The 70,203-nt window shown below is 38.5% G+C and overlaps 5 protein-coding genes, 1 long non-coding RNA gene and 3 pseudogenes across 20 annotated transcripts; 5 read left to right on the top strand and 4 right to left on the bottom strand.

Moving 5' to 3' along the window:
* Window positions 1-21,464: 21,464 nt before the first annotated feature.
* Window positions 21,465-22,857, bottom strand: LOC110763354 (uncharacterized; annotated as a pseudogene).
* Window positions 22,858-30,359: 7,502 nt separating this feature from the next.
* LOC148297714 (large ribosomal subunit protein uL29 pseudogene) lies at window positions 30,360-31,277 on the bottom strand (annotated as a pseudogene). Its single transcript, XR_015833448.1, has 3 exons — window positions 31,202-31,277; window positions 30,619-30,754; window positions 30,360-30,531 (listed from the first exon to the last, which is right to left on the bottom strand). The product of XR_015833448.1 is annotated as a large ribosomal subunit protein uL29 pseudogene (transcript).
* Window positions 31,278-32,310: 1,033 nt separating this feature from the next.
* On the top strand, window positions 32,311-33,940 carry LOC110763357 (1,4-dihydroxy-2-naphthoyl-CoA thioesterase 1-like). 3 transcript variants are annotated; one of them, XM_088246732.1, is made up of 4 exons: window positions 32,311-32,689; window positions 32,824-33,015; window positions 33,180-33,316; window positions 33,675-33,940. In XM_088246732.1, the coding sequence occupies exons 1-4, from the start codon at window positions 32,537-32,539 to the stop codon at window positions 33,757-33,759; spliced, it is 567 nt and encodes a 188-aa protein (XP_088102858.1). In that variant the 5' UTR covers window positions 32,311-32,536; the 3' UTR covers window positions 33,760-33,940. The 3 variants fall into 3 exon arrangements, with proteins under 3 accessions (XP_088102858.1, XP_088102859.1, XP_021821814.1); XM_088246733.1 differs by lacking the exon at window positions 33,675-33,940 and adding an exon at window positions 33,505-33,649 and having other exon boundaries at window positions 32,312-32,689; XM_021966122.2 differs by lacking the exon at window positions 33,675-33,940 and having other exon boundaries at window positions 32,313-32,689; window positions 33,180-33,450.
* Window positions 33,941-36,539: 2,599 nt separating this feature from the next.
* LOC110763358 (uncharacterized) lies at window positions 36,540-39,545 on the bottom strand. 2 transcript variants are annotated; one of them, XM_088246731.1, is made up of 5 exons: window positions 39,198-39,545; window positions 39,046-39,096; window positions 38,823-38,956; window positions 38,648-38,733; window positions 36,540-37,205 (listed from the first exon to the last, which is right to left on the bottom strand). In XM_088246731.1, the coding sequence occupies exons 1-4, from the start codon at window positions 39,483-39,485 to the stop codon at window positions 38,691-38,693; spliced, it is 516 nt and encodes a 171-aa protein (XP_088102857.1). In that variant the 5' UTR covers window positions 39,486-39,545; the 3' UTR covers window positions 36,540-37,205; window positions 38,648-38,690. The 2 variants fall into 2 exon arrangements, with proteins under 2 accessions (XP_088102857.1, XP_021821816.1); XM_021966124.2 differs by having other exon boundaries at window positions 36,540-38,733.
* LOC110763360 (1,4-dihydroxy-2-naphthoyl-CoA thioesterase 1-like) lies at window positions 36,628-38,236 on the top strand. The gene is made up of 3 exons (XM_021966127.2): window positions 36,628-36,795; window positions 36,929-37,120; window positions 37,975-38,236. Exons 1-3 carry the CDS (start codon window positions 36,628-36,630, stop codon window positions 38,125-38,127), a joined length of 513 nt encoding a protein of 170 aa, XP_021821819.2. The 3' UTR covers window positions 38,128-38,236.
* Window positions 39,546-49,127: 9,582 nt separating the features above from the next.
* LOC110763356 (uncharacterized) lies at window positions 49,128-49,782 on the top strand (annotated as a pseudogene).
* A 403-nt stretch (window positions 49,783-50,185) lies between these two features.
* On the top strand, window positions 50,186-63,030 carry LOC110763363 (uncharacterized). 7 transcript variants are annotated; one of them, XR_015830249.1, is made up of 6 exons: window positions 50,186-50,484; window positions 51,339-51,412; window positions 52,763-52,818; window positions 53,404-53,534; window positions 54,762-58,767; window positions 62,758-63,030. It is a non-coding gene; the product is annotated as an uncharacterized LOC110763363 (long non-coding RNA). The 7 variants fall into 7 exon arrangements; XR_015830238.1 differs by having other exon boundaries at window positions 54,677-58,767; XR_002527716.2 differs by lacking the exons at window positions 54,762-58,767; window positions 62,758-63,030 and adding an exon at window positions 51,486-51,680 and having other exon boundaries at window positions 50,237-50,484; window positions 53,404-54,670.
* Window positions 63,031-65,294: 2,264 nt separating this feature from the next.
* On the bottom strand, window positions 65,295-67,954 carry LOC110763361 (uncharacterized). 5 transcript variants are annotated; one of them, XM_021966128.2, is made up of 5 exons: window positions 67,598-67,952; window positions 67,446-67,496; window positions 67,223-67,356; window positions 67,045-67,130; window positions 65,295-66,887 (listed from the first exon to the last, which is right to left on the bottom strand). In XM_021966128.2, exons 1-4 carry the CDS (start codon window positions 67,898-67,900, stop codon window positions 67,088-67,090), a joined length of 531 nt encoding a protein of 176 aa, XP_021821820.1. In that variant the 5' UTR covers window positions 67,901-67,952; the 3' UTR covers window positions 65,295-66,887; window positions 67,045-67,087. The 5 variants fall into 5 exon arrangements, with proteins under 5 accessions (XP_021821820.1, XP_088103540.1, XP_021821821.1 ...); XM_088247414.1 differs by having other exon boundaries at window positions 65,295-66,000; XM_021966129.2 differs by having other exon boundaries at window positions 65,295-65,960.
* LOC110763362 (1,4-dihydroxy-2-naphthoyl-CoA thioesterase 1-like) lies at window positions 65,383-66,613 on the top strand. The gene is made up of 3 exons (XM_021966132.2): window positions 65,383-65,550; window positions 65,684-65,875; window positions 66,385-66,613. Exons 1-3 carry the CDS (start codon window positions 65,383-65,385, stop codon window positions 66,535-66,537), a joined length of 513 nt encoding a protein of 170 aa, XP_021821824.2. The 3' UTR covers window positions 66,538-66,613.
* Window positions 67,955-70,203: the final 2,249 nt, after the last annotated feature.

The following is a 70,203-nucleotide window of genomic DNA, read 5'->3' as shown; positions in this document are numbered from 1 at the left end:
TTGAGTCTAGGACAAGTGTGTGAGTACCTCTTGTAATCTCAATTCTATAGTGGATTTGTTCTGGACTAAGGAGTCCTGTGGATTTTCCCCAGAGGTGGGGTTTTACCACGTAAAATAAATATCTGTGTGTTCTTTTACTTTCAACTCTGCACATCTCAGGATTGATAACCCATATCAATCATGTTTTGAAAGTCTGTTGTTATGTATTGCTAATAAACTCGAATTAGCCTATTCACCCCCCTCTAGGCATTTTTTGGTCATCCTACAGGTGTTTTCAAACCGCACCGGCATCTAGCAACCGGCTACCATTAGAACCTCATTGGAATGCCCTAAGTGACAACCGTGATCGGTTCTGCAGGTTGCAGTTTACTGCATCTTTGGCTGGTCTGGTTCGGTTGTGGGTTTACCATGAAGCATAATTTTTTTGAGTCACTCCCAGTTTTCAAGCCCATTTTTGAAGATTTTGCCCAGTTTTTAGAAGCCTTTTGAGGCCATTTGTTTTAAGCCTTTGTTTATATAAGTTTTAGGCGACTTAACTTTTGTCATTCAAAACTTTTGATCATCATGCATCATCATATCATCAAATTATGATACATAATAAGTAAAACTTAATTTAAAAAAATTACAACCCAAATAGAAAATGAAGTGCAATGAAAACTTGTTTAAAATTAAATTACAACTCAAATATGAAATGGAGTGCAATGAGAAGTTATTGAAAATTACAACTCAAATATGAAATGTGCAATGAAAACTTAAATTGTTACAAACCAAGGTGTCTCTCACAACTCAAGAGTAGGTAATGATGATGTGGAAGCAAATCGAGGAGGTGATGATGTTGTAGAAGTTTGAGTACCGGCCAAATCTAGTAGTAACAGATAAAAAAAAACAAACATGAATGTTAAAAAAAGAAGCTACAAACATAATTTATTTAGAACAAAATAGTAGATATGTCTTACTTGCTTCAAGTGCTTCAAGTTCTTTATAGAATGCAAGCTCTTCATCTGTTGGTTGTAGATGCAAAATTCATCCATCCTAAGCCAATCAATAGTACACACTAATGCCTCTGCCATTTTAGGTGTCAATGAGCTTCTAAAAGGATTCACAATCCTCTTGCCTAGGCTAAAGGCATTCTCACTAGCAACAGTTGAGCTTGGGATTGCAAAGATATCCTTGTCAATCTTTGAAAGGATTGGATATCTACCCTCATTGCCTTTCCACTAATTCAAGAGTTTGAAGCCTTTGGTAAAAGGGCTTTCAAAAGGATCGGTCAAGTATTTATCCACTTCAGTGGATATTTTCACAAATTGTTCCTCCTTCCTTTGTTGCACAAGTTGATGAAACATTTTGGTTTGAACATCATCATAGCCTTGATTCATTTCCAACATTTTCATCTTCGCCTACATTCATTGGTTGGCTCATTGAGTCATCCACCCCACTATTCTCATTATACAAATTGAACAAGCATGTTCTCACTTCACTCACAACTTCATCTATCTAATTTTCTTCGGCCTTGAGATTTTGGAAGCTTATCTTAAGCACTTGAAGTTTAAATCTTGGGTCTAGCACTAATGCTACAAAAATCATCATGTTCACAATTTCAAAACTCCCCCAATACTTGTCAAACTTCTTCTTTATTGATGAAGCCATCCTTTGCAAGACCGGATCTTTAGGATCATTCATTTTGAGTTTAATCTCAACTTGTAAACTAACCAATTCATGGAAAATTATATTGGATGTAAATGTTTTGACTTCTATTGAGGATTCAGTAGAGTCTCCCTTGTAATTGGTACTTTTCCCAAATTACAAACATCTGCAATCAAGCACAAAATAATCCCCAAGTTTCAGCATGCACAAGGTAAGGGCACACAATATAGTTAGGACGATTCAATGGACCTCAGGTCCTCTACCCAAACTTAAAACAAGCAACTTAGAGCCACTAAAGATTTAATGTACAACCCAAGAGAACATGGTAAGTGAAGAAACAAGGAAAATCCTACGATAGAAGATGGTGGAACAACACCAATGATGCCTCGACGTGAAGTGGCAGACCTTAGCTAACTATATATGGGGGGCGCAAAACAGAAAAAATGTGAGTGGACAAAAATAAAGTTTTAACATAAGTTATATCTGAACATACTAACCCACCGTTTTAGAAAAATGATGTAAACCATGCAATAAAATCCATCTTTACATATATATAATCCATTACTCGAAACCATTGTAAATCCATAGCCCATATTATAATATAATATAATTCAAACTGGCTTTCTTCCACAAAACATATCCTTCCCAAAACTGTACGCTTGCAAAATATGTTATGCCAAGTAAACTCCATATACAGACGCACACACACATGTACCAGGGGAAAACAATCCAACTTGCGGACTGTTATACTAGACCACATGGTAGGATATGGATTATGCATGTGGCTAGAGATGAGCAGTCCAACTGGGGGACTATTGCCCCCCAGCACGCACGCCGGAATCTGCATAGAATGTGCAGCTGATCCAGGCATATGAGTAGACTAACATCCTGACATACCTCCCAAAGAGTATATGTGTGCCCTGTTGGGTCCCAAAGACCAACTGTAAATCTTTTCCATAAATTCCATCATCCTTTCCATATCGAACCAAGGGGAGGTACATATAATGGTATGTAGCGACATAAATCCAATATCCCAAAGTGTATCCAAATTCCTTAATCAAATTCCATAAACATAACAAATATCCAAGACGTATAAACGACCCGATAGGAACATAATCCAAAATTCAAAATCCATATACTTATAATATTCTGTTGCGTCATGGTACATTGATTTAAAAAGACGTTGTTTTGTAATATACCGACGTCGATTCCATAATATTATACGACGCGGACTAAGAACAGTTGGTCATGTTTATTTAGGAGTTAACACGGCGGCTGTTTTGGTGAACCGTTGTCTTTACTTTCTACGTCAGTGGCTTCATACCTGCTGTCGTTGTTTTTGGGTCAGAGTTTAACTCTAAAGAAAACCTTTTTAATAAGATGACGCTTTTTTAGTTGGGTGCGTCGTTTTTATAAAATTTCCAAGCGAACCTCCATTTTTAGGTGTTTAAGTTATTTATCCACAACGGTTTTCTGTTACCGTCGTCTTTCTAAACACAACGACGGTATTTTGTTCTACCGTCATTGTTTTCTAGTCGTCTTTTTCACTTTTTATAATAGTGCAAGTTTTATATGTTGATGTCATTTCGAGAAATACTAAATGTAATTTCACATAGGTTATGCAAAAGACGACAGGGTGTATGCAATTGTAGGAAATTGCATGTAGGTGGACAATATGACGTGATGGTCAAGGTGCAACTGCATACAAGAATATGCATGTATATACTAAATATGCTATTTTTGAGCCCTCGACATGCAATTCCAATCATCGTTAAATATTTACAGGTACGGACATGAAATTGCATGTATATTCATACAAATTCTTATCAGTTGTGCGCAAATTCTAAACCTTTTTTGTTTTTTGTTGAAGTTAGGAGAAGGGGGAGAGGGAGTGGTGTTTCCCGAACCATTGTGAGCCTGAGCTATGAGATCTTTGTGGGGAGGGGTCAACATCATGGGCAAAGTAATTGCTTGAACCCTAAACTCAGCACACTTCCCACGACTCTGCAACTCAAATTTTTTTCAAGATTTTCCCTATCGTGTATTCTTCCTTTGGAGGCTTCTCTTCTTATTCTCTGTGACTTCTTCTTTGTAGCTTCCCTTCTTCTTTAGCTCAAAGTAAATACAATTCTATTCTCATATTCGGTGTCACTATCTTATTTAGTCTATTTCACAACATTTTTATTTTTGTAATCAATGATTGGTAATAATTAGTCGATAGTTGACAAGTTTTAAAATTTGTATGTTAATACAATGTAGTTCAATCATTTGGCATATATTTAATTATGACATTTATTTTGTTATCAAACTATGAGAGAAGAAATAGGAAGTAGTTATAAATTCTAAAAAGAGATTGATGACAACCAAATGACAATATGATAAAATAAAAAAGATAATGTTGATCAATTAGCTCTTAGTAGAGTGATATTCTTGTTCCCAATATTGAAAGATGTCTTATGTTAAAATCTACATCTACTGACGGTTAAAAAAGAAAACGAAAATAGCAAAAAATAGAGACAACATTAATTGGTGTATGTAGTGATGCTCCATAACTAAACAAATGATGAATTCATTTTATATTTTGGGAAGTATCATGTACGAGAAACTTAGAAGTTAGTTGAATGAGTTTTTAGAAATCCTGGTGATTTGGATTATGAGAGAATTTTTTTTTTCATATATAATATGCTATATTACATTAGGTTACTTTCTCAACAACAATTTTACAATTACTTCTTCTTCAAACTTAAATTATTATTTTTTTTACAGAGTTAATCAAATAATAGAAATGGCAACAAGTAGCTACCTTTACTTTAAATGCATCATTGTTAGGATCATATGAAAAGTCTTCCATACCGAAATCTCTATTTTCTTCCCCATAAGTTGTTGCATTGGTAGCCTCCATCACCCCGCCAATGTAGTCCACCATCTCAATCCCCTTTAGGTTCGGAGGTTCCCACCGAAAAATCAAGCCGCAATAAGCGAAGTAGATCCGAGTATAAAGGGAGTTCTAGCTTAGTTCGGACCAACAATGAAGCCAAAGTTCTAGAAAATCTTTCTATTGGCATTGAGACTATTTCTGCCAATTTTGAAAAAAATATCTAACCTAATGAAGAAAAGAGAGAGAAAGATAGAGAGCTCAATGAAATAGAGAAAAGAGAAAGAGAGAGAAAAAGTCATATTTGGGATGCTATAAAAGAGATACCAAATTTGGATGACAATACTCATTACATGGCGGGTGATTTGCTTAATACTAAAGCAAAGAAGGACTTGTTCTTGAAGATGTCATTGGAAGAGCGCTCATCTTGGATAAACTTCAAGTTAGGATGATTAGTATTTTGATCATCTTAGATTTTGTTGAACTATATTTTTGTTTGTGCTATTTTGGTTGAACTATTTGGGTTATAATTTGGTTGAACTATTGTTATTGTAATTTCGTTAAACTATTTTGGTTGTACTTTGGATTAGCTTTTAATTTATTTTTTTTACAGCTTTTAGCAAAAAAACCAAAAGCAAAAAAAAACCAAAGAACGATGGACAGCTTTTAGTTTTTTCACATACATATTCTATTATTGGTAATTTTTTTATACAATCTCATTGTACTAAACATGGGCAGCTTTTAGTTTTTTAGGCAGGTATTATAATGTTTTGAAGCCTCATATATTGGTACTATTTTCTTCTTTTTATTGTTTTGCAGTCTCGTATATTTTTATATATACGTATAATGTCACAATTGAGCATGTACGAAGGTAATGACATAGAGGAAGAAGATATTGATGACGAAGAAATAGATGCAGACGAAATGGATGAAGATATGGATGATGAAGAAATAAATGAAGAATTTTATGAAGCCATGTACATATCCGTGATGGCAATTTATGTATTAATGCATGTGCTTAGCTCCATTTCGAGGATTGTGGATATCATACTAATTTTATATGTATTGTGTGTATAATTAGGTGAATATTTTGTAGTGGATTGTGGATTTCCTAATCGGCGCCAATTTTTAGCTCCATTTCGAGGTGTGCGATCTCATCTCCAAGATTTTGCAGGTCATGGTAATGACCCTCAAAATGAAAATGAATTGTTCAATCTTTGCCATGTGTCATTGAGGAATGTGACCAAGATGATATTTGGCATTTTTAAACCGCAGTTCACAATTTTTAAGTCAGCGCCTCCATTTCCATTTAAGAGCTGTGCTAGCATTTGTAGCACTACATAACTTTCTTTGCAAAGAGTGTCGTACTAATAAATTTCCAATTGAACCAATAGACGAATCTTCATCTTCAATATTACTAGTCAATGAAGAAGATAATTTGGAACCTATTGTTCAAACCCAAGAGCAGCAACGAGAAAATGCTAATGCATGGAGGGCTACCATAGCTTTAGATATGTGGAGAAATGCTACTTAGGAGGACATGAAGCTACATCAAATTGGCTATTAAAAGATTGCGAAAATTTTATTGGCTTTTATGTTTCTTTGTTAAAATTGTCTTTCTTTGTTATCTTTTTCATTGGCTCTTGTAACTGTGAATGTTTGCTTTTATTTATTGTTCCATTCCATTGTTTGAACCAAGTGTCCGCAGCCTAGTAACCTTGCTCATCGTCCGACTAAAAGTTGGTTGGTTAGCATCATACAAATAAAAAATCCATGTGGTCCTTTCAATTCTTATAAATTCTTATGATATAAATCTTTAAAATCCAAACATAAAAAATCCTGAATATAAAAATCTTTAAAAAAAAATCTTATAAGTCATTACATTCCTACATAGTCTTTTAAAATCCACTGGACTTATTTATCCATAAATAGTCTTTTAAAATCTCAATTGAATACACCCCCTAAATTTTCAAAAATCTAGATCTAGATAAAGGACTTAAAAAGAAAAAAAAAAGTTATTGGATATTTAAATAAATTAGGTGCTTTTGTGAGAGTTTTATTTGTATTATTATAACTTGGTTTTTTCAAGTTTTATCTCTGTTTGATTGTGTTTACAATATTAGTTGAAATCGATGCCTATGTTAGAGTTTCTTCGATCGCGCGTGATCATTAATGGAGACACAATCTTAATTAGGATAACTAAACAAGGTGCTAATTCACTAAAAAAGATAAAACAAAAGATGATGGTGGCATAATAATACCGTCCAAATTTGCGAAAATTCTGTGGTGCATCGGCTGTACCGGTACAACCACTTATCCAAAGGCTGAGTTTGCATTTTAAAAATGAAGGGCTGAGATTGAATGACCTGAAGACTTGTTGAGCCCTTTGTTATTAATTATCACGTGACATACACGTGACTGAGAAAACAAGTAAACAGCTTCGACGAACTCGCGGAAGCCCTCGCGTGCACTGGAGCTGCTTATCTCTGCGATCAATCTCTCTCTCTTGGAAATCCAATCCTCATCTATGTCCCCAAATCATAATCTGGGCGTCTCACCTCTGCCGACGCCGAGATGCAACAGCCATCGGACATTTATACAAGAACTGCTAAAACTCTAAACCTAAGATCGAAATGGAGGATAACGCAGCAGCCAACGCACAACGATGGCTTCCTGCACACTAGCTTCACTTTCTCACCAGCTTCCCATGTAATATATATATATATATATATATATCTCTCTCTCTCTCTGTCTGCCGCACAGATCTCACGGCCTGGGTTTCCGGGCCGAGGGGATATGCGTTGACACACGGCTTCTTGCTTTTGGGCGTGGGCGTGCCAGCACGGTCTACCGTGCGTCGAGAAGTTGATGTGGATGGAAATGGTTGAGTGGTGCGCCTGTTTGGACTCGTCTTCTAATCAAACGATTGTAGCCGAGAGAGGAACTAATCTCGGCTGTTAGGTTCACGGCCTGAGCTACAAGGCCGTTTAGTGATGGTGTTGGTGGGTTTTTGGGCGGTGCTCCGGCGCGCTGCTCAGGGAGCGACGATCGTATGATATATGGGGTGAATGAGCGAATAACAAGGATGATCTCCGGCGCCTTGAAAATCAAGGGTCGTATGATATATTGATGAATGAATTTTCCTTACAGTCTAACACTACTCCTAGGAAAACAAGTAAAGATATTGAAAGTGCATTACAGGAAAATATAAGTTGCTCCGTGGGAGGCTTTGGTTTGGTGTTTGAACCTTTTGAAAGTAGTCTTGAGCCTTTTATTTATAGGAAGAGTTCCTGGAGGAGTAATCGAGGCTGAAATCCTGCATAGTGGAGTCTGATTAGAGCAAGTGGGTAGTCCAATCGACATCTGGGATCGTGAAGTATGGTGGTGTGACCCCATAAATCCTGGTGAATCTCGGCCGCCGCCTTGATCGTGGGTTCCTGTGCCTCTAGCCGTGGGGACGCATTTATTGCTCTGATGGCTGGTGACCTACTCTCTCAAGCTGCAAGAATTCTTGTGAGAATGTCCACGTCTAATCACTTTTTCCTGTCGCCAAACCCTGACTTCAGTCACTTCCCACCTTCCCTCATGCATTAAATGCTTATTCGTGGCCAGTGGGTTTGCTACAATAAACAGAGGCGTTACTTCATTAAATGAAGCATAGGACCCTGCTATCACGTGATGATTTGATTCTGATATCCTTGGCAACGTTCCTTTTGTCCCCAGGAAGGTAAAACAACTTGGTGAAACGCTGCGTTTCAGCAAATGCCAGGGCCGAGAAAAGGGGCTCCTTCGGTCAATTCATGGCCGAGATTTATTAGGCACAAACATTACCCCCACATCCCTGGATTCTTCGGTCTCGGCAGGGGCTGTGGCCGAATGGATTCCAACGGATGGACCCTTTGCATTCCTTCTGAAGTGATTAACAACTGGAGCATTAAATGCGCAAGTCAGTCGGCACATTTAATGCTTCAAGCACGTCGCGTAGGCCATCATTGCCCAGGGCGTCGCTTCGTTTTGTCAGAGGAACCGACGGCCTCTGGGCTTTTGACACGTCATCGCGCCTGTTGAGCATGCTGACGGAACGTTACGTCTCTCTCGAGAGACATACCCTTTCGTTTCGAATTCAAGCGCCAATATTAAAACCCAAACTTGTTCGTTTCCTCTTTACGCTTTCAAAATCCTCAGACGCCCAAATCTTGCCAAAAACCCTTCTCTCAAGCCTTCAAGCCTACCAAGTTCTCAAACCTCCAGGTTTACCAGAGAATCTTGCCTGAACTCGCAACTCTCTTTTACTCGAGTCTTGCCCTTTCCAGAACCTATAAACCCTCACCCCTTCCTGGGTTTTCTTCCAGCGTTCTTCACGTTCATTGCCTTTCTCCGCACCTTCCTTTCAGATACCCAACCTAAATTCGTTTTAATGGCTTCCAGCACCTCCACATCTGTTGAAGCTCGGTCTTAAGCCTTCCATACGGAGTTTGGAGACATCTGCCGAGAAATCCAGGGCTCGGTCCTGCCTAACATTATTTCGCCTTGGACTGACGACGATGGCGTTGCCACTGATTCTTGCGTCCTCGGCCCCTCTATTGATGGCGAAATGCCAAAGAGGCTCGTGGCCCACCTGAAGAACAATCTGGTAGACCTCTCGGCCTTTGACGGGGGGGACTTCCAAGACTGGAATGTTGTCAGGCCGCAGCAGCAATGGCCAACCGTGACCCCGGATTGGGAGAAATGGCTTCCGAGGATGGAGCACTTCTTCGGCCAGCAATGGAAAGATCAAGGCATCTACCACTTGATCAAGCTGTTTGACCGGCCGCTCATCATGGATCGGTTGCTCTTGGCCGCGGCCCTGTGCTTTTGGTCATCAGCTACCAACACCATGAATTTTCGGTTCGGCATGATGACGCCGACCGTTCTAGACATGGTCGCCCTGTTCGGCCTTTCTCCTCTCGGCGTGGAAGTGAACGCCGCACTCGTTGCTCCTGAGGTAGAAGGGAGCTTCAAGGCTGCCTGGCCCACTCTTACGAGAGTCGCCGGGCCCAAGGCGAAGAACATGCTCAACTACTCCAGTTTTTACAGCAACTTTAGGGTAGAAGACAGCGATGAAGACGACGCCATCGCCCCCCTCGGCGAAGTTGAGCACGCCGCATTCCTGCTGTACTGGCTATGCAAGTTTGTGTTCTACACCCAGGCGAACAAGGTTACCCTGGAGTTCGCCCACCTGGCCGATTACCTTGCCCAGGGCTGAAGGTTAGCACTCGACCCATTCCTGCTCGGCCACATCTACCGCGCGCTTCACGACATCATCACCGATGGGATGAAACCGAAGCACGGCGGCCCGCTCTGGGCTTGCCAGTTCTGGCTGCAAGCCTACTTCCCATAGCTGAGAGGGCCGGTCAATATCGCCGACACCGAGCCGCTGGCCAACGCCTTCGGTCGAGCCCCCAGGAAGCACAATGCCACGGCCTTCTGCTACAGGTTCTTCTACGGCTTGACCAAGAGGACTGGTATGCAGTTCCAAGTCTGCCTTGCTCGGCCGTTTCCACTGTTCTTGACACACAACCTCTCTGTCATCCCTGATGGCGAGACAGAGAATGATTTGAAGGAGATCTGGGGCTCCTTCCTCGTTTCGCGCGATCCCCACTGCGGCCTGTCCAAGGCCGGGGCCGAGGTTTACCTGCCGAACTTCGTGGCGTGGTAATTCGGCCTGATCCAGACGGCCCCACTTCCCCCCTTGTCAATGAACCGGCTCTCGTCCTGGAGGGCCGACGTCGCTCAACAGCATGGCGTGGCTGGCATCACCTTCCAACTTCAACAGGGAATGACCTTCCTTACTCTGACGCCTTGGCTGCGTCGTAATGCCTATAACGAGGATGGAAGGGTTTGGTACGAGGAGTGTATCTCGGCCAGATTCACTCGGCCTATTGAAGAGGCTGTGAGGGGGGCCTAGAAGAATGCAGATTGGGACCCTCTCACCCCCAAGGGCAGCAAGGTGAAGAAGGTATCCGCCGGGCCTCCTCGATCGAGTATCCCGTCCGTGGCCGCACCTAAGGTGACGCCCTCTCTCTCGACTGGAACGACGGCTGCGGCTTTGACCACGGTCCCAACTCCCAAGGCGCCAGTCGGGGTGGGGGCGCGGAAGACCCTGGCGCATAGGAACGTGCCGTCCTCTCCTCCTGCTCGGCCGAGTGCCGCTGCTAGTAAGCATCCTCCCCCCTCGTTCTCCTTATCCGTTTCGTTTTCCTCGGCCTCCCTGAGCCACCTCCGTGGAGGATGAAGGTGAGGAGGAGGTCCCTCATGTGGTTGTGAGTGAAGCCCCCCCGGTGGTAGTAAGTATTCCTTGACTCCTTCCCCCTTTTTCCAGGTCACCCCCTCCCTTCTTTATACACTTTTGGTAATTCAATTTTTTTTCTTAGGAGGAAGTGATGGTCGAGGAGGAAGCCGCGGTCGAGGTGCCGGTCGAGGAAGCAGTTGCTACTGAGATGGTAGTCGAAGAGGAGGCCGCGACCGAGATGGTGATTCAGGAGGCGGCCGCTGAGGAAGTGGTGGTGGAGGGGGCCACTACTATCGAGACAGCGTTCGTGGAAGTGTCAGCCGCCGAGGGGATTATAGAGGAGGCCGCGGAAGAGGCCGCCGAGGAGACTGCTGATGAGGGCGCCGAAGAGGCTGCCGAGGAGGCCGCTGAAGAAGCCGCCGAAGAGGCCACTGCGGTCGTACCTGTCGAGCCGTCGCCGTCCGCTCCTCGATGTCCAAGCGGCATTTCCTTCCACTCGGTAAGAGTTCGCTTTTTCTATACTTAGCTTTATTGTTCTCTTTTCAGAATTGCGCTATACTCCTAACCGAATTTTTTTTTGTCTGCAGCCTCCCCAGTCGTCGCTGCCGCTGTCCACGGTTGCTGTAACCATGCCCCCTGCGCCGTTGTCCCAGGACTCGACGGTCGTGACCGGACCGGCGGTAACTGGGGCCGCGGTCGTGAGTGTGCCGAGTCTCCTGAAGACTACTTCGGCGGTCAGAACCGAGCTTTCGCTCGCCATGAGTATTCACCCCTTTCTTTTTGTTAATCGCTTATGCCCTGGCTAATTGTTTCTCACCCAAACTCTCTCTCATGTTCAGGAGGCCACCTCCTCCGACGATCTCGAGGAGCTATACGCCAGCCTCCATGAGGAAGGGGGTAGCTCGGCCTCGGCTCCTTTGGATGAGGATTCGAAGACCGTCATTGACCGGCTCCGAGAATTCCTCCTCCTTGGAGTTCACCAAATGACTGCCGCCGGGGCGCTTATGGAGTTTAGGTCCTGCTTGGATACGGCTATGGCGATCGGTCTGCTAGACTCGGCTCAGCTGGATGAATTGCAAGCCCGCCTGGCCGAAGGCGAGGAAATGATCGACCGGTATGCTGAAGCTGTTACGCGGATTGAAGGAGAATGATCTCGTCGTCCAGCGGGAGAATGAATAACTTGCGCAGGTCGAGGCTCAGATTACCGAGCTCCAGGCTCGTCGAGATCTCATACTCCAACGCCGAGACGGCGCAGTTGCGGTCGGAGCCGAACTGAAATCTTCGGCCAAGCAAATCCTCAAAGCGGCGACCGAGACGAAGAAAGCATTGGCCGAGAGGAAGCTGATCCGGGTGAGGTGGCAGGCGGACATAGACGGCGGGGACATCGCCTGGAGGAGGATCACTTGCTTGATCTGGGGCATGTTCAGCGAGGGGGTCTAGGCGAGCGGCGAGCGGCGAGCGGCCAATTTTAAATATATGTTTCTTTTTGGGATGTAATAATTAACTATATACACACATTTTATTTCTATATTTACACACATATTTCCTCTTTTGTTCGCGACCACAAACAGATATATGTATACGCTATTTCGGTCGTGACTGGCCGTTCTCTCTTTTTGTAAGAAAAGACCCTTTTATCTAAATGTAAGGCGAGGGCCTTCTTTTCTGAAAGACTAAATGTATACTTTCCTTCTCTATATGTTGGCCACGCCTTTCAGCCCGTCTGCCTACTTTCATCTTTTCTTTTTCTTGACTTTTTTGTCGTAGGTCCTCGGCGCCATTTTCTTTTGAACTTGCGCCGAGTTGTAGGCGCCGAGTTTCGACTGTTGTAAATTTTCTGAACTTCTGGGCGTCATCTGCGAGTAATCCTTCCTCCTTCGGCTATGTTGCATGATAACTCGAAGAACTCGAACCCTCAGCCTTAATAGTTTATTAGTGTCATGGTCGTTGGCCGAGGCACAAGGAGATGTGCCCACGGCCGGTTTTTTTGACGCACGGCGTGCCCCAAAAGGTTTAGGAAGTAAATTTCGCCAAACTCCAGGTTTCCTTGATGAACATGGCTTAGCGTAGACTGGCGTCCCCGGCCATCGCTGAATGAAGCCGTCCTCGGTCACATACCGGGTACCGTTGACCTTAAACCCTCGAGGGGGCCTCTCTTATTGGTCATCATTTCGTGGCCTTACATGCTGGGTTGTTTGAGCAAAGGGCTCGGCCGCTGCGACCGAGCCGAGTGGTATTAGAGAAAAGCCGCGGACTTGACCGAGGTTCGTTCGGCCCGCTGGCCATCGAGGTATGGCCACCTGGTTCCATTGGGAATGGCCGGACCGTATATTTGTGATGGTAGTGCAGCAGTCAAGCCTTTCTGATCGCATTGTTGCGATGATGCTTTGGTCACGTTGCTCTGGCCGGGCTGTGCTTGGTCGGCCAAAGCCCGGGTCGGGCCGAGACGTTGGACCGTAGACAACGCAGGGCTATCCCGCCCTAATGCTTTGGCCAAAGCGTGGAGCGGGCCGCGCGCTGTTCCCATCGAGCAGGTTGGTCCGGGATTCGCCCATGTGGGCTGGGACTGCCCCCAGCTATTCGTCGGCGGTAGAGAATGCTGGTCGCAGCCTGACACTTGGGTGCGGCCAAGGACGCTGAGTTTATTGCTTTCGCCGTAAGGCTCGATCCTTTCGCGCTCCCGGTCTCTCTGTCCGGCTCTAGGAATTGTCGCGGGCGAGGTGGCCGTCATCTTCTCCTGGAAAAGCGTCCGTAATTTCGAGGAAAATCTGTCCATCGCGGCCATAAAGGATGTTTCTATCCTGTGGGCCTGCTTAGACATGAAATCCTCCACCACTGCCTGTCCCTGCATGGACTCGACTGTACGATCCGTCGTTACTGGAACGCTGGCCGAGACCCCGACCGTATGCTCGGTCTCGGGGATAGTGATTGGTGAAGTGGACTCAGGAGTCTCAGAAGTCATTTCGACTGCTTTGTTTTTGAGCTTTGCCTGTGCCCTAGTTTCCACCATAAGTTTTGACAAGTATCCCACCGGGCGTGCCAAAAGTGTCTGCCGCGCAGATCTCACGGCCTGGGTTTCCTGGCCGAAGGGATATACGTTGACACGTGGCTTCCTGCTTTTGGGTGCGGTGCGTTTGTGAGCGGGCGTGCCAGCACGGTCTACCGTGCGTCGAGAAGTTGATGTGGATGGAAATGGTTGAGTGGTGCGCCTGTTTGGACTCGTCTTCTAATCAAACGATTGTAGCCGAGAGAGGAACTAGTCTCGGCTGTTAGGTTCACGGCCTGAGCTACAAGGCCGTTTAGTGATGGTGTTGGTGGGTTTTTGGGCGGTGCTCCGGCGCGCTGCTCAGGGAACGACGGTCGTATGATATATGGGGTGAATGAGCGAATAACAAGGATGATGCTCCGGCGCCTTGAAAATCAAGGGTCGTATGATATATTGATGAATGAATTTTCCTTACAGTCTAACACTACTCCTAGGAAAATAAGTAAAGATATTGAAAGTGCATTACAGGAAAATATAAGTTGCTCCGTGGGAGGCTTTGGTTTGGTGTTTGAACCTTTTGAAAGTAGTCTTGAGCCTTGTATTTATAGGAAGAGTTCCTGGAGGAGTAATCGAGGCTGAAATCCTGCATAGTGGAGTCTGATTAGAGCAAGTGGGTAGTCCAATCGATATCTGGGATCGTGAAGTATGGTGGTGTGACCCCATAAATCCTGGTGAATCTCGGCCGCCGCCTTGATCGTGGGTTCCTGCGCCTCTGGCCATGGGGACGCATTTATTGCTCTGATGGCTGGTGACCTACTCTCTCAAGCTGCAAGAATTCTTGTGAGAATGTCCACGTCTAATCACTTTTTCCTGTCGCCAAACCCTGACTTCAGTCACTTCCCACCTTCCCTCATGCATTAAATGCTTATTCGTGGCCAGTGGGTTTGCTGCAATAAACAGAGGCATTACTTCATTAAATGAAGCATGGGACCCTGCTATCACGTGATGATTTGATTCTGATATCATTGGCCGTGATTTTGTTCGGCCTCGGCCTCGGCCTATTATCGAGGCCGAGATGATCATGCCTTGGCAACGTTCCTTTTGTCCCCAGGTAGGTAAAACAACTTGGTGAAACGCTGCGTTTGAGCAAATGCCAAGGCCGAGAAAAGGGGCTCCTTCGGTCAGTTCATGGCCGAGATTTATTAGGCACAAACACTCTCTCTCTCTCTCTCTCTCTCTCTCTCTCTCTCTCTCTATATATATATATATATATATATATATATATATATATATATATATATGAAATAATTGGGCAAAAATAAAACTAGATTTATACGAAACTCCAATTCTCAATTTGTGCGTTGATCCTTCTTATCTTTTTGGTTGCAAAGGGTGCAACCTGAGACTGGAAAATTCAATGCTTTCCAACTCCTCCTTTAGGCCGCATGTTACAAATTGTTGTCATTTCTCAGTGTGTTTTTTTAGCTTTCTTCCCAATTTTGTTTTAATTGGTATTCTTTCTTAATTTTGATTTATAAACATTTTGCAGGTAACTTCCGGAATGCAAAAAATGGCAGCGTTTGGCGAATGTAGCGCCGAAGGAAATTGGTACGAAAGAGAAAACTCCAATTGACTACTTGCGTAATCTTTCTTGTTAATAGTGTGAATTATATGACAAAACAAAGAAATTTAATTTGGGAACCCAATTTTAGAGTTTTCACATGTCTAAATTGAAGTGTTTTTATAAGTGAAAGCTCATCATAGAAAAGGTATAGAGTTATGTAAGTTATCGTAAACTCATGTTTTCATACTCTCTCTCTCTCTCTCTCTCTCTCTCTCTCTCTCTCCATAAACCTGGCTTTTGGATGCACTGTTCTATTTCTAATTGAAGCTTAATATGCTTTGGAAATTAGATTCTTTAAAGTGGGTTTTTCTTCAGGGTATTCTGAAAGCAAAACCCAACAATCTCAGCTAACATTTTTTTTTTAAAGAATTACATAAATTAGTGGTATGTTTCTGCTATTGAGTCAAGTTTTATTTTTGGGTTTTCCTAATAGGTAGTAGTTTCTATGACATGGCTCTTCTACTCTGCAATCACCACGCTTCATTGTAATCTTGAATACTCCATTATTTTAATTAGCATTGGCAATTGGAAATTGAAAATTGGCTATGGTTTTCTTGTGCAATCATTTTTAGGAAGATGAATGCCCAATGTGGTTTTTACAAGGGCTTCCTAACACAATGGCTATTGTTCGTATATCCGGAATGGAGCTCAGTATTTTGGGTTGCCATTACCATTTCAAAGATTGTATTGCTAAATCGGTAAGTGTATGGTTCAAATGTGATGTTCATGATTGGTATTGGTTGCTGTGATTGCTGTAACTGCTATACATTGGTTGCTTTGGCTAAGGATTCAGGAAAAGAGCAGTTAAGAAAAGTGCATTTTTGTTGCACTGAAATATGTGTTTTGAGATACCATCATAGTGTTTAAATAATCTCTCTCTACCTCCCTCTCATTTGCTAGAAAGGGGTATGCTCACTTGGACTTTTCATGCATACTTGGTGAGATTCTCACCTTCTTCTGAGAGCCTAATATTTAGGAGCTAACATTTGTGTACTTTACAAGTTATAAATTGAGCTAAACATATTACAAAATATTTCAGGTGAAGTGTCAGCAATTGACCATTAAGTGGCTCAATCAATTGACCATTAAGTAATAATTTTTTTTTCGTCAATTCAATGTGGCTCAATCAATTGACCATTAAGTAATAATTTTTGTTGAAAGTTTTAAATTTATATTTGTATCAACAATCATATGTTTGATTTTATTGAATTTTTTTAATTAACAATATATGAATAATTGGAGATAATCAACGAAGTTCAATTTTATTCCCAATAATTCATTGGGTTAAATTAGTAGTAAATCACGAAAGTTATATTCAGTAATTTATGCCAACAAACCTACCTAACGAACACTAAGCGACTCGTTTTTCGGGTAAATGATGTTGTCCGTTGACCAAATTACCCAACGAACTCCATGATTTCCTCAACAAACACGGTATTTTACTTCGAGGACGCAAGGGGTGCGCTTGTTGAGTAAAGTTAGTTGTTCCTCGGGAAATTGGACCAACTAAAATATTTTATCAAACAAACACGCTATTTTTCACGCGAACGCAAGGGGTGCGTTCATTGAATAAAGTTGGCCGTTCCCCTGGAAATTGGACCCAACTAACTTAACTTTTCAAACAAATGGGCTATTTGTTCACGCGAATGTAGGGATTGTGTTTGGTGAGTAAAGTTGCCCGTTCCATGGAAATATGGGCCCAACTAACTTACTTTTTCAAACAAATGGGCTATTTGTTCACACAAACGCAGGGGTTGCGTTCGTTAAGCAAAGTTACCCGTTCTTCGAAAAAATAGACCCAACTAACTTACCTTTTCAAACAAATGGGCTATTTGTTCATGCGAACGCAGGGGTTATGTTCGTTGAGTAAAGTTGCCCGTTCTCCAAAAAAAATGGGCTCAGTTAACTTACTTTTTCAAACAAACGGGCTATTTGTTCATGCGAAGCAAGGGGTTGCATTCCTTGAGTAAAGTTGCCCATTCCCCGAAAAAATGAGCCCAACTAATTTAGTTTTTCGAACAAACGGGCTATTTGTTCACGCAAACGCAGGGGTTGCGTTCGTTGAGTAAAGTTTCTTGTTCCCCGGAAAAATAGACCCAACTAATTTACTTTTTCAAACAAACGGGCTATTTGTTCACGCGAACGCAAGGGTTGCGTTAGTAGAGTAAAGTTGCTTGTTCTTCAGAAAAATGGGCCCAATTAACTTACTTTTTCAAACAAACGGGCTATTTGTTCATGCAATCACAATGGTTTGCGTTCGTTGAGTAAAGTTGCCCGTTCCCCGAAAAAATATACCCAACTAACTTACTTTTTCACACAAACGGGCTATTTGTTCACGTGAACATAGAGATTACGTTTGTTGAGTAAAGTTGCTCGCTCCTCGGAAAAATGGGCCTAATTAACTTACTTTTTCAAACAAATGGGTTATTTGTTCACGCGAACGCAATAGGTTGCATTCGTTGAGTAAAGTTGCTTGTTCCCCAGAAAAATGGGTCCAACTAATTTACGTTTTCAAATAAACGGGCTATTTGTTCATCCGAACGCAAATGTTACGTTCATTGAGTAAAATTGCTCGTTCATCAGAAAAATTGGCCCAACTAACTTACTTTTTCAAACAAACAGACTATTTATTCATACGAACGCAATGGTTTCCGTTTGTTGAGTAAAGTTACCCGTTCTCCGAAAAAATGGGCCCAACTAACTTACTTTTTCAAACAAACAGGCTATTTGTTCACGCGAACGCAGGGGTTGCGTTCGTTGAGAAAAGTTGCATATTCCCCGAAAAAATTTGTCAAATTAACTTACTTTTTCAAACAAATTGACTATTTGTTCATGCGAACGCAATGGTTTGCGTTCGTTGAGTAAAGTTGCCCGTTCTTCTGAAAAATGGGCCCAACTAACTTACTTTTTCAAACAAACGGGCTATTTGTTCACGCGAACGCAGGGGTTGTCTTCTTTGAGGAAAGTTGCATGTTCCTCGAAAAAATGTGCCCAACTAGATTACTTTTTCAAACAAATGGGCTATTTGTTCACGCGAACGAATGGGTTACTTTCGTTGAGTGAAGTTGCCTGTTCCCCGTTAAAATGGACCCCATTAACTTACTTTTTCAAATAAACGAGATATTTATTCACGCGAACACAAGAGGTGCGTTCGTTGAGTAAAGTTACCCATTCCCCGGGAAAATGGATCACACTAACTTACTTTTTCAAATAAACAGGCTATTTTTTCAGGCGAATGCAGGGAGTGCGTTCGTTGAGTAAAGTTCGTTGTTCCCTGAGAAATTGGACCAAGTAAAATACTTTATCAAACAAACGCACTATTTTTTTTTAATGCAAACGTAGGGGTTGTTTGGTAAGAAAAAGTAAGAGTTCACAAGAAAGAAGAAGACATGAATGGGTGTTTTGTTTTGAGTCGAAGAAATTATTATTATTATTTTTTAAGGAAAAAGCGTATGGGTGTGATATATACTATTGTTAATTTAATTGGATCTTTCCCCTTATATTTTTCACGTGCTTCTTTTTTAAAACTATTTAAAATTTTGTTCCTATAATTAAAAGAGAATAAAATTACAAATATATTCACATAACTAAAACTCAAACCTAGGACTTGTACCAAGGGATATGCGCTAGAAACCAACTCCACTAAAATACACTTTTGTGTCAATGTGCTGCACATTGGAGTATATATACAGTCGTTGTCGTTATAATATTAATATATATTATATAAAGTAAAAAAATTTCGGGGGTCCTCAAAAATAGGGGGCTCTATGCAGTGGCGCAACTTGCACCATGCTAGGGCCGCCCTTGCCTACTAGTTCGGTTAATCCTAACTATCCCATATATGGGAGGACAGTAGGGAGCTCAAGAGAAACCTATGTGCACCATGTTCAAACATGGCTTACAAACTGCTCAGGTTACGTGACTTGGTATGACTATTGTATGAATCTAGATGGTTGCTCCTCATTGTTTGAACCTCATAGGAGCTCTTCATTTATGTAGATGGACACTAATCTAAATTGTAATCCAATGTTTAAACAAACTATGGATTTATGCATGGTTTATTCATTCCAATCAAAATTTTATTTTCAAACTTTTCATTAATGCGTATTACATACCACTTATATTTCATCATATGTATATCTTATTATTAGTAATTTTTGTGTTTTATTTGTTCAATACATTCATTGATAATGTACATAACATTTATGAAAATTTTACACCAAAATTACGTATTTCAATGCCTATATTTGTCATTTTTGTTAATTTTTTCCCGATACCTAAAACGATAAGGATATATTCCCCGAAATATCCGTAAATTGGAGGCCCGATATTATCTACGCAGCTGATATTTTAATCCTTGGCCTTACCTTTGTGAGGTGCAGAAATTGGATTCATCACTAACCATGTTAAGGGTAATGATTAAAATATCGATCTCGAGTATAAGAACCAGAAAAACCATTTGAGTTCCAAGAACTTGAAAAACCATTTGAGTTCCAAAAACCTGAAAAAGTTTCACTTGTTTATTAAATCTAAACTAGTTTGTGTACTTCCAAAAAGCAAGAGAGTGAAGTTTGTTTGTACAAATGGTAATAATTGCATATATAGGGTCAACTATTGCATAAATGGTATGCAATTGCATATCTTGGTTTACACAAGTCATTAAAAATGAATTTTATTCCAGTTTAGGCTTTAAAGAGACTACGCAATTGCACATCCCATGATACAAAAACTAGACAGCGGTGTGCAATTACCCTTTCCTCCATCTGTTTTATTTGCAATCAATCAACAACCAACATAACCAAAGGGCATTGGTTAATTTATGTTAATTCATTCTGCAAAGCTTCATAACTGATTCAGTTGCAAAACCAAGCTAAACCTAATAAAAAAATAAAATAATAAAATAAAAATTGAAATTGCAAACTAATTAAAATAAATATAATTACATACAATGATTGAAAATACAAAGTTACAACCTGCAAATCTATCCATTGTAACATGATATTTAGATCACAATAAGAATTACATTTAAAACTAAAAATACTCAAAATGAACTAAGTTATCTAGCACTTAGAAGATCACGAGCAACACAGTATAAGAAAACCTTTATGGGAAATCCATCCCTACTATATGACACTTTATGGGAACAACATATGGTGCATAACCATTTTCTCAAGTCCTCACTATATGGCACTTTATGGGAACAATGGTTGTTGTTCATTAAAAGCAGAAGACATCAGATTAAGAAATAAATAAAACTTCACAATTGAAAATCACCCTCAGGATGTTACTATGAAATTACTTGATTACTGTTAAATAACTTGCTGCTGGATCTTGTTCTTTAATGTAACCAACGGCAATAGACTAAACTAGCAAATATTTAGAAAACTTAGACACACAAGAATTATACTGGTTCGGCAGAACTTTTGCCTACGTCCAGTTGTGATTTCTCTAGGTAGAGAAATCACCGCTCCTTTGATTAATAATAGAGATTACAGAACTTTTGCAAACCCTAGAACTAATCTCAAAACTCTTGGCTGTCTCTGGCTGTTTTCTCTCCCTAAAATAAGCCTTGCCACACCCTATTTATAGATATAGAGTTGGCTTACATGTCCTAAGGCTGATTGAATTCCTATTCCTAAGTGGATTAGGAAATTACACTTATCCAAAACCAAATAGGCTTCTAGAAATCCAAACCTGAATTGAATAAGGAAAACTGAAATTCTTTCCTAATCCCTCTAGGACAAGAATACCTCTAATTTTCCTAAAACAATCCTAAACTAACTAGGACATATTTGACGAGCCAAAATCCTAACAATTACAAGATGTGGATGAAGCATTTGTGAATTGTTACATGAAAGAGTATCACTTGCGTACTCAAACCTTTTCCAAACATCCTATACATATCATGCATTTATCTGATACATCTCACATGGGAAAGAATGAACTCATTATAACACAATAGATTTCTACATGCCTATTCATGGAAACTATCCAACACCAATCCAGATTACCTGTTTATATAGCACCTGTGATACAGTTTTTTGAAATCAAGAGCACGCCAACATTACTTAATTGTCAACTCCAAATAAAAGAAAATCATAGAGCGTTTCGGTACACGGTACACTATCCACTAGAAGATCTGTAGATTGATAAATTAACCATCCACAAATGCCAAAACATCATGTAAGACCTAATATATTTTTAAAAAATAATTGAAGACATAAATAATAGGTTTTACTAGTCACTTGTAGGTGCCAAACTGGTAGAGGGAATGACCAAATTGAGAGCATGGAAATTAAAGCACTCAACAACTTGGGTTGTGTTTTCACTGGGCAACAATAGATGTTTGATACCACAGTTGAAGAAAACTATGAGCTTTAAGAAGTCAGCAAGAGAAAAAATAGTAGTTGCCTTGCACTGTCTTGAACCATATCCTGCCTTGCCCACCACAGAAAAGCACCCACACCAACAATTGCTACAAGCACTGCAAGGAGCTGGATGTGAAAAGGCATCAATTTGATTAGAGATATAATCCTACATGCTGATGTTAGAGTCAAAAATAAATGATTATATTAGACACAAAAATAGTATAAAACTACCAGTTTTTTTCAGAAATGTAAAGGAACTAAGATTTGTGAAAAGAACCCCAAATCAGTTGCTAAATGAAAGAGAGTACCCAAATGGAAACAATTGCATCCAAAATCCAACCAAGCTGCCCAGTAAATGAAATTTAAGTCAATCCAACAGCCAAAGCTAAATTACCCAGAACTCTAGCAGTAGCTCCGTCATCTTTCCCACCACCACCTCCACCACCATTAAACCCAAACCCCTGATTGAACCTCACCACAACCTCTCTTTTCTTCTTCTTCTTCTTCTTCTTCTCTAACTGGTATCTCAATGCTCTATTTTCTTTGATGACTAAGATGAATGAATTTTTTTTACAATAAAATGAAATCGTATGCTACGATTAAAAAAATATAATTTAATAGATTAGAGAACCTCATATTTATTTTTATTTTTAAAAAAGGACAAAGGAAAAATTGAAGGAAGAAAAATTCACAAAACCCAAACTTGATGCTCTAAATAAATTAAAAAATAAGAGAGAAAAAGCAAAGAAACAACAACCAAGAGAAGCCAGATGCGTGGGAGCTAAAATCTCCCAGCCAGATGCATGTGAATTGAAGTTGAATTTGAATGATGAAGAGGTATTGTCTTTGTCCCCAACGCTGATGGTGAAGCTTTGGCCTGAAATTTTGTTGTACCACATGAAAGTGATGAGGAGCTGCTTCTGGGTGAGAGTTTGGCTCTGTCTACCCACTTCCCCTTTCCCAGTCTCTACAATTCTCACCAAGCAAGAGACCCTCAAAGAAGAATCCACAAAACAGCACACAATCCCTCATTCCAACATCACTTAAATTCACACACACAGGCATGCACAGAGTTCTTTTTCTAAACATTTCTACTCAACTTGTGAACTATTTCAATAACAGAAAGCTGAAGATTTAGTAGATGAAACGCACCAATTCATTTCCCAGAATTAGAAAACAATGCAATAAATCCATGAAAATGAAAAGTAATCTATAAATTAGTAAAAAGGTCCCATTTGAGATGATGGATTCATATTTTCCTCAACATGAACACTCTAAATATTTCTCATAATTATCAAATTGACCAACTCACAATTCTCAAATTCCAATTTGATTGCTTTATGAATTTCCAATCCCACTACCTTAAATTTATCACAAAAGCCAAAATGAACAAGCAATAGAGAGATAATAACATACGGGCAATAGGAATTGGAGAAGATGGCAATCTTGTTGAGTAGATGACGTTCTGTACGAACGCCGAAGGCGAAGTCGAAGCTTCCGCGACGATGACGTTTCCCAACAATATCAGCGCCGCCGCCGCTGCTGCCGTGAACGCAGCACCACCCAACAACTCTAACGCATCTTCCCACGACGACACAACGATCGCAGGTCCGAAAGGCCGACGCAGCTCTGAGACGATTCAAGCGAGTCCGACCCGTCCTCTGCCACCGGTTTGCGCCGTCGAGACTATCCAGCTCCACAATACAGAGGAGTAGGACGAGCGACAGTTCAGAGCAAGTTGAAGAATGAGTGCGTGGTTTTTTTTTACTTCTTTTAACCTGTTACCCAAAACAGCTGGTTCCCATTGTTTTTAAAAAAACATCACGTGCTTATCATGTGAGTGGCTATACCAGTACGGCACCTTCTACAGTGCACCAGGTGCACCCATGCACCATTTGTCCTTTATGATGCTTCCAGATTTTAAAAAAAATTGGTTACCGGTTATACAAGTTATCAAGTTTCCACTTTTTGAAAATGCAATTGCATAAGGGTCATGCAATTATGCCCTTCCTGTTTGGCAATTGGCATATGATTGGATAGTGATTTACAATAGTTTGGATATGAGAGTACCATAACATTGTAAGAGGATCCTAAAACTTATAAGTTACAAGATTTGGGTAGCTGTTTACAAGTTTTTGAACTATGATTACAACATTAGGGTTCACCTAATCCATAGTATTGTAAACATCCGAGTTTACAAGTATAAGGACCCAATTTACCATCTGAATGTTCCCATTTACCCTAATATTGTACTACATGTCTTTATCTTTATAAATTACGATATTACAAGATAATGATGCATTTTACAATCAAATGGAACATAACTGTCCAAAATCGAGTAAAATAAGACCTTAATATAGTAAAAGTTTGTGTTTACACGTATAATGACTCACTTTACTTTCCTAATGTCCCTAGTTACCTTAATATTGTATTAAACGTCATTCTCTTTGTAAATTACGATATTACAAGATTAAGGATGGGTTTTACAATGTTCTGGAACATAACTATCCATAAAAGAGTAATACAAGACCTTAGTATTGTAAACATCCGAGTTTACAAGTATAAGGACCCAATTTACCATCCGAATGTTCCCATTTACCCTAATATTGTACTACATGTCTTTATCTTTGTAAATTTCGATATTACAAGATTAAGGATGCATTTTACAATCACATGGAACATAACTGTCCAAAACCGAGTAAAACAAGACCTTAATATAGTAAACGTTTGTGTTTACATGTATAAGGACTCAATTTACTTTCCTAATGTCCCTAGTTACCTTAATATTGTACTAGACGTCATTCTCTTTGTAAATTACGAAATTACCATAATAAGGATGTGTTTTACAATCTCCTGGAACATAACTATCCTAAATAGAGTAATACGAGACCTTAATATTGTAAACATTCATGTTTACAATACTAAGGACCCAATTTACCTTCCGAATGTTCCCCTTGACCCTAATATTGTACTACATGTCTTTATCTTTGTAAATTTTGATATTACAAGATTAAGGATGCATTTTACAATCTTGTAGAACATACTTGTCCAAAACGGAGTAAAATAAGACCTTAATATAGTAAATGTTTGTGTTTACACGTATAAGGACCCAATTTACTTTTTCAATGTCCCTAGTTACCTTCATATTGTAATACATGTCCTTCTCTTTGTAAATTACGAAATTACCATAATAAGGATGTGTTTTACAATCTCCTGGAACATAACTATCCTAAATAGAGTAATACGAGACCTTAATATTGTAAACATTCATGTTTACAATACTAAGGACCCAATTTACCTTCCGAATGTTCCCCTTGACCCTAATGTTGTACTACATGTCTTTATATTTGTAAAGTACGATATTACAAGATTAATGATGCATTTTACAATCATATGGAACATACCTGTCCAAAACGGAGTAAAACAAGACCTTAATATAGTAAACGTTTGTGTTTACACGTATAAGGACCCAATTTACTTTCTCAATGTCCCTAGTTACCTTCATATTGTAATACATGTCCTTCTCTTTGTAAATTACGAAATTACCATAATAAGGATGTGTTTTACAATCTCCTGGAACATAACTATCCTAAATAGAGTAATACGAGACCTTAATATTGTAAACATTCATGTTTACAATACTAAGGACCCAATTTACCTTCCGAATGTTCCCCTTGACCCTAATGTTGTACTACATGTCTTTATATTTGTAAAGTACGATATTACAAGATTAATGATGCATTTTACAATCATATGGAACATACTTGTCCAAAACGGAGTAAAACAAGACCTTAATATAGTAAACGTTTGTGTTTACACGTATAAGGACCCAATTTACTTTCTCAATGTCCCTAGTTACCTTCATATTGTAATACATGTCCTTCTCTTTGTAAATTACGAAATTACCATAATAAGGATGAGTTTTACAATCTCCTGGAACATAACTATCCTAAATAGAGTAATACGAGACCTTAATATTGTAAACATTCATGTTTACGATACTAAGGACCCAATTTACCTTCCGAATGTTCCCCTTTACCTTAATATTGTACTACATGTTCTTTTTTTGAAAAAAGGAATGCATGCACGTTTGCACTTTGAAACTTACGGTTTGTCAATTGCATTCATTTGTTTTCAATTTTCAACTCACTGTTTGGCTATTGTATTATTCTTGGTCAGTTTCTAATTTACCGTTTGTCAATTGCATTATGCTCTGTCAATGTCTTAGTGACTGTTTGTCAATTAAATTATTTCCTTTTCCTCCTGGGCGAGCCAATCTATCAGTGGCCTGTCCATCTTATGGTAACTTCCTTTCAAATTAACTCATTCATTCGATTCACATACAACAATAGACGATCATATTTGACATCATTATTGTTTGTACCAAAAATTAAATTTTTGCCTAAAATGGAAGATAATTTGCCATGAACATCAAAATGGCCAAAATATGGCTAGAATCAATTTCCAGCGCTCAAATCAATTTTCGTTCTTCATGAGAGTTGTTCATCTCTATGTCTACTGCACCATATCCAAATTTCGGTATATTTGGACAAATTTGGAATCCTAAGAGCTGAAAACACCAGAAGCATACCAACAACAGCGAAAGCTGAAAACAGTGCAATTCTGGCCTAATTATGGCCCAATTCTGGCCAGCTTCCAGTCCTCAAATGAACCTTCGTCCTTCATGAAAGTTGTTCAGTTAGATGTCTACTATGACATATCCGAATTTGGCGTCATTCGGATAAATGTGGGATCCTCGCGACATCAAACATCAGAAGCATACCAGCAACAGCGATGCACGAAAACAGTGGCAATTCTGGCCTGATTCTGGCCCAATTCTGGCCAGGTTCCAGTCATCAAATGAACATTCGTCCTTTATGAAAGTTGTTCAGTTGGATGTCTACTACGACATATCCGAATTTGGCATCATTCGGATAAATGTGGGATCCTCGCGACATCAAACATCAGAAGCATACCAGCAACAGCAAAAGCTGAAAACAGTGGCAATTCTGGCCTAATTATGGTCCAATTCTGGCCAGCTTCCAGTCCTCAAATGAACCTTCACCCTTCATGAAAGTTGTTCAGTTGGATGTCTACTACGACATATCCGAATTTGGCGTCATTTACACAATTATTGAATCTTCACAGTATTAATCATGATTTGTGTTCGTGACAGCAGTCTGTGACGACCAGTCAGTTGCTAAATCAGATTTTCTACTGCTCAACTAGAATTAAGTTCTTCATGAATGTTGTTCCTACTTACGTAGAGATCAAAATATCCTACATTTGCAGCATTGGATCAATCTAGCATCCCCAGTTTATTATGCATCAAGGCATGTTCAGAGAAGAAACTCAGTGGCTGCAAATAACGGGTGAAACAATTATATACTACGTTTATAGCATCAAACAAGTTACATAAGCTTTGGGGTTAGAAAACTATGTCGAACGGGAATTGAAATCCTATGGAAAACCAAGCCAAAAGGGATGAAAAAAGGCATGGATGCACGTTTGCAATTTCAAACTTACGGATTGTCAATTGGAGTATTCTTGTTCAATTTTCTGCTCACTGTTTGTCTATTGCATTATTCTTTTTCAATTGCCCACTGACTGTTTGTCGATTGCATTATTTCCTTTTACTCTTAGGTGAGCCAATCTATCAATCCCCTTTCCATCTTATGGTAACTTCCTTTCAAATTAACTCATTCAATCCATTCACAGAGACCAATGGACGATCATATTTGACATCGTTATATAATTAATTTATAGCATCAAACAAGTTACATAAGTTCACATCTACCACAAAATATATAATCTCACTTATGAACGTATACCACAAAGACAAAATACTCATAATACAATTTATGTTTTCTTCCTTAGCCTTAGCCGCTTACTAATAGGGCGTGGTTCTGGTTTCGGCAAAGTTGTCTTGTATTTTTGTGGTGATGCTTTGCCTTTCCCTTTAATTGCAGCTGCTTTTTCTTTGGAATGCACCGCCCCTCCTTTACATTTTGTTTTCACCACAACTCCTTTTCCTTTTGTGTTAGGGGGTGGTAACTTGGTTGTGGTCTCCTCCACCACATTTTGATATGCTACAAATATCATGTCATTTGCATTACAATTAATAAATTCTATCTAGTGTTTTTCGAATGAGTCACAAACTTTTCAACATCAACAATATGCCCAACATACCAAAACACAGAGAGAGAGAGAGTGAGAGAGAGAGAAATGCAACCAGATTATCATAAATTTATATATTGCAGACCCGAAAAAGGGCCACACCATAGAAAACCAATCATCTCAAAAGAAAGTAATTGTAATGAATGTATTGCCTATTTCATTACAAAAATGCAAGGCAACAAATATAATGTCGCATAATCTAATTGCAATAACAGATTAGTCAGTTGGTAATTGCATTATGAAAATGCTAAAATGTAAATGTATGAATTAAAGAGTGAATTAATGCACATGGAACTAAGACTAAGCAGAATTCAGATAATAGATGATGCCTTAAATAATCTATAATGTTTAATAACATATATAATGATGAAAATTTAAAACTCACATACATGAAGGGTAGACAATCCTAGGATAGTAAGCATGAGAGAGGAGGTAATAAGCAGGGCTTCCTATGTATATGTACACATGATGAATGAAAATCAAGCAATTCATAGAAAATTACAGCACTCTTTCTGAAATACAACACCAAGTGAACATCCAATTGTCAGTTAGTAAGAGAAGGCACAAGGTCAGCAAAAAATTAGAGAGACTAAAAGGAAACTAAAGAAACTAACAGAGGCTTTTATTGTTTGGTTGTTATGTAGCTTTCATTAAAACCCCAAAAAAGAGGCAACCTTCACACGCATTTAGTAGAATACTGACAAGAAGAAAAAAAAAATCAATCATAACAAGCTTCCAAAGATTATATTCATAAATCAATGGGGCTACAGGAGGATGAGAAATCCGCACAACCCATCCCACACGACCAAGACTACAAACAAAAGCAAAAAAACCACATAAAAAAGAAGAATCCGGGCTAAACAAAGGCAAACAAAGCAACACTCCAGAGCCCAGAAAAAAATAAATAAATAAATAAAGAGACTTAAGACTGCCATCATAGCACATTCAGGAATCTGAATACGAAAACAAGATGCAACTTGTAGACACAAGAACCAACTCAGAAAAAAAAAATCAATTGGAAAAGAAAAAAAAACACCAAAAATTGATGAATGCAGCAGTAAACTCAAAATTAAACTAACATTACCAAATCTACATCTAGTTCAACACTAATATGAAATCCTCACATTGTCTCCAAATTAATGGTCAAAATACAAATTAAAAAGTTGAAAACCTGCACAGACCATAGCCCAATATTAAAACCTAAAACTTACAATATAAATTAGAAAACTCAAACCTTGAATAATTAAAATTATCTTTTGGCATAGGGAGTGATGCCCATAAGGATGCCCATTACTAAACTTTCTGGCTAAGATGGTTTCAGTTTAACAAAATTGAAACCCTAAACTTTCTATTTCAAAGGATGCCCATCACTCACAAATTTGTGCCCACTTAGTTTGGTGCTCGTATCTAAGAGAGAGAGAGAGAGCAAGCCAAAGCTATAGAGAAAGAGAATCAAGTGAGGGACGGAGAGTGAAGGCTGAAACGATTGAGAGAGAGAGAGAGAGAGAGGGAGACTAGGGGTGGGCACGGTATGAGATGACATGGGATGGAGGTCATCCCGAATAGAGGAATTGGTACGGGATGACACGGGATGGGAGTTTTTGAAAACACGTTCAAATCATACCGGACCCAAACGGGATCGGTATGATTCGGTATCAATGTTGATACCGTAAATAATCTGCAAATTTTCAAGTTCAATCAAATCTGAAAATCAAATGGCTGTTACAAGAGTCCAATCAAATCTGCAAATTTTCAAGTTCAATCAAATCTCATATAGGCTTTTACAAGAGTTCAATCAAATCTGCAAATTTTCAAGTTCAATTAAATCTGAAAATCAAATCTAATAACAAACAAAACAATCAATCAAGAGTTCAGGTTCAAGGCATGTCCCTTTCCCTTTGGATCTACACCAAATGTGTTTGTACTGGTGGCAGCAGCTTCAGTACTTGCATATTCTGCAAAAAATAAATCCACACATGTTCAACACTCTCAAATTAAACCGTCTATTTAATATTTTTGTATTGGTTGGAAAGAATTTAACAAACTAAGTGCTTATGGCCTAAAATTTTTAATGATAGTAAATTAATGCACAATTTATCTGCTTATGAGAAAACAAACCATGTGGGCAAACTGGTGTAGGGAAGGACAGTTGTGAAAATAAGGAATATGGTGAGAAGTGAAATGCATATTTGCTTAGATTCATCCTTGAATACAATTCAGCAAGTAAATTCGGTCTCTTAGATACCATTTTTTTTATAACATTTCTCACAAAAACTAGATTGGGTAAGCGAATTCAACATAATTAAATGAACTCATCCACAACAAAAGAAATGATTATTACATGGCTCATGGGCAGCATCCAAATAACTACGCAGCTTAATATCAACGAACTGAAATGGGTTTAACTGGGAATGAAAAATTAATAGTACCTAATGCTTGGTCAAACGCCTTCTGATGGCCCTGGTCTTCTTTGGGCGCAAATCCAGAGGAAGAAACTTCTTGTTCTTGTAGACTTCCCTTAGAGCCGCTTTTTGCTTCTGGGAAATCACTGTCAACACCTGTGCTATTGAAAGCCTCACCACCTTGCTGAAACCACAAACACAAAATTGTAAAAAGAATTCATAAATCAACAATTCAACATATAAAAATTATAGAGAGAGAGAGAGAGGGTACATTTTGGAGAGCTTGTTGGGAGCTCCACCGATGACCTTGGCGACTCGGAGGAGGGCAAGCTCTGCCTTCAGATCCTTCAGTTGACCCAAAAGCTCTGCCTTTGTCTTGTTTCTGAGCTCGTGGACCTTGATCCTCGCTTTTTTACATAAAAAAAAAAGTTCACAACAATGAAAAATTAGAACGACCCAGATTCAGTTGAAGAAGATAGATATATTATGAAATATGAATACCTGAGAAGGACCATGAGATATAGAGATTACAGAGACAATTAGGGAGAAGAAAGAGAGAGATACCTGAGAGGAGATGAGCTGTGTTCGTCGCTCTGTCTCGTCGTCACAGAAGGAGGAGAGGAGCTGCTGTGGAAGGAACTCGAAGGGAAAGAAATGAAAAACCCCAACCCTAAACTTGAAATGTCTCTTACTGAGAGAGCAAGTATTTTTTATTGGTTTTACCTACAGCAACCAATTTAACCGGTAACCAACAATCAACGCTTTGGATTACCCCACATGCCCCAGCTACTCATCCAATGGTCTATAATAAATGGCGCATCAGTGCGCCTTGCGCATTGTAGAATTTTCCATACCAGTACAGCCAATGCACCACAGAACTACTCCCAAATTTGATGACCGGATAAAAGAGCTAAGGCCATCTCCAGCCATAGGGCTAAATGTAGTCCAGGATTAAATTTAGCCCCCCAAAATATTAATTTTTTAAAGAATAGTGCAGGGCTAAATTTTTTCATCTCTAGCCATGCAGGGCTATATTTTAGAATCCTTCATATTTTATTATTTTGAGAAAAACTATGGTACAATACTCATACATTCCACAACTATATATTGTTTAATTTAATTAAACTACTATATTTGGGAGATGGCCTCATGACCCAAATTTTTTTATAATTTTTTTAAACAACACCAAACATCTAAAAACGTGAAGACATTTAAATAAATATAAAAAAAAAGGATGGGTTCAATGTTTCAGCTCCAACGGTCATCAATAAGAATTTTTTATAATTTTTTTTAAAAACAATACTTGAAAGATTTGAGGGTCTGACCGCATTTATTATTATTATTATTATTATTATTATTTAAAAAAAGGAGTGGGGTAGGTCTAACCCAACAATCATTTACCAACAGTTTTTTATACTTTTTTTTCTCATACAGTACGAATTGCAACATTCAAAAAGGTCTAGCATGCTTTAATGGGGTTCTTAAAAAGCACATGTATGGGTCCCACTAGAAATTTGGCCTAGCCCAAAGCTGGGCTATATGTGGCCTGGTTGGAGGGCTAAAGGACCAAATATAGCCCTCCAAATTTGGCCAAAATTTTGTTTAGCCCATGACTGGAGATGGTTTTTGTATTATTTTAGGGCTATATTTGGGATATAGCCCATGGCTGGAGATGGCTGGAGATGGCCTAAGGTGAGGAAAGGACAATGATGGGCAAAAATGGACAGATGACAATCACATATGGTAATGTGTGAACACGCTTAGCATATCGTGATTGGTTGGGGCAATTCCACCTAACCTCCTCCAGCAATGTAATATGTGAATTGACTAAACTACCCTTCCATTCATGCCTGGAAAAAGAACAGAATTGGACAGTGGACCCTCCAAACAAACAAAGGATGCCATGTCACCACCACCAACCAAAGACCAAAGCGTTTGTCATATGATCTCCATTGCAACCAAAGTTTACCAGAACATAAAAAGTCTTCCCACCCACTCACATCCAGGAAAAGCCAAACAGCACCCAACAATAATGGGAATTGAATTTCTTTGGCTCTATCATCTATACACAAAGCAAACCAACAAAGGCCTGAGAAGGAAACTAAAAGCATATAGATAGATATAGACCACATCTCTAACAAAATATACACTGATAGTCTATATATATATATAGTCATATTGATATAGATATGGCTTCCCAGTCCCAATCCCAGCCACCACCGTCACCTCCGTCAAAGACAGCGGCCTTGGATCCTACCCTTCATGAATTTGGGTTCGAGATTGAAGAGGTAACCCCCAAAAAGGTCTCCGGTCACCTCCATGTCACCCAAAAGTGCTGTCAGGTCATCATCTTCTTTCTTTCTTTCTATCTTTCTTTGTTTGTTCATATGATGAATCTTTTTCCTGCTGAAAGTCTAAAAGGAAGATGTTAATTAACGAAGTAATATGACTAACTGTTCTTTGCTGCTGAGACCAGCCTTTCAAGGTGTTGCATGGAGGGGTATTAGCTCTCATAGCTGAGGCTCTGGCTAGCATGGGAGCCCACCTAGCATCTGGTTTACAAAGGGTGGCTGGGATTCACCTCAGCATCAACCATTTGAAGCGTGCTGAGCTTGGTGACCATATCTTTGCTGAAGCCACGCCTGTCAATCTTGGCAAAACCATTCAGGTTCCTCTGCTCCTCATCACCACCATCGCAATCCCACCCTCCTTGTCTTCTTAATTATAATCCATCTTTCATCTTTCATCAATGTTTCGTTTTAATTACTTAATGGAATCAATAAACGGATATTATATTATTCAAAGTTGTTTTGGTTTGGCAATTTTGGGTAGGTTTGGGAGGTGTGGCTGTGGAAGATTGATCCTTCAAACTCAAGCATCAAATCCTTAGTATCATCATCAAGAGTTACTCTTTTATGCAACATGGCAGTGCCAGAGCATGCAAAAGATGCCGGTGAAGCTCTCAAGAAGTATGCCAAATTATAAGTTTTCTTGTACCCTATTCATCTTCAACTATTTTTGTTGTTGAAATCAATGGAGAAATAAAAAACGCTTTCATTTAATTAGCATTTTATAATATAAACAACTATTTCACACTCAAGATGAGGTTAACTATAAGCATTTCTGCCATGTTTGCAATGTGTTCTGCACTAAACAGAAGGAACTGCCTGAGCCTACTACTCATCCTCTTTTTAGCTTGATAAATTGTTGCAAATTGAAGATGCATCAAGATTGGTTTTGTTCTCTCAAACATGTGTTTCGTGAACAAAACTGTGTTGTTGATGTTTTGGCTCACATGAGTCATGATATGGTTCCTGGCTTTCATAGATTTGAGCTGGCGCCTCCTTGTGTTTGTGGAAGCCTTGTTGCTGAAGTTTGCAGCCTGGCTAGGCCTAGAGTAGTGGCTGTTTAGTTCTTTTTGTTCTGGCCTATTTTGGCCCCTATCTCACCAAAAAACTCAATGGGCCTGACTGAATTAGATATATTCAATTAAAATAGACATGGATCTAGTCTATTGTTTGATGAGCTTAATTGTATCACAGACTATATATATTCAATTAAAATCAACATGAATCCAGTCTATTATTTGATGAGCTTAATTGTATCACAGACTGGTTAGGACTCAAATTTTTATATAGGATACCAGTCCAGCATATGCTGGATTAGAAACCCAAGCAGAGACGTGGGTTTCAAAGACTAACGAGTTTTCGTTTCTTCTCTTCGTCTTCTCTGCTGAACGTGAAGTCCCTCAGCCTGCGTGCCTCCCTCTTCTCTCCTCTGCGTCATCTATGCTATATTCTCTCCTCTCTCCTCTCTCCTCTCTCCTCTCTCTTCTTCTCTCATCTCTCCTCTCTCTTCTTCTCTCATCTCCTCTCATCTCCTCTCTCTTTTGGTTTTTTTTAACTGATTCTCTGTTCCGGTTTATTTGGCTCTCTCTTAATATATATATATATATATATTTTTTCTTAATTTGTGTTAGATATTGAGATGTGTTGACGACGTTGAGTGCTGTGATTTCTTTCTTTTTGGGTTTGATTTCACTTTTCGTTGAAGATCTTTCAGATCTGGTATTGGGATTCCAGAATTTGCATCATTGATTTTGGGTTTGAGAGTTATCTTCTTGGTTCGATTAGGATTTTTCATCTGGTTCTAGGCTTTCTGCCAAAAAAAATGAGGTTTTTTTTTCAATTTGAGGAAAAAAGTTGGAATTATTGTTAACTAATTTTTTTTTTAATATAAAAATAAAAAAAGCTAATTTCAGTCTGTTGTTTGGTGAAAAATGAACAGAATTGGACTTAAAACTTAACCAGTCTAAGCTAGTCCAATTCAATACTTCAAAGCCTATTCTAACCGGTCTAAGCCAATCCACCAAATGGAGACCAAAGTCCTTAAGTTTAATTAACAAAACATATTAAATATGTTCTTGTTCAATACACTTCAATAAAAGGTAAAATATGATATTAATTGCATTCCTTCTTATAAATATGAAAACGAATTGTGATGATGTGGTGTGTTAAATGTTAAAATATGTGATAATAGGGTGTGGGTGGGTGTGACCATATTTATGTTCCATGTAAGTAGGCCTCATCATTTGGCCCGCGGGCTCATGGGCTTACGGGGGCCCGCCCGGCCCATTGAAAAAAAGCCCGGCCCGGCCCGTTATGGGCTTTGAGAGGGCCCGGCCCGCTTGGGCTTGGGCCGGGCTTGGGCTTGGGTGTTTGAAGCCCGGCCCGGCCCATAGGCCCGGCCCGATTAAGCCCATGAAAGCCCGGCCCGGCCCGCCCACAAAAGCCCGGCCCGTTAGGCCCGCATACATATATAATTATGTATAAATAAGGGTTTAGGATTAGGATTACATCACTTGAATGACAAATCCCCCTCTTTAATTTTTTTTTGTGTGTTACTTGTTATAAAAATTGTGTTTGTTTCCATTGAATTCTACTCATTCCTAGTTTATAATTGGATGATTAGCACATTAATTTGTGTCATTTATTAATACAACAATTATATATATATATATATAATAAGACAAACAACATATCATATCACCAAACATAATCATACCACCAAATATAATCATACTTTTCTTTAACACATCACCAAATGATGAGCACAAAATTAATACAAGTTTTATCCTTAAATTTATAGTTGTTAGTATTTTCTTTTGTTTTATGTAAATCTATTAGAGTATTTATATTGGTTTTTTCCAATCTTGTTTTTATATTTAATGAGTGGTTGTTTTTTCCAATCTATTAGAGTATTTTATTTTGTTTTATGTAAATCTATCAAGGAAATATGCTCAAGACAACGTGAAAATGTGATTACATACAAAACATGAAAATGCATACATAAATTTAAAAATCATATGTTTCTTATTATTTTTTAGGCCCATTTCGGCCCGGCCCGTAGGGCTTAGCCCGGCCCGGCCCGATGGGCTTTTTCAAGCCCGACTCATGAGATGGGCTTGGGCTTTGAATTTTCTAAAAAAGCCCGGCCCGGCCCGGCCCGATATTTTCTCTCTCCTCTTTAAAGCCCGGCCCGGCCCGGCCCAAGCCCATGAAATTTGGGCCGGGCTAGCCCGGCCCAGCCCATTGACGAGCCCTACATGTAAGTTAAGAAAACAGTTAGAATAACTTTATATTTTATTTTATATTATACAAGTTAGAATACAAAGTTGAGATAAGTAAGCATACAAAATACACACGCAACGCGCAACCCATAAGGATAAAATTGTCCAAAATCTAGATCTAGATAAAGGGCTTAAAAAGAAAACAAAAAGTTAATGGATATTTAAGTAAATAACATGTGGGCAAAAATCAACATGTGACAAAGACCAGTAGCCTAGCTACCTAATCCTCCTCACTCCTTCCCACATTACAGATTCACAGGCGCTCCTCCCACCTAACCTCGTCTCCAACAATGCTACGTGTGGACTAAACTACCCTTCCATCTATCCATCCCTGGACCAGAACAGAACAGAACAGTGGACCCTCCAGAAAAACAAAGGATGCCATGCCACCACCAACCAAAGACCAAACTGTATGTCATATGATATTCATCATCTGCAATGCAAAAAGTCTTCCCACCCACTCTCATCCAGGAAAAACCAAACAAACGACAGCCAACAATGAATGGGAATTGAATTGCTTTGGTTCTATCCTCTATACACAAAGCAAACCACCAAAGGCCAGAGAAGGAAACTAAGAGCATAGATATATACCACAATTGTAACAACATATACACTGATATATATATTTATATATAATATATTGATATAGATATGGCTTCCCGGTCCCAATCCAAGCCATCATCAGCACCACCACCACCATCACCGCGGTCAAAGACGGAGGCTTTGGATGTTCCCCTTCATGAAATTGGGTTCGAGGTTGAAGAGGTAACCCCAAAAAAGGTCTCCGGTCACCTCCATGTCACCCAAAAGTGCTGTCAGGTCATCATCTTCTTTCTTTCTTTCTATCTTTCTTTGTTTGTTCATATGATGAATCTTTTTCCTGTTGAAAGTCTAAAAGAAGATGTTAATGAAATAAGTAATATGACTAACTGTTCTTTGCTGCTGAGACCAGCCTTTCAAGGTGCTGCATGGAGGGGTATCAGCTCTCATAGCTGAGGCTCTGGCTAGCATAGGAGCCCACCTGGCCTCTGGTTTACAAAGGGTGGCTGGGATTCACCTCAGCATCAACCATTTGAAGCGTGCTGAGCTTGGTGACCATATCTTTGCTGAAGCCACGCCTGTCAATCTCGGCAAAACCATTCAGGTTCCTCTGCTCTTCACCGTCGCATTCCTATCCTCCTTGTCTTCTTAATTATAATCCATCTCCCAGGCTCCTAGCCCTCTCCAGTCTTCATGATGAGGACATCTTTGTCAAACCCATTAGGGTTTACAAACGAAAGAGATGGAAGAGGGAATTATTAATTAGTTTCCAAATTTATTTGTTAATTCCTAGGTTCTCTAAGTTTTCCAGATTTCATTAGGATTTTTAGTTTTTCCAGATTTCAGTAGGATTTCTAAGTTTCCTATTTTATTTGAATTAGGATTTCTTTCCTAGAATAATTTTATTTTCCTTTTCACTCTAGGGTTAATTCATTATGGGAGTTGAGATTTGAATATTGAGTAAAGTTTATTTTCCAAAGATTGGAGACTACTTGGTGTGAAGCCAAACTCCTGGAGAGATTCCAGACCTATCCCTTTTGTTATATTTTCTGTTTTCCATTATTTTCGCTTCCGCTAAACTACCTAAATTCTCAATTCACCCATATCCTACATCACTTCTTCATCAAGTATCACTTCCAATTAACTGTAATTACAACTGCTATTACAACAATAGTTGTAGTGTAGGTGTCCAAGAAACAAATGACATTTAGAAATTGTATACAATAATAATCATGTTGGCACCATCCAGACTATCCTGCCATCATTTCATACTAGGGAAATGTGAATGCCAATACCTAATTATCCAAAGCAGGAAGCAACTAGGGTGCCAATGCCCTCCACATTGGTTTTTGTTTTTTTTTTTTTTATCTTTCATCAATTTATCATTTCATTTACTTAATATATTCAATAAACAGATTATATCATTCAAAGTTGTTTTGATTTGGCAATTTTGGGCAGGTTTGGGAGGTGAGACTCTGGAAGATTAATCCTTCAAACTCAGACATCAAATCCTTAGTATCATCATCAAGAGTTACTCTTTTATGCAACATGCCTGTGCCAGAGCATGCAAAAGATGCCGGTGATGCTCTAAAGAAGTATGCCAAATTATAAGTTTTCTTGTACCCTATTCATGTTCAACTATTTTTGTTATTGAACCAATGGAGAAATTAAAGACACTTTGATTTTAGCATTATAATTTAAACAAATATTTCATACTCAAGATGAGGTTGTCAAACAAGCTTGAAGTAAGCATTTATGCCATGTTTTCAATGTGTTCTGCACTAAACAGAAGGAACTGCCTGAGCCTACCTTTGGCATCAACGTGGTTCAAGGAATGAGACACATTCACAACCCAATTAGGTAGGTCAAGAACAAAAACTGACAATGTACACAGTTTCGGTTTCCTAGTATTGAAACCGAGGAAGAGTTCAATAAAAAGCTTCCATGATCATCCTGAGTCCTGACCTACAAGTTCTAATCATTGCACAAATTGTTTTGTATTGGCTTCACAAATAAGAACTGTAACTTGTTCATAAACATACAAATATTCAAAATTGAAACTTGATTAAGCTTACAAATATACAATTTAGAGCATGCATACACCAAGTTGAGGTTGAGTGAGAAAACCTACATGACTACATATGAGGCACATGAACTGAATCATCAAAAAATTGTCATTTTGAATCGTTTCCCCACCGGGATGTGGAAATACTTTTCCTTGAAACCGAAACAAATAAAAGTATGAGCAAAAATATGTGTTTAAGCTAGGTAAGAGAATTGGGAAAGCAAGCAATACCAATAAGTACCTGAGACTGGCAAGCTGTTGGGTCAATTCGTTGATCTCAAGGCCAGAGAGTTTGAGAGAAGACAGAGTTCCAGGCACCTCTTGGGACACCACATTGGATAATTTTCCCACCGCAGCTGCCAATGTTCTCAAACCCTGAAATCGCAATAAGCTTGATTGCCACATGCATTGATAAAGTGACTGTATTTCTCAAAATTCAAAGCTAAAGTGTGAAAGTAACATACTTTGATAGTTGGGATGCAAATTACAGCAACGGAGAAAAGCGCAGCAAAAGCCTGCAGGTCCAGCCAGTAAAACGATGAACAGGGTTCAGTTGCTGGTTAATTTGTTACTATATGTTTGATTGCAGTAATGTAAAAATGTCGAAATGGGTTACCATGGAGAGGACGAAGAGGAGAGAGAGAAGGCCCAATTTGGCAGTGGGTCGAATCCGCAGAGCTTTGACGTGTTGTACGGACGGAGCAATGGCATAAGAAGACGCAGACAGCAGCGGTTGCGTTTGGGTGGATGGGGTAATTGAATTGGTTTTTGAAAGTTTCGGTAGTTGCAGCGTCGATACGGATGGAATATTGGGTTTCTGGGAAACTACAGAGGCAGCTCTCTTGCTGCCATGAAAAGGGTTCCCCTGTTTCATCGCCGTGGCCACTAGCGACTGAGCCCGCATCTCTCTCTCTCTCTCTCTCTCTACTGAAACTATCTGTTTCTCATCAGAAATCAAAATGTTGCAAAAAAAGATAAAAACGAAAATGGAACGACGTCGTGCTTCATTAACTCACATTTTAATCTCAAAACGGCATATGCCGTTCTTAAATTAAAACCGGCCTTTTTCTCCAGTTGTGCATCAACATAACATCAAAGAAAGATGATACTCTAGAGCCGTGTGTGGTGGCCGGAGCCTTGTGTGAGAGAGAGAAAGTGTATGGCGGCTAGGGTTTGTGAGAGAGAATTTCTGCAGAGTTTCAGACATAAATTTAGACGTAACTCAACCTTTGTGTGTAGCCATGTATTTATAGGAGCCTCAGAGGCTAGGGTTTCAAAAGAATAATTCCACAGATGGAAAGGAATTATTCTTCCCTGATTTCGAGAGATTGATGTAATTAGGGATTCAAATCCCTAATTAAGGCAAGAATCAAATAATTCCCAATTAAATCAATTAACTCCCAATTAGGTCAAATAACTCCCAAATTGATTGGCTTAATTTTTTTGACTTAGGATCTAAGATATTTTGCTTCCACAAATGCCCCCCCAGCTTCTGCATGGTGCGTGGTGGCATGTAGGAGGTGTGAATTAACTGTTGGGCTGTCCAGCTATAACTGGGCTTCCTTCTGTTACTTGGGCTCCTAAGTGAAGGAGGTTTTTGACTTGCCACTTGGTCTTTGACCTAGGCTGGAGGCGCGCGGGCTTGCTGCTGGAGCAGGTGGCAGTTTGGGCCGGCTTACTTGCTAAGGCTGGTCCAAACAGCTTCAATTCCTTTTTTTTTTTGGTGCCACGAACTAGGAACAGTCTGAGTTAAGGCGATCACGTGTGGCATACGGACATGCTGGAAGTCATCGGCAAATGGGATTGGGAGGTTGGCGACGGTCCCCTCCTTCCTCACACCTACTGTGATGGTAAGTTGTACCTCTTTGATCTGCTATAGATTTTCTGAAACTTTGCTGTGTATCTGACCGACTTCCATCTTCTGCTTGCAGAGAATGACATCTACAAGAAGCTCGATCTCGGCCCGGACATAACCAAGGTTTAGCAAGCTCTAAACATCTCTACTAGGTTCCGTGAATGGCACTGGTTGTTGAGCAAACGTCGGAAGGAGGTTGGTGGTCTGCCCTTGCCGAAGATGTTGGAATATGGAAGCTATATGGCTCGGACCTAGATGATCTGCTAGCTGAGCAGGAGGAGTCCTTGGCTGAACTTCCTCCTTCTGCCATAAGCGAGTCTTCCTCAAGAGGGGTCTCGTGTGTTGAGAAGATCCCCATGGGAGTTACTCCTTTTTCGTTTGCCGGGATCAAGCTCCTCGTCAACGTGAACAACAAGAATTTCAATAGCATGCAGGAGGTCCGGGATATTCTGCTCAAGTCTCCACCCGAACTGCCCAAAACCCGTGATCTTCCTTATAAGGAGGCTATTGAGAAGCAGAGTTTGGGTCGCCTATGCCGATCCGAGGATCAAACTGAGAGGACTGTACATCTATCCAGCAATCATGACTCATCTGGAAAGCGATGAACAGTCAAGTGCGGAGCTGACTCAATGTTGCAAGTTGCGACCAAGAGAGCTAAAGAGTTGTTTGCCCGAGCAAAAAGTCCTTCAGTTGCACGAACTGTCGATCCGGGAGTTGGTGATAGCTCTGCTGGTCAAGTTTGACACTCATGTTGAAGCCACGGAGTCGTCTAAGCATGAAATTGCTGCTAATGCGTACAAGCTGGGATACTTGGACTGCAAGAACGGTGCTCCTCCTTGTTGCCCTCTCGAACATGAAGATGGTGAACAACTCTATCTTAACCTGCCCCTTACTCAAAGTGAGCAGATCAATGCTGTGGATGTAGAACCAGTTGAAGAGCAGATAGCAGACGAAGCCCAAAGGTGGCGTAGCTAATGAGGTTAGGGCAAATGCGGAGGAGCAGGCAGTTGGGGCTGCTGAGCAGATGGTGCCGGTTGAGCAAAATGAGGCTATTATCAGCACAGTTGATCAGGAGGCAGCTGAGGATGTGATCGGCTAAGGGTCATCTGCCGAAGTCCCCTAGTAGATGTAGTTCATTTTTGCTATTTTTGAATTTTGTAATAATTTTTTTTTTCAATAATTGGTCTTTAGTCGACCACCTTATTTCTTGTTGAACTTGGCTAGTTGGCTGCTTTGCTATGCAATTTTCAGTTGTCTTTCAAACTTCAATTCTCACCGTATCTTGTAAGTGTATGTCCGGAGACATAACACTTTTCTAGTTGAGCTAAACCTTTTTCATTTTAAACCAAGTATCTTAGCCTAGTCTCTTTGAATACAAATAGAAAAAGGAAAAAGGGAATAGATTTTTACCCTTGATGACCTTTTCTTGATTTCTCAAGAATGAACACCTTTGTTGGAAAGGCCTTTTGTTTTTCTTGATTTTGACTCCTTCACCTTAAGGCTCCAAGATTGGAGTCCTCTACCTTACCACACCAAATGCTCCTAGAGATGAAGAGAAGGCAATCAAGAAGTATGGATGCTAGTCTACTTCTTGATTGGACCAATTTTGGTTTATGGAAGATGAGATACAAAGATGATCACTCATCAACCAAAGTAGGAAACCAAAAACCCTAGCTAGTTTTTCTCCAAAGTTTAGCTTATATAGGACAGCACAAAAGGCAAGGGGAGAGCTTCCCCTTAGTTGCCAAAATTTGGGTGGGTATTTGGGGCTCCATTTGGTACATGGGTTATGTCATCTTATGCCACTTATGACAGGACCCGACCCAAATTCCACTTTGGAATCCGAGCCGAACCCTGTGCGTGTTCGACACCTGGCAAGTGCCGAGCACAAAAGACCTAATTGCCCTTCTAGTCAACTTCCAACTAAAACTGGGGTTTGACTTTTGCTGAAAAATTCAGCAAAGTCTCCCCTGCAGTTAAACCAATCCCAAGATTACACCTGTCAAACATGCATATAAAATATACACCAACTGTCAGCATGCAAGTAATTACATTCCAACAGTTAGACATGCAATCTAGGGCAATATCAGAGCTCTACACAGAAGATTATAAGTATAAAATAATTATACAAGACCCTACGTTGTCAAGGGATGTGGCGGAAGGTGGACTTGGCCCGGTGGTGGCGCACTGATGCACGACTACTGCCTGGGGGTGCAAAACATTAAAAAGGTGAGTAGACCAAAAACAAAGTTTAGAAAGTAGCATAAGAACATACTAACTCCTCTGTAAAAACAGTTATGAAACTAAATCACTTCTTTTATAAATAAACTCATACTGAAAGTAATGCAAATGTATATAAATATATATATAGAGAATCAATCACACATTTAATTAAACATTAATTACTTGAAAGCATTGAACTCAACTTTAATCTACCACCTAGGTGTACCCATGTATAATTCCGTCAATTCCTTTAGTTTCCGTCAATTCCTTTTAATTCCGTCAATTCCATCCTTGTGCCACTGGAGTGACACATCCTCGCGCCACAGGAGTGACACTTCCTAACAGACCTCGGGAAACACAAAGTCAACCCGAGCCGCAACCCTAGCAGAATTCAGGGGACAGTTGGTCGCCCTGATCCACAATCCTAGCTAGACTTAGGGAACACTTGGCCCACCTGAACTGCACTCCTAGCACCACATGGTCCGAGCGTCCCCGAGACTCGTGGGGCTGTGTCAAGCATGCTGACATACCCGAAGGCAACTGGATGTCCGTCGATATCATTATAACCGAAGGCAACATAATTTTATTCCGAAGGCAACTTTATTTCCGAGGCAACATTTATTATACTGAAGGCAACCTTAATAAATCTTGGGTACCTATGGTGGTTTAAAATAAATATATATAAATGATTCTGAAAAATATTAAAGTTTATAAAACTATTCCTTAAATCTTGCTGCCATTTAATCTGGTAATACCTCAATTCTGACTCTCCAAATCCCTTTAATCATATTCAACTAGGCAGCATACAAATAAACAGAAATGTTTAAATCTATCTAGTCATGCTAGAAAAGCTGTATTCAGTAAAACTTATTCAAGATCAAATAATAAAATTATATTGCATAAATCGTTTATAAAACAAAAAGTCCACTCACAGATACTCTGAGCTAGTTGGACCCTTTGAAGGTCCCTCCTGCGGGTCACCTGGTGCTCGGGTGCCTGTATAACCATCATAATATTTTATTAAAAACTCTGCTCAGTAATATAGTATAAATTAAAAACCCTGACCCCCGGCTCCTAAAAGTGCGTGCATCACTTTAAAGGTCATTCCTATGCCCACATTAGCTTTTCTCTCAATGGGCACGATTTAAAAGTACCTAGGGACTCAAAAGCGATAAAGTCCCAAAAAGTCAACTCGAGACCCTGTGGGGTCCACGACCTCAGAATTCCAATTCGAACGTTCCTAGAGGTTCTAACAAGCCTAGGACACATGTCCTGAAAAATTGGCCTCGATTGGACGGTCGGATTGCTCACGATCGCACGATCGGACTGACGAACGATTTTCCGTAAATCTAGCCCTAGGGTTGGCTTTTTCGGAGCATCCGAGACTCCAATTTACGATCCGTCGAATCCTACACGATCCTTAAAATATCTAGATCAACATACTCCAGTTTGACTACGATCCAACGGTCTGAACGTATTGAACATGGAAATCGCACACTATGTGAGATCCGTTCGGGGTTCAAACGTTATCCAAATTGAGATCAGCGAAATCCTACACGCTCGTGAGGACACGAGGATTATTATAGGATCAAGAGTGGCTCCTGTTACCTGGCCCACGTGCCGGCAGTGCGTGGGTGTGCCTAATAATTTCCGGTGACCGGATTTTCTCCACAACGTCGGCCCAAACTCCTATCCTAGGTAATATACCCTATTTGGAACCACTTTTATTCTTGGACTATGGCCAAAAAGTGGCCGGAAGTGGCTAAAAAGGGCAACGCAAACCGGTAGAAATTCAACTCAACAATTAACCTATCAAACCTCAAAATCTCTCAAAACCTACCCATCCAACAGCTAGAACGTGAAAAATAGCTAGAAATCCATACCTTACTCGCTTGATTTGGTGGTCGGAGGAGAGAGAACGAGAGGCTTGAAATTCAGGGAAAAACCAGCCAAATTCGAGCTATTTCCGGTGGCTGTGGCGTCGGCGGAGGCGGAGGACGGCTGGGCTGAGTTGCTGCGGCGGTGGCGCTACTTCCTTGGCCGGTCTGGTGGGTTGGGATGGGGTGTGCTGGTGGTTATGGTGGTTTGGAGGTGGCGGCAAGAGAAAAGAATAAAAGGGAGGGGCGCTGGTCGCGTGGAGAAGAAGGAGAGAAGAATCAGATTTTTTAAAAATCTGGTTTGCAAAATTACCAAACTGCCTCTCAACTTATTTTGCTCGTAATTCCTTCGTTATAAGTCCGATTCGAGTCCACTTCGTACCTATGGACTCGTTTCGTCGTGCTCTACGCAATGGTACAAGTAGTTTTCCCAAATTCTTCCCTGGTCAACAAGTCAACTTAAAACATAATAAAATATTTCGAGGATAGTTTAGTCTTTTTCCTTCTTAAAATATTAGTTAAATATTAATTAAGGATTGGGTTGTTACAACTTATCCCTTGGGCCCAATAGTCTTTTGGGCTATTTTGTCCCTTTCCTTTTAAATCATATTTAAAGGCCCAATCCAATATTTCTATATGTCAATATTAATTCTATAATTAATCTTTTAATTATAATTTAACTATTAAATTATAATTATAGTCTTACTTAGTTGACCCAATTGAACTATTTGACTTTGGTCAATTGCTCCGGTCAACATGTTGACTTTTGACCGTTGACTTTGACATTTGATTATCAACCATTGACTTGTGTCTTCCATTTCATTTCTCTTCATTTGTACCTCTAATCACATTCTTTGGGTGTACAGATCCGTAGGTTCCCTTTAGCAAGGTAATGTGTTGACTCAACTCCTCAGAGATGATATACAAATTTAATTCCACAATTTAATTCTTCCTATTAATAAAGGTTAATTGAAACCTTTAAGGACATCCACAAACCATGGTTGTCGCCTAGTAGCAAGTCACAGTTATCCGAGCTAAATGAGACGTTGTGAAAGAACCTATTCAAATTGAACTGACCATGCAATTGAATCCTTCTCTTATGTCAATACTCCTTATTCACATTATTAGATCATGGAATCCGATTGTCAATATCCTAATGTGAATCATTCCTTTTATATGATTATCCTGGTAAGATTTAAAGACTTCTTCTTTCAAGTCTTATCCACTACTCTGTGCAGAGATTTGACCAATCATATCTTGGAGTATTTTCTCTCCTTTACTGAGAGTAGAGATTCCTTGTTGTACATTCATTTGCTTCCATGACTCTATTGAGAATCCTAATGAGCACCTTTAAGCTATGTCTAATTCAGCATGACCGTATAGTGCCCTCAAAGATTAACAACATAGCCATAAAACATCTATGATGCCTCAGGTCTAAGGATTAGTTTGCACCATTGCAATTTATGAGTTCCAGCTTGACATGTGAGTAAAGACTTCCATGCTGTAACTCATGTGTTGGATCGCGTTCAGTGTACTTGTTCTTCTACAAGCACCTACGCACATATCGATGTGTCTCCAAACTTAATGACTTGAGACCTTGTCATTCCCTACATATAGAGACGATACTGTGTGTACTGGTCTTTGTAGAATATTGACACCCAATCAATATTCCTATGACCAGGAACATATTTAGGGTTTAGGGATGATGAGAAGTCTTCATGTATGCAATCTCATTACATAGCTCTCATATCCACTTGTGTATTCCTTGGACTATGGTTGTTCTACATATTGAAAAATAATATAGGATGATTTAATGTATAAAACAACCTTTCTTGCCCATTGATAACATAATATGTCTTTTATCAAATATGTCCTTAACTCTAACTATTACATAAATAGTTGGCTTTAAGGGCATATTTCTAACAAGGTGACCAGCCTTATCTCCACTAAAGGCAAGCTACTTCTCGAGTACAAACTTCATGGAGTCTTTTTCGAGCGCTATGTCCCCGACATATGCTCGCAGGCGACAAGCCTTACCTCCATTGCAGGCAAGCTACTTTCCGAGTACAAACTCAATTGAGCCTTTTTCGAGCGTTATGTCCCCGACATACGCATGTAGGCGACATGCCTTACCTCCATTGAAGGCAAGCTACTTCTCGAGTACAAACTTCATGGAGTCTTTTTCGAGCGCTATGTCCCCAACATACGCACGCAGACGACAAGCCTTACCTCCATTGTAGGCAAGCTACTTCCCAAGTACAAACTCAATGGAGTCTCTTTTTTCCCCAAGTTACTGATCCTCTAGGCAATCATGTAGCTAACCACTTCAAATTGCAACGCCAAACCCATATCGAATACTAACAAAGCTGCTTCTGCTTTCCATTTCGTAACAAAAATAAAAATAACCTAATCAACTTAAATGTCTAAACACCGCCCAACAGAAGAATTCAGCAATCAATGCCCGAATGCACCACAAACATGCATAACACAATTATTGAATTAGTATAAGGTGATTTTAGCAAAACTACAAAAACCCACATAAATCAGGCAAAAATATTCGAGCTTTTCTCGTTCTTTTTCACTTTCCAGAAAATTTTCTCACTAACCAAACAAGGGAACTAGATGAAAAACAAAAAAAGATAGATGCCAAAGGCCATACCCCACTCATCTTCTTCATCAAGAGGTTGAGTGGTTCGTGTAAGATGACTTATGTGAGTTAGCCTAATCACATGTTATGATTATTGTGGGAGCGATTTTCGTCCCACGAGAATATTCATCTAAGATTCCGTCTTCTTCTTCACTTCTCTTTCTCTCTGCAAAACAAATCGGAATAAGAGGACCACACCTGGGGGGTGTTGGCCAAAGGCCCTCCGATGCCTAAGTTAGTTCGAGTGTTTGTAGGAAAACAATAGCTAACAAAAGGGTACGGAGATGTATGTATGGTGTGAGCCGAGTGGGCAGAGCCTTGTGTGAGAGAGAGAAAGAGTTATAGCGGCTAGGGTTTGTGAGATGGAATTTCTGTAGAGTTTCAGACAAAAGTTTAGATGTAGGTTTAGAGTTACCTCAAGTCTTGGTGTAGTCATGTATTTATAGGAGCCTTGGAGGCTAGGGTTTCGGAAGAATAATTCCACATATGGAAAGGAATTATTCTTCCCCAATTTGGAGAGATTGACGTAATTAGGGATTTGATTTAAATCAAATTCCTAATTAGGGTAAGAATCGAATAATTGCCAATTGAATCAGATAACTCCCAATTAGGCCAAATAATCCCCAAATGGAAGGAAATATTTGACCTAGGGTTTGGCTAAAATTCGGTTCCCACAATTATCATATTAGAATGAGATAATGGGATTTATGTTTATCAGTTATTGTTAGACTTTCAGTTTTGACAGACTTTGGTTACTTATGTTTATATTGACTAGGACTCAATCACTTAAGTATATTAGTTTTGTTTAAACTCTTACTCTATCTATAATAGGAGAGATAGTGTTAAGGTTTCTTCAATATAAAAGAATCGGTCCCTCCTCTCACAATACATGAGTTCTGTGGCGTGCTTGACCTATTGATAGCAAGAACATTCTGGTGTTGCAGAGAGAAGAAGATCATTCCCATAGTTGTCATATCTTCCTCACTGAGTATGAATCAATCTATAAGTATGCTTCATTCATGTTGTAATTCATGTGTTTATTGTATTTAACTTCAGTTTTACTTACATGTGGTATCAGAGCCTAACAATTAAAACCATGATTTCACATGCTTAATTTTGTCTAACCTGCTGCCTGGAAATTGATTGTTTTTAATGATAAATAATATTGAGGGGAGTGAATTTTGTTTTCCAATCTTATGTTTCGCATAACTGTCATGCTACTCACCCAATACAACAGGTCAAGAGCTATTTCGAAGATTTTTGACACTGTTTCTTGTTGGAAAATACAGTTGTTGTCTAAGTCATCACCAAATTGTTTCTTGAGTTAAATTCAATTAAGTGATGATTGTTGTGTTTTTCAATACATTAACAAACACTAGAATTCGATTGACTCATTGAATTGTTTTGGCTAGTGGCAATTATGTTCTTTTAAATTATTAAAGGAAATTATGCTTGTTATACACAAACTTGATTTGTTTTAAAATTCTTTTGGACCAATTGACTGGTAGGCTAATTTCCACAGAATTTTTTTAGAAAGAATTATATTTGATGTTATTATGAAAGGATTATTTAGAAAACTCAGATTCGTAGTTTATGGATTATGACTGGTAGGCTAATTTCCAAAGAAATTGTCTCCTAGGTTCTACTGTAAACTAATGTATAGTGAGTCATGAAGAACTTGAACATTATGTATTTCATCTTGCCTAAAGGTGTTGGAATTTATAATTTTTTTATTCTCATTGATTTATGCTTGGCTATGCAAACACATTTTAATAGAAAGTTTCTTGCCTAAAGGTGAAGCTGATTCAGTTTTTTATTATAATAGAAAACCTTGTGTTTCTAGTTTTCTGTTGTAATAATATATATATATATATATATATATATATATATATATATATATATATATATATATATGTATATCTTTTCACGTCTAATGAGTTATCAATGCTAGGTGCCAATCCCCTGAACTTCACCAACATTTAGAAACTGAATGGAAGCAACTACAAGAAATGGAAACAAGAGATTGACATTCTACTAGGACTGTTGGAATATGATATAGCTTTAAGAGAAGAAACTAGCTGATCTGACTGCAGAAAGAACTGAAGCAGAGAAAAGTCATTTTGCCAATTAGGAAAAGACCAACATGTTATCACTACTGGTCATTCATAATGCCATGGAGGAACATGTAAGAGGTGGAATCAAGAAGTGTGACACTGCAAAAGAATATTTGGCTGCGATAAGTGAGAAGTATCAGAAATCCCAAAAGGTAGAAACTGGAAATTTTTTGTCAACATTTACCACCATGAAGCATGATGGTACTGGAAGTGTTCGTGAGCACCTTTTGAAGATGGTTGATGTGGCCAACAAGTTAACTACCCTGCAAATACCTATTAATGATGAGTTTATAGTTCATATGGCACTCAACTCCCCGACTCCTGAGTATGAACAAATTAAAGTCTCCTATCATACTCAGAAGGACATATGGTCAGTCAATGAGCTAATCTCAATTTTTTGTGAGCAAGAAGACATGCTCAAAAAGGGTAAGACAGTGGTTGTTAATTTGGTTGATAACTACAAGAAAAAACATCTTCAGCGATGAAATGTTTAGCAACCAACCCAATTTCGGTCGCTCAAAATTGAAATTAGCGACAAACCTGTTGCAGTTGGTCGCCAAAGGTTTCGTGATATTAAGGCATCGTCCAAGACATGAACAAAATGAATTGCTACCAAATTCTTTAGAAGGGCGACGAAATTTTTTCGTGTCTATGGTTGTAAGTGGCGACCAAAAATAATTTTGGTTGCCATTCATTGAATAGAGTGCGCGCGAAATTGAAAAAATTCTTGGCGACAAAAGAGTTGTGTCGCTATGTTTGCCAGTGTCGTCGCAAAGCAAAAGTTCGCGCTAAAAAATTTCGGGGGTATTTGGCGACCATTGGTTTTGGTCGCAGATTAGTGTGTGCTAAGAATTAAACCCATCAAAATGACGTCGTTTTCAATATGTTGGGATTTTGGCGACCAAATTATTTTGGGGCTAATTTGAGACTATAAAAATAAAAATTCCCCTTCATCAACACGCGTGTTATTTCCCTCATTCAGTTCGCATGCCCTAACCTGCTCCGACGCCGACAAAGCAATCTGCCACCGACGTCGGCCAAGCACTCGTATGGACATACCCACTCTCTTCCCCCAAGATTTCTGATGGCCTGAGTTATTTTCCATTGTCTCTGCCCCAGACCATCTACCCTTCAGTTCTCCAGAATTTTCAGAATCTCTACAGCCACAACCAAGCAGTGATTCAAAGGTATTTTCTTCTTTTGTTTATTCAACAATTGTTCTATAGTTATTTGATTTTGATTCTTTCAAAATAAAATATGTTTTTTTTTTTGACTTAATAACAAGGTCGTTGCAAGATAGTTACTGAAAACTACTTCATACCATGTGGATTGGTTCTTAACGATAATGTTGAATGAAAGAAGGTTAAACAATTAAGGAACGAACAATTAAGGACTGACAAGTAACAAACTGGTACATGAGTGATTCTCCCAAGTATAGTAGACTTTTGAATTATTTAGAATCAGTTACGAGCCCTTGTGTAAGTGTCTTTAATTTATTAGATGAGTTTGTAGTCAAACCTAATTGGATTTGCATATAATTGAAGTAAAAAAATTGGAAGTTGGAAGTGGGTCATGTGGGTGTGTATTCGTTTCAAGGTTTCTTTGCTTGTCTGTGAGATTATGCTTTATTTTAGTTTTTATTATTGTTTTTTTTTTGGGTCAAAGGAGCTTATGCTTTTATTGTTTGGGAGAATTAAACTAGGAAAAATAATGTTGTTGTTTTTGGATGATTAGTGAAACTTAAAGGGCGAAGTCATAGACTATTTTGAGTTTGCAGACTAATTTGGTCTCAAGCTCTCCCAAAATATCGTGTCTAACAAATTTTGTTATTTTTTGCAGTAGCCTATTTGAAACACTTTCTGTGATGAATAATTCATCTATCTCAAGTACCTTTGTGATGAGAGTCGGTGTCATAAAAGTTGAATGCTTTAATTTTTTTCTTGTCTTTTTTGTTTTGTTTCAGAGAATGATATGTTGGTATGTTGCTCTGTTTGAGGCTTTGAGCCTTCTCTCTCTGTTTTTGTGCTTTGTAAATGTGCAGGATGATACTTAAGAGGGCTGTTAGCTTAAGCAATAATAATAGGCCACATATCAGCATGTGTCTCATTCTCTAAGGTGGTTATTTCTTTCACCCATGTAATCAAATCTTCAGAGCCTGTTTTCTCAGTTTTCTTTTCGTCGTTTCTAGGCAATTCGTACACTTTACGGGTCTGGCTTTCAATCCTCCCTATTTCTTGAGTTGTTCTCTAGCTGCAATTGATGAGGTGTCATTCAATTTCCAAGGCCTGTGGGGTGCTTTGTTTAGAAATCTTGGGTTTGTGTTGAGGAACATTTACTCAAAATGCAGTTTACAGAACTTCAAGGAAGTAGATGGGTTGAATTTGTATGGTTGGATCACTTTACTTTCACTCCTCTATCTATTTCTTGTGGCTATTTGTATGGTTGGGAAATGCTTGTATATCCTGACAATGGTTTTTTATACTGAAAACTCAGGTTTTTTTTTATTTTATTATTTTATATTTATTTTTATACTGAAAGGCCTTAATTTTCCACTGAATTGGTTGGGTACATAGATTTGGAATGGAATCACGTTTTGACAACCTCTCTCTCGCTCTCTCTCTGATTTTGTAGTAGCGTTTTCCTCTATTTTCCCTTTATTTAATTGGTTGTGCTTTGTAATTCAATATTGCACTGTGGTCTTGTACGTTTCTTCAATGATATATCAAACTGTCCATTTTTTTTATAGACACTTTGTATTTCTTTTAGAGTTTTGTTGTTTAGTGCAGCCCAGTCTGTTTTGGATTTTGTTTTTGACATGCTTCCTTTACTTCGAATGCCATGAAATTTTGATGTGATGAAGTTTTATGTATCTAGTTCTGACCTGGAAAGTTTCGCACTATTTCGACTCAAACTGATTTTTTTTGTGAATTTCCCAAGTTGAAGTGTTCCTGCCCAAATTGTTTAACAAAATATGTATTTGGTCATCTATGATTTAATGCAAACTACTTCATACCGTTTTTGTTGAATTGTCGTTTTGCTTATCAATGTTTGAAGACCAAATTAAAGTGCCTAGAAAATTAGGAATGTCGGGCTATGTGCTTAAGCAAACTCTGTGTCTTGGGCTTGAAAATATGTTAAAGAAATATCTTCAAGACTTCTAGTTTTTCACTAGGATCATCCTCTGTTAGCTTGTGTTTTCACTTTTAAAGAATTTTTCATGTTATTTAATCTCAATTCAATCCTCTTTTGCTATATTTAGATCTCTTTTTATTTCAATTCTTCATTGTATTCTAGTGGAAACTGAAAAAGTTGTCGTTCAGTGTTTCTATTTGCTTTGAAAACATTAAAAACAATGAGTGATTGCCTTATTTGGGTTTGTGGTTCTCTTTATCTCATAATGTGTTTAGAACAATGTCATTTAGGAGTCTAACTTTACTGAGGTAATATCCTGTTTTTGCATGTCAGATTATTTGATGAGGTGGAAGGATTTGGTTTGTGGTTTTGGACAGAGGACCATTTGAGTAAGAACCTCTTCTTCTCATTACACTCAGTTCCATTTGTTTTCTTATTAACAGCTATAGTGGTTGTCAATGTCATTGTGGTGTTGTTTGTTTAAATTATTAAAATGACATACGTGTTTTGTATTGTGTTGAGAAGTTATGCAACCCATGTTGGTTAAGGTGTGGATTATACTTTGGATTTTATGATTTATGTTTTCTAATGGGTTTGTGCTATGCATGATATAAGTCTTTACATTGATTTTTCGGAATTGTTTTCCTTCTTCATTTGTGGTATTTGTTATTATCACAAAGGTATGCTTTAGACAGTTGATATTGAGAGGTATGAAAAATGAATTCAAATTTTATTAAGTTTGTTCAAATAACCATTCTCAAACATTCTTAAATATTGATGACCAGTGATCATTTTTCTTGTGTAGATCCAAACTCTTTTTAATGGCGTATTTAGTTAAGATTGTGAATTTCAGCTTTTGGGCAAGATTTCTTGTAATTGTTTGTTTTTGGTCTATATATATATATATTTAAATTTTCTTGGTTTTGGCATCTTCTTGACCATTGGCATTTCCTTGTTTTGTTTCTTTTGTAAAGGAAGATGATTGATGAGTTTGAGCAGATCAAGCAACAATTGGCAGAGTGTTTGGGAATTCCATGATATTAGATCACAGTCCCTATCCCACAGGTGTTAAAGATCATGACTACAAAACTTGGAATTACAAAAGGTAAATACATGCATTTTTTTCAGTCTTAGAGTGGGGAAATAATTACTATAGAACTAGGGCAAGAATATATGGAGCTTGGCCTACAGTCTTTGAGTGAGGAGTTCTTCACTCGTTTATATATACTATTCACTACTACAAAAATTGAAATAGACGACGGGGAAACGCCGTCGTCTTTTTCTTTTTCAAACCGTCGTTAAATCGACAGTCATCTTTTTGAAAGTCAAACTACGACGGTAATTCACCGTCGTCTATTATATGTAAAAATGACGGTTTTTAAAAGAACCGTCGTCTATTACATGTAAAGACGACACTTTTTCTGAAAAAACCGTCGTTATTGAATGTAAAGACGACACTTTTTTTATAGAACCGTCGTCTATTAAATATAAAGACGACACTTTTTCTGAAAAAACCGTCGTCTATTTAATGTAAAGACGACACTTTTTCTGAAAAAACCGTCGTCTATTTAAATGTAAAGACGACACTTTTTCTGAAAAAACCGTCGTCTATTTAATGTAAAGACGACACTTTTTCTGAAAAAACCGTCGTCTATTTAAATGTAAAGACGACACTTTTTCTGAAAAAACCGTCGTCTATTTAAATGTAAAGATGACACTTTTTCTGAAAAAACCGTCGTTTATTATATCCAAAGACGTCTATTAAATCTAAAAAAGACGGTTTTGTTCCAAAAAATCGTCGTTTATTATCTGTAAAAATGATGTACTAATTTCATTTTAGATATCCTAAAAAATTATTTCTTTCATAAAACTTGAAGATTCAATTGTAATTACATTGTTTACCAATCTTGATTCCTACTATATCCATACAAAATACCATATTTATAACATTATAACCTATAATTACAAAATACCATTTCCAAAGCATTAACCTATGGTTGTTGTATCTTCCACAATTTGTACTTGTTCTCCACATTCAGCTGTCATCTTGGAGTAGTGTTCTAAGTCATCTTGGTCAAATGGATCTTATATTCTTCTAAGTTGTCATCTTGGCCTTTGAGCTGCACTTGATATAAGCTGCAGCACCTATTTGCCATGTCATCTTACCTGAGCAATCAAAAACCACAATAAGATTACATTATCTTGCTGTCATTTTAACTAACAAAAAATATGCATAAGCTTATGCAGGAAAAGTTCATTTGTAACACAATACAGAAGAACATTTTAACTAACTTAGAGTTTCTTTTGTGACGTGGATGGCGAGCTCACCAAGAAGGCGCGATGGAGATCTGTCATCGAACCTCAAGCGACATCGAAGACCAAATCTGATGTTCTAGAATTTTCCCATCTCGCAAGGTCTCTAGATCTGTTTTCAAGGTCATCTTAACTAACAAAAAATATGCATCATCTATACAAGCATAAGCTTATGCAGGAAAAGTTCATTTGTAACACAATACAGAAGAACATTTTGACTAACTTAGAGTTGCTTCTGTGACGTGGATGGCGAGAGCTCACCAAGAAGGCGTGATGGAGATCTGTCATCGAACCTCAGGCGACATCGAAGACCAGATCTGATGTTCTAGGATTTTCCCATCTCGCAAGGTCTCTAGATATGTTTTCAAGGACATCGTCGTCGTTGACTGTGAATATGGCGTCGATGGCGGCTAGTGATGACTGATGCGAAGAACGATGGCGTTGACGACGTCGCTGCGTCGATGGCGTTGACGACGTCGCTGCTTCGATGGCGTCGATGGCTGGTAGGTACGTATGAGGAGTAGAAAGGTGAGAGATGGAGTGTTTCAGATAGCTCAGGAGGGTTTCAAGAAGAGAGGAGCTCAGGAGGTTTCAAGGAGGGAGAGATAAAGTTTTCAGAGACGGGGGAAAATCTGAAAATTTGTCGAGCGTGAATTCACTTAAGTGGCCTTTTTTTAGCGTGTTTTAACAGACGACGCTTGTTAATGAGAGATAAGGTTTTCAAAGACGGGGGAAAATTTGAAAATTTGTCGAGCGCGAATTCACTTAAGCGGCCTTTTTTTAGCGTGTTTTAAAAGACGACACTTTTTATAAAAAAATCGTCATCTTTACATATAATAGACGACCCTTTTAAAAAAAAAAACGGTCATCTTTACATATAATAGACGACCCTTTTCATAAAAAACCGTAGTCTTTACATAATCCGTCATTCGTTTGTTTTAAAATTAAGTCGTTTATTATGATTTACAACGTCTTTAATTTCTTAATGCCGACGTGGTTTGTGGGTTTTATTAATAACATTTTATTATATTTAATTCGAAATATTCATAATAAATTTAAAATAAATCCAAAAAATGCAACGTCAACTCCTATGAAGTCATTGATATATTTTCTTCCCCCTTAAGCTTTAAAAAATTAAGTTTGAGTTATACAAATTTAAAATTACCACAAAAAAGAAAAATGTTTTCATGAGTCACAACATCACTTATACTTTAATGGTTTAGGGTTTAGGGTTTAGGGTTTAGGGGGATAAAGGTTTATTTTTGGGGTTTAGGGTTTATGGTTAATATATATTAGGCCGTAAAACCATAATCCCTTTTCTAAAATTATTTAAACATATATATATATAATTTAGGGTTTATATTTTATGGTTTATGGTTTAGGGTTTAGGGTTTAGGGTTTAGGGTATAGATGTAATAAGCGTCATGTTTATTTATATTGTTAACGACGGTTTTTTTGTTTTCCGTCGATGATTATCGAAGAGCGCATTTCTAAACCATGACTTCTTTAAAATGACGTTGTACACACATAACGACGTCATAGTTTTTTAAAAAGCGACGTAAAAGGTTTTTCAAACGACGATATTTTTCAAACCGTCGTCTTTATATATAATAGACAACCCTTTTTATTAAAAAACCGTCGTCTTTACTTCATAATAGACGACCCTTTTTATAAAAAACCGTCGTCTTTACATATAATAGACGACCCTTTTTATAAAAAAATCGTCGTCTTTACATATAATAGACGACCCTTTTTATAAAAAACCCGTCGTCTTTACTTATAATAGACGACCCTTTTTATAAAAAACCGTCGTCTTTACTTCATAATAGACGATCCTTTTTATATGAAAACCGTCGTCTTTACATATAATAGACGACCCTTTTTATATGAAAACCGTCGTCTTTACTTCATAATAGACAACCATTTTCATATAAAAAGGGTCGTCTTTACTTCATAAAAGACGACCCTTTTTATAAAAAAACCGTCGTCTTTACTTAATAATAGACGACCCTTTTTATAAAAAAACCGTCATCTTTACATATAATAGACGACAGTTCTTTCAAAACAACCATGTCTTCACCAAAAAAAGGACACTTAATTTTTAAAAGACGACGCTTGTCATACCTGCTATCGTCGTTTTTTGGTCAGATTTTAACTCTAAAGAAAAGCTTTTTAATAAGACGACGCTTTTTTATTTGTGTGTGTCGTTATAAAAAAATTCTCAACAGTATCTCCATTTTTTAGTTGTTTAAGTCACTTATCCACGACGGTTTTTTGTTACCGTCGTCTTTTTAAAAACAACGACGGTTTTTTGTTCTACCGTCGTCTTTTTCTGGTCGTCTTTTGCCCTTTTTGTAGTAGTGATTTTTGGATATGTTACGTGTACTTGAATAATTAGTATGCTCTTGTGTACTTTTGAATGAGAGAAACTTTTATTCATGTCATTTTCTATTGATCTATTTACCTAAATTTATTGTTTTTCAAAACTACAATATGTTAATGAACAAAAGGTTAATATTATCACAAAACAGAATATAAATCAAATAATTAAAAACACTTCAAATATACAAATTTTGGCGACCAACTAAGTAAGCTTTAGCGACCAAATAAGGTAGTCACCAAAACCTATCGGCGACGAACCAATCTATTTGGTCGCTCAATCCTTCTTTAGTTCGCGGCAAATTTTGGTATTTTCCCGGGAACGCATCTTTAAAGGCGACCAACTGATTACTTAAAGGCGACGAAACCAATTGGTCACATAAAGTTTTTAGCGACGAAAATTTGTTTCGTCGCCTTTTGTAGCATGGACTTTCAGCCACGAGCCTTAGGCGACCAAGTTGGCGACGACATAATAGCTTTTAGCGACCAAACGTGGTGGTCGCCACTTGTAGTAAGCTGGTGGTCCAAAGAAGTATGGAAATAAAAAATTTGGAGGATCAAAAGGTGGATCAACCTCTGGTAAGAAATTTTCCAATGATTCTGTTGTACCTGCTAAAAATGCTCAAAATCGTCCTACTTCTGAAAATTTGAGTCAAATCTCGTTTTTATTCCTCAAAATTCTTGGTGGTTTGACACTGGTTGTACAACACATATTACAAATTCTTTGTGGGAATTCAGAAGGGAGAGGATGCAAAGTAAAGAGAACTACAGAGTTTTTGTTGGAAATGGATCTAGATTAGTTGAGTCAGTTGGTAGTATTGAGTTAAAATTGTCTTCTGGTTTTCTTTTGTTTTTGAATAAAGTACTCTATGTACCTTTGATGAGAAGGAACCTAGTGTCAACATCTAGTCTTGTAAAAGATGGTTTTGCTTTCACTGGTGACAGTGAAAGTTTAAAACTTTTTCGAAATAATAAATTAAATGATTTGCTTGGTTAAGCTTTCCTGAGTGGTGATTTATGGCAAATTCAATGCACTGAAGTTCAAGAATGTTTCAACATTGAATATTCTGCACCCAAGAGAATGCTCACTAATGAAAACTTTTCTATGCTTTGGCATAGAAGATTGGGGCACATGTCAAAGGATAGAATGACTCGATTAATAAAACAAAACATTTTACCAAACTTGGATTTAAAGGATTTTGAAATTTGCATAAACTATTTCAAGGGTAAAACTACTAATACAAGAAAAATTGGAGCAACCAGAAGCAATGACCTTTTAGAAATCATTCACACAGATGTGTGGTCCATTTCCAACAAGAACCGTTTGTGGCAACTCTTACTTTGTTACATATATAGATGACCTCTCTAGATATACCTATTTGTACTAAATTTCTGAAATGTCACAAGTCTTAAACTGTTTTAAAATTTTTAAACTTGAAGTTGAAAATCAATTGGACAAACACATTAAAATTGTAAGGTCATATCGTGGAGGAGAGTATTTTGGTAGGTATACAGAGGCTGGACAACAGAAAGGAGCATTTGCTATTTATTTGCAGGAAAATGGAATAGTAGCTCAGTACACAACTCCTGGAACTCCACAACAAAATGGCGTGGCTGAAAGGAGGAACAGGACTCTTAAAGACATGGTAAGAAGTATGCTTACTAGTTCACAACTACCTGATTTTCTGTGGGGAGAGGCACTAAAAAAGGCAAATTATATTTTGAATAGAGTTCCTAGTAAATCAGTGCCTAATACACCTTTTGAAATATGGAATGGAAGAAAACCTAGTCTTGCTCACCTACATGTTTGGGGTTGTCCATCTGAAGCTAGAATCTACAATCCAGTTGAAAAGATACTAGATTCAAGAACAACTAGCTCCTATTTCATTGGAGGTTCTAAAAAGTCTAAGGATTATAAATTTTATTGTCCGCACTCTTATACTAGAATTGCAGGGAGTCATAATGCAAAGTTCATTGAGCATTCAGTTGCAGGACATACTAATTCTTTGAAGAACTACAATTTTGAAGAGATAGAGTCATCTGCACATGCCTCTACATCAAATGATCACACCCTTATGCTGCCCATCCCTTTTGTCCCTTTCAAAGCTCATGAAAACATTGCACCAGTTTCTACCAACACTCCTCAACCGCAAGATATTGCTCCACAAAATGCTGTACAACAAATTGACAATCTTTTTTACGTTGAGCAGCCTACTACACAACTTGAGTAGCCTACTGCACAACTTGAGCAGCACGATGAACCTTCTGTAAGAAGATCTCACAGGGCAAGAAAATCTGCAATACCAGCAAATTATATGGTTTATTTGTAGGAAGTAGAGTTTGATATTGGTGATGAAGATGATCCTAAGTCATTTGATCAGGCTATGAAGAGTGCTCAAGCTCCTTTATGGCACAATGCAATGTTGGAAAAGCTAAATTCAATGGTGAAAAATGGTGTATGGACCTTGACAAATTTCACTTTTTCCAGAAAACCCATAGGATGCAAATGGGTTTTTAAAACCAAAAAGGACTCACAAGGAAGAGTAGAAAGGCTAAAGGAACGACTGGTTGCTAAAGGATTCACACAGAGAGAAGATTTTGATTACACTGACACTTTTTCCCCAGTGTCCTCCAAGGATTCTCTACGTATCATTATGGCATTGACAACCCATTTTGATCTTGAGTTGCATCAAATGGATGTCAAGACTTCTTTTTTAAATGGGGATCTTAAGGAGGATATTTTTATGCAGCAACCTCCAGGATTTGTTGAAAGGGGGAAAGAGCCTTGTGTGTGCAAGTTGAACAAATCCATTTATGGTCTTAAACAGGCTTCAAGGCAGTGGTATCTCAAGTTCAATGAAGTGGTAACATCTTTTGGTTTTATAGAGAACATACTTGATGATTGCATCTACCTCAAAGTCGACAAATCTAGGTTCATTTTTCTGGTCTTATATGTTGATGATATTTTGCTCGCAAGTTCTGATTTTCAGTTACTACTTGAGACAAAGACTATGTTATCTAATAGTTTTGATATGAAGGATTTGGGTGAGGCTCATTATGTGTTGGGCGTTGAAATTATGAGAAACAGATCAAGAAAGCTTTTGGTGTTGTCTCAGCACAATTACATCAATAAGGTACTTAAAAGATTTAATATGGAGGCTTGTTCTCCTGGAGATCTTCCTATTAGCAAAGGTGATAGGCCTTCAAGGGACCAATGTCCTATGACTGAACAAGAGCAGGCAAACATGAAGAATAAACCATATGCATCTCTTTTGGGCAACTTGATGTATGCCCAATTCTGTACTAGGCCAGACTTGTCATTTGCACTCAGTGTATTAGGAAGGTTTCAAGCAAATCCTGGTGAACCACATTGGGTTTTAGCCAAGAAGGTGCTGAGATATCTAAAGAAGACTAAATCCCTTATGTTAATGTATGGCCATGTTGACAGTTTGGAGCTCACATACTATTCAGATTAAGATTTGGCTGGTTGTGTGGATGATAGAAAATCTACAAGTGGACATATTTTTCTTTTGGCTGGAGGTGCAGTCTCTTGGAGAAGCAAAAAGCAAAATTCTATATCTACATCCACTATGGAGGCTGAATTTATTGGATGTTTTGAAGCAACTAGGCAAGGATTGTGGATCAAGAATTTTGCAACAGATAGGAAACTAGTGGCAAATATTGACAAGCCTTTGAAGATCTACTGTGATAATAAGGCAGCCATATATTTTGCCAAGAACAACAAACGATCATCTGCTTCGAGAATTATGGATGTGAAGTATCTGTCACTTCAAGATAAAGTCAAGAAAGGTATTGTTGAAGTAGAGTACATAAACACTCACTCCATGTTAGCAAATCCTTTGACTAAAGCCTTGGTTGTGGGAGTCTTTCAAGATTTTGTGATGCATATGGGATTGCATGAATCTTTTGACTCGGTTTAAGTGTGGAGCAAGGTTATTTCTATAACCTATTTTGATTATTTTTGAGCTTTTCTTTTCTTTTTTGTTTTGTTAGATGATGAATAAGTTCTATTCTATTTAACACTACTACAAAAAGTGAAAAAGACGACCAGAAAAAGACGACGGTAGAACAAAAAACCGTCGTTGTTTTTAAAAAGACGACGGTAACAAAAAATCGTCGTGGATAAGTGACTTAAACAACTAAAAAACGGAGGTACTGTTGTATATTTTTTTATAACGACGCACACAAATAAAAAAGCATCGTCTTATTAAAAAGGTTTTATTCAGAGTTAAAATCTGACCAAAAAACGACGACAGCAGGTATGACAAGCGTCGTCTTTTAAAAATTAAGTGTCCTTTTTTTGGTAAAGACATAGTTATTTTAAAAGAACTGTCGTCTATTATATGCAAAGATGACGGTTTTTTTTAAAGAACTGTCATCTATTATATGTAAAGATGACGGTTTTTTTAAAAAAAACCGTCGTCTATTATGAAGTAAAGATGACGGTTTTTTTTTTTAAAAAGGGTCGTCTATTATATGTAATAGATGACGGTTTTTTTTTTAAAAAGGTCGTCTATTATGAAGTAAAGATAACGGTTTTTTTAAAAAAAGGGTCGTCTATTATATGTAATAGATGACGGTTTTTTTTAAAAAGGGTCGTCTATTATGAAGTAAAGATGACGGTTTTTTTTTTAAAAAAAGGGTCGTCTATTATATGTATAGATGACGGTTTTTTTTAAAAAAAGTCGTCTATTATATGTAAAGACGACGATTTTTTTTAAAAAAGGGTCGTCTATTATATGTAAAGATGACGGTTTTTAAAAAAAAAGCGTCGTCTTTTAAAACACGCTAAAAAAAGGCCGCTTAAGTGAATTCGCGCTCGACAAATTTTCAAATTTTCCCCCGTCTTTGAAAACCTTATCTCTCATTAACAAGCGTCGTCTTTTAAAACACGCTAAAAAAAGGCTGCTTAAGTGAATTCGCGCTCGACAAATTTTCAGATTTTCCCCCGTCTCTGAAAACCTTATCTCTTCCTCCTTGAAACCCTCCCGAGCTCTCTAAAACACCCTCGCTCGCTCAAACACTATATTATCTCAAATTCTCTCATGAACCTTTCAGAAAACCCTCTCTCACACATCGATGAAGCACATCTCCCTCTCCCTGTCCACCGAACTAGCCGAGATCGCCATCTCCGTCACGATGTTTAGGACACCGAGTTCGCCAAGATTGCCATCTCCATCGCACCATTCAGTCCATCGAGCTCGCCCCGTTCGCCATCTCCCTTCCTCGTCGCGACCATTTTTAAGCCCCCAAATGGATTCTCATCTTCCATTTTATGAGCTTTAGATTAGATTTTCTTCCTCGTTGACTAGAAAGGTACGAAGCTACTTTTCTAGGGTTAGCTTAGGATTCTTCTGATTCGATTTCAATTTTTATTTTTTCTTGTTTATGATGGTTGTTTGTCTGAGATATAGGGCTACGATTTGTTTGTTATTTAATTTCAGTGCGTATTGATGTATTTTTTATCTTTGGATCTGACTTGATTTAAGCTGTATATAGTCCAGTGGTTGCATTTTTTTTTAACCTTTTTGCTTTTATTTTGTTCAAAAATTCTAGTTCATATGTTTTTTTATTTTGTATATCTCACTATTACATTATTTTGGCTTGTTAAGCAGTTTCCTAGGCCATGGAAGTGGTTCTAAAGAAGCTACTCCTAGTGGTAAAAGTTGAAGAAATGCAGAGGAAAATTGATGATGATGAATGTATAGCTCTGTATACATATGGAGAACTTGACTTGAAGGATAATTAGGTATAGGAATTTTGGTGTATTATTGTAATTAGGCTTGCAGCTTGCAGCTAGCGGCCTTAGAGTATTTTCATTTTTTAGATTTTATTTTGTTCTATTGTTCTCTTGATATTCTGTTTATGAAAGAAACAATTTTTGAGTATATATATGTATGGCGTGGGTAATAGCATATTTGAGTATATATTTCTGATACCATTTGAAACAAGAAAAAAAAACTAAAATGTAAAATTACGTCAGTTTTATAGTTAATAACCGTCGTCTTAGAGTTAATAAACGACAATATTTCAAGAAACCGTCGTCTTTACATTTAATAGATGATGGTTTTTAAAACAAACCCGACGTTTTGGATATAATAAACAACTTCTTTACATATAATAGACGACGGTTTTATGAAAGAACCGTCGTCTATTATATGTAAAGACGACGGTTAATTACCGTCGTAGTTTGACATTCAAAAAGATGACGCTCGATTTAACGACGGTTTGAAAAAGAAAAAAACAACGGTGTTTTCTCGTCATCTATTTCAATTTTTGTAGTAGTGTAAGAATGGTTGGCAGTTTATTTTTGTTTAGGTTTCTTCTCAGTTTTGTCTTGCTTAAGCTTGGATTTCCATTAAGGAAATAATTTTGGGAGTCTCTTTCGAGCTCCATTACTTGGACCAGAAATGTGGGAGTTATTTGGATACCTAACTCTTCACTTATCATCATTATGTCTGCAGCAATGTGTTCTAGTGTATGTGTATGTGATTTTAGGGTGTTGGCACAGTTGAATTTGTGTCAAGTTTTCTAAGGTCCTACATATACATTCGTTTGACAGTTGTTTTGGAAGTTACACTGATGTTTGAATAAATCCAGTGATCACTATTCCCTTGTTTTGGTATGATATGATACAATGTAATTAGGCTGCACTCATGTGGGAGAATGTAAGATGACTTATGTGAGTTAGCCTAATCACGTGTTATTATTATCATATTAGAATGAGATAATATGATTTATGTTTATCAGTTATTGTTAGACTTTCGGTTTTGACAGACTTTGGTTACTTATGTTTATTTTGACTAGGACTCAATCACTTAAGTATATTAGTTTTGTTTAAACTCTTACTCTATCTATAATAGGAGAGATAGTGTTAAGGTTTCTTCAATATAAAAGAATCGGTCCCTCCTCTCACAATACATGAGTTCTGTGGCATGCTTGACCTATTGATAGCAAGAACATTCTGGTGTTGCAAAGAGAAGAAGATCATTCCCATAGTTGTCATGTCTTCTTCACTGAGTATGAATCAATCGATAAGTACGCTTTATTCATGTTGTAATTCATGTGTTTATTGTATTTAACTTCAGTTTTACTTACATTTTGCACTAGAGAGGGGTCCATGGGATGTTGATGATCATGGATTTGACCAGCCACAATGCGCAAAAGCCCAGATCAAGATCAATCCAACAGCTCAAATCCAAACATAGCAAGTGAAGGGCTAGGGGGCGAGAGGGCGAGAAAGAGAGAGGAAGAGGAGAAAGAGATCTGTTACATTGAACGAGTAGGTCACACAAAGAGAGAGAGAGAGAGAGAGAGAGAGAGAGAGAGAGAGAGTGAGAAAAAGTGTTAAGTGGCCACTAAGTATGTATTTATAAGTTATATTTGCAAAATGTGTGGGTAAAGATGGTATTTGCATATTAAATTTGGGTTGCGGTGGCATTTAGAGGCATGATATTAATTGCATTACTCCTTATAAACATGAAAAGGAATTGTGATGATGTGGTGTGTTAAATGTTAAAATATGTGATAATAGGCTGTGGGTGGGTGTGACCATACTTATGTTCCATGTAAGTTAAGAAAACAGTTAGAATAACTTTATATTTTATTTTATATTATACAAGTTAGAATACAAAGTTGAGATAAGTAAGCATACAAAATACACACGCAACGCGCAACCCATAAGGATAAAATTGTCCAAAATCTAGATCAGATAAAGGGCTTAAAAAGAAAACAAAAAGTTAATGGATATTTAAGTAAATAACATGTGGGCAAAAATCAACAGATGACAAAGACCAGTAGCCTAGCTACCTAATCCTCCTCCCTCCTTCCCACATTACAGATTCACAGGCGCTCCTCCCACCTAACCTCGTCTCCAACAATGCTACGTGTGGACTAAACTACCCTTCCATCTATCCATCCCTGGACCAGAACAGAACAGAACAGTGGACCCTCCAGAAAAACAAAGGATGCCATGCCACCACCAACCAAAGACCAAACTGTATGTCATATGATATTCATCATCTGCAATGCAAAAAGTCTTCCCACCCACTCTCATCCAGGAAAAACCAAACAAACGACAGCCAACAATGAATGGGAATTGAATTGCTTTGGTTCTATCCTCTATACACAAAGCAAACCACCAAAGGCCAGAGAAGGAAACTAAGAGCATAGATATATACCACAATTGTAACAACATATACACTGATATATATATTTATATATAATATATTGATATAGATATGGCTTCCCGGTCCCAATCCAAGCCATCATCAGCACCACCACCACCATCACCGCGGTCAAAGATGGAGGCTTTGGATGTTCCCCTTCATGAAACTGGGTTCGAGTTTGAAGAGGTAACCCCAAAAAAGGTCTCCGGTCACCTCCATGTCACCCAAAAGTGCTGTCAGGTCATCATCTTCTTTCTTTCTTTCTATCTTTCTTTGTTTGTTCATATGATGAATCTTTTTCCTGCTGAAAGTCTAAAAGAAGATGTTAATGAAATAAGTAATATGACTAACTGTTCTTTGCTGCTGAGACCAGCCTTTCAAGGTGTTGCATGGAGGGGTATCAGCTCTCATAGCTGAGGCTCTGGCTAGCATGGGAGCCTACCTGGCCTCTGGTTTACAAAGGGTGGCTGGGATTCACCTCAGCATCAACCATTTGAAGCGTGCTGAGCTTGGTGACCATATCTTTGCTGAAGCCACGCCTGTCAATCTTGGCAAAACCATTCAGGTTCCTCTGCTCTTCACCGTCAAATTCCTATCCTCCTTGTCTTCTTAATTATAATCCATCTCCCGGGCTCCTAGTCCTCCCCAGTCTTCATCATCAAGTATCACTTCAATTAACTGTAATTACAACTGCTAATACAACAATAGGTGTAGTGTAGGTGTCCAAGAAAAAAATGACATTTAGAAAGTGCATACGGTTTTATCTTCTCTACAACATTATCCACATAGGGTCATGTATTTTCCATCTCATTCTTTCCATCACTCCATTTACACAAATTTCCAACTGGAAATATAATAATCATGTTGGCACCATCCAGACTATCCTGCCATCATTTCATACTATGGAAATGTGAATGCCAATACCGAATTATCCAAAGCAGGAAGCAACTAGGGTGCCAATGCCCTCCACATTGGTTTTTTATTTATTTATCTTTCATCAATTTATCATTTCATTTACTTAATATATTAAATAAACAGATTATATCATTCAAAGTTGTTTTGATTTTTGGGCAGGTTTGGGAGGTGAGACTGTGGAAGATTAATCCTTCAAACTCAGACATCAAATCCTTAGTATCATCATCAAGAGTTACTCTTTTATGCAACATGCCTGTGCCAGAGCATCTAAAAGATGTCGGTGATGCTCTGAAGAAGTTTGCCAAATTATAAGTTTTGTTGTACCCTATTCATGTTCAACTCTTGTTGATATTGAACCAATTCAGAAATTAAAGACACTTTGATTTTAGCATTATAATTCAAACAAAAGATGAGGTTGTCAAACAAGCTTGAAGTAAGCATTTATGCCATGTTTTCAATGTGTTCTGCACTAAACAGAAGGAACTGCCTGAGCCTAGCTTTGGCATCAACGTGGTTCAAGGAATGAGACACATTCACAACCCAATTAGGTAGTTCAAGAACAAAAACTAACAATCTAAACAGTTTCGGTTTCCCAGTATTGAAACCGAGGAAGAGTTCAACAAAAAGCTTCCATGATCATCCTGAGTCCTGACCCAAAAGTTCTAATCATTGCACAAATTGTTTTGTATTAGCTTCACAAATAAGAACTGTAACTTGTTCATAAACATACAAATACTCAAAATTGAAACTTGATTAAGCTTACAAATATACAATTTAGAGCATGCATACACCAAGTTGAGGTTGAGTGAGAAAACCTACATGACTACATATGAGGCACATGAACTGAATCATCAAAAAATTGTCACTTTGAATCGTTTTCCCACCGGGATGTGGAAATACTTTTCCTTGAAACCGAAACAAATAAAACTAGTATGAGCAAAAATATGTGTTTAAGCAAGGTAAGAGAATTGGGAAAGCAAGCAATACCAGTAAGTACCTGAGACTGGCAAGCTGTTGGGTCAATTCGTTGATCTCAAGGCCAGAGAGTTTGAGAGAAGACAGAGTTCCAGGCACCTCTTGGGACACCACATTGGATAATTTTCTCACAGCAGCTTCCAATCTTCTCAAAGCCTGAAATCGCAATAAGCTTGATTGCCACATGCATTGATAAAGTGATTGCATTTCTCAAAATTCAAAGCTAAAGTGAGAAAGTAACATACGTTGATAGTTGGGATGCAAATTACAACAACGGAGAAAAGCGCAGCAAAAGCCTGCGGGTCCAGCCAGTAAAACGATAAACAGGGTTCAGTTGCTGGTTAATTTATTAATATATGTTTGATTGCAATATTGTAAAAATGTCGAAATGGGTTACCATGGAGAGGACGAAGAGGAGAGAGAGAAGGCCCAATTTGGCAGTGGGTCGAATCCGCAGAGCTTTGACGTGTTGTACGGACGGAGCAATGGCATAAGAAGACGACGAAGAAGAAGAAGCAGACAGCAGCGGTTGCGTTTGGGTGGATGGGGTAATTGAATTGGTTTTTGAAAGTTTCGGTAGTTGCAGCGTCGATACGGATGGAATATTGGGTTTCTGGGAAACTACAGAGGCAGCTCTCTTGCTGCCATGAAAAGGGTTCCCCTGTTTCATCGCCGTGGCCACTAGCGACTGAGCCCACATCTCGTTCTCTCCACTGAAACTATCTGTTTCTCATCAGAAATCAAAATGTTGCAAAAAAAGATAAAAACGAAAATGGAACGACGTCGTGCTTCATTAACTCACATTTTAAATTAAAATCGGGCTTTTTCTCCAGCTGTGCATCAACATAACATCAAAGAAAGAACCCAAACCCAAATGGCAAATCTCTCTTTTATATTATTTGGTATTGAAAAAAGAGTTTTTATCAAAACTAGCCAAAATTTACCCATATATGTTCAGAAATATTAATTTTTATAAAAAAAAAATATTCAAAAGTAGCCAAAAACTCAATGAAATAGACTCAAATGCCCTCAAAATTAAAACCCACATAAACCTAAAAAGCAAAAAAGTGTTTAGGAGGCTAACTCAAAATCAGAGATGATAAACCAAGGTAGTTGGTGTGAGTGGTTCGGCACTCTCATTCCTTAAGAGAGGTCAGGGGTTCGATCCCTGCTCTTGTACGGAGTTACCACTTTGGCCAACACTTTACCCCTTACGGGCCGACCCGGTGTGAGTGAGGATTAGTCTGGGTTGTGGTTAAGGCTTAAGGTGCCACCCATAGTTGGGGCCTATCTAGGACCACCCCATGGTTCAGACCAAAAAAAAAAAAAAAAAATCAGAGATGATACTCCAAATTTTTTTTTCTTTTTTCGCCAAATAAAAAAGAGATATGGTAAATATCAAGTTTACATCATGTGCGACAACCATGTTGGTCCAACATGGTCTCAATTGCACTCCACCAACTCACCCGAGAAACAAACGCTGCCCCCAAATAAGCCAACTTTTTATTTTGATCCTCAAACTTCAAAGATACCCATGGAAACATAGTCCAGAAACCAAAACTACAATTTTATTATTGGCTTACCAAGAAGCAGATGACAAATTTCGGATTACAACATCCAAAATGACAAGATCATGCTATGGATTTGGTTCGGTTGAAAGACAAACAGGTTTTAAACCTTCAAAATCCTCACATCATACACTGGTTCAAATTGCCCTGCGTCCCAAGAGCTAGGCTTCGCTGCATAAGTAATATTAAGGTCTTCTTGTTGGGTGTAGCTTTTTTTCCCCCTTACAGTGATACTAATGAAAGTGTATCCACTAGCAATTAGGATTGTCAATACATGTCACTACTCATAAATGACATCCGACATACATTTGGTGCTCGCCATGGCTGCAAAATTCAATGGTTTTGAGCTCAGTTTTTTTTTGTTGGGTGTAACTTTGCTTTTGAGGTTTATGTGGGTTTTAAATTTTGACGGTATTTGAGTCTATTTAACTGAGTTTTTTGCTATTTTTGAAAGTTTTTGTAAAAAATGACATTTATGAAAGTATGGGGTAAATTTTGGCTACTTTAGATAAAAACTCTTGAAAAAGATCAATCTGTCTTTCTTAAATTTATGTGTTTACCTTATAACAACGCAAAAGCAATCACCTAGTAAACTCCGAATAAGTGCATTCATTTTTGTTTCGTACCCTTTTGTTTTTTCAACTGTTGACTGTAAAATCTTTTTGGTTTAACAAGTGGATTATTTGAGACAAAATAATCGAGGGCCAAATTAAGCTAGTAACAAAGTTGTCCTTTTGGTGTGTTTGTGCGATGGCGTGTTAGCTATCACAGTCACTCCTGGCCATGACAGCGATGAGTTGGCGTGGTGGATGGATTGATTAATAGCACCTTGGATCCTGACTTTGTCAAGCGATTATGGCCGAGTAAGGAACAGGTCTCGGCCATTGAGTTCTCAACTTTGGTAACAAAGTTGTTATTGCCATAGCTCTAATTCGAGTGCTTGTACGATTGCCGTGTTCGGCGAAGAGTTCAACTGTCAATTTGATCTCTCAAGGCCTCTTTGAATTATAAACTAAAACAAAGATTTAAATGAGAAATCCGGGTGGTTTAGATGGTGCTCAAATGAAAACTTTAGTAATCAAAGCTGTTTGTTGATATATTTAATGTGAACGATTACAATGATGGTGCTTAAGAAAACTTTGAATAACCCACAAAGTTTTCTTGGTGATATGGCTACGTGGTTCCTAAGAAAACAATAAAATTCTAAAAGTCTAATTTTGAAAACATTTGAGCAGCATTTTGGGTTGATTTTGTTTGAGATGTTGAGTGTGTAAAAATGAAGTATAGGCCTCCTATTTATAGACAAATACTTAACGACTTCCAAATATGCCGCCCTTAAAAAAAATCGAACCTAGGCGAATGATACCTTGATAATAGAAAAGAAGAATTTGGGATTTTAGGGTTTCAAGAGAATAAGGAAGAGAGGATCGTGAGA

Source organism: Prunus avium, chromosome 1 (genome assembly GCF_965620075.1).
Source record: "Prunus avium chromosome 1, drPruAviu1.hap1.1, whole genome shotgun sequence".
In the NCBI taxonomy this organism is placed as follows: Eukaryota; Viridiplantae; Streptophyta; class Magnoliopsida; order Rosales; family Rosaceae; genus Prunus; species Prunus avium.
The sequence above is the reverse complement of the archived record's forward strand: the minus strand, read 5'-3'. Positions and strand labels throughout refer to the sequence as shown.

Bases quoted from the DNA above. Each gene is read 5' to 3' on its own strand.
- LOC110763357 (XM_088246732.1), top strand. From the start codon at position 32,537: ATGGCTTCCCAGTCCCAATCCCAGCCACCACCGTCACCTCCGTCAAAG. The intron at 32,690-32,823 runs GTCATCATCTTC...TGCTGAGACCAG, and splicing joins TCACCCAAAAGTGCTGTCAG to CCTTTCAAGGTGTTGCATGG. The intron at 33,016-33,179 runs GTTCCTCTGCTC...AATTTTGGGTAG, and splicing joins ATCTTGGCAAAACCATTCAG to GTTTGGGAGGTGTGGCTGTG.
- LOC110763360 (XM_021966127.2), top strand. From the start codon at position 36,628: ATGGCTTCCCGGTCCCAATCCAAGCCATCATCAGCACCACCACCACCA. The intron at 36,796-36,928 runs GTCATCATCTTC...TGCTGAGACCAG, and splicing joins TCACCCAAAAGTGCTGTCAG to CCTTTCAAGGTGCTGCATGG. The intron at 37,121-37,974 runs GTTCCTCTGCTC...AATTTTGGGCAG, and splicing joins ATCTCGGCAAAACCATTCAG to GTTTGGGAGGTGAGACTCTG.
- LOC110763358 (XM_021966124.2), bottom strand. From the start codon at position 39,485: ATGCGGGCTCAGTCGCTAGTGGCCACGGCGATGAAACAGGGGAACCCT. The intron at 39,097-39,197 runs GTAACCCATTTC...CTGGACCTGCAG, and splicing joins TCCTCTTCGTCCTCTCCATG to GCTTTTGCTGCGCTTTTCTC. The intron at 38,734-38,822 runs GTACTTATTGGT...TTCGGTTTCAAG, and splicing joins CAACAGCTTGCCAGTCTCAG to GAAAAGTATTTCCACATCCC.
- LOC110763362 (XM_021966132.2), top strand. From the start codon at position 65,383: ATGGCTTCCCGGTCCCAATCCAAGCCATCATCAGCACCACCACCACCA. The intron at 65,551-65,683 runs GTCATCATCTTC...TGCTGAGACCAG, and splicing joins TCACCCAAAAGTGCTGTCAG to CCTTTCAAGGTGTTGCATGG. The intron at 65,876-66,384 runs GTTCCTCTGCTC...ATTTTTGGGCAG, and splicing joins ATCTTGGCAAAACCATTCAG to GTTTGGGAGGTGAGACTGTG.
- LOC110763361 (XM_088247413.1), bottom strand. From the start codon at position 67,900: ATGTGGGCTCAGTCGCTAGTGGCCACGGCGATGAAACAGGGGAACCCT. The intron at 67,497-67,597 runs GTAACCCATTTC...CTGGACCCGCAG, and splicing joins TCCTCTTCGTCCTCTCCATG to GCTTTTGCTGCGCTTTTCTC. The intron at 67,131-67,222 runs GTACTTACTGGT...TTCGGTTTCAAG, and splicing joins CAACAGCTTGCCAGTCTCAG to GAAAAGTATTTCCACATCCC.